This window comes from Zingiber officinale, chromosome 6A (genome assembly GCF_018446385.1).
Source record: "Zingiber officinale cultivar Zhangliang chromosome 6A, Zo_v1.1, whole genome shotgun sequence".
Taxonomy (NCBI): Eukaryota; Viridiplantae; Streptophyta; class Magnoliopsida; order Zingiberales; family Zingiberaceae; genus Zingiber; species Zingiber officinale.
The window spans coordinates 77,768,609-77,839,886 of record NC_055997.1 but is presented as its reverse complement, the minus strand read 5'-3'; the positions used below and the strand labels follow the sequence as shown (position 1 = coordinate 77,839,886).

The 71,278-nt window shown below is 42.2% G+C and overlaps 4 protein-coding genes and 1 long non-coding RNA gene across 5 annotated transcripts; 3 read left to right on the top strand and 2 right to left on the bottom strand.

Moving 5' to 3' along the window:
- Window positions 1–6,362: 6,362 nt before the first annotated feature.
- LOC121994095 lies at window positions 6,363–8,794 on the top strand. Its single transcript, XR_006115579.1, has 3 exons — window positions 6,363–7,026; window positions 7,098–7,196; window positions 8,623–8,794. It is a non-coding gene; the product is annotated as an uncharacterized LOC121994095 (long non-coding RNA).
- A 4,834-nt stretch (window positions 8,795–13,628) lies between these two features.
- Window positions 13,629–37,420, top strand: LOC121996654 (signal peptidase complex catalytic subunit SEC11A-like). The gene is made up of 8 exons (XM_042550689.1): window positions 13,629–13,840; window positions 14,026–14,138; window positions 25,993–26,064; window positions 26,361–26,396; window positions 36,067–36,112; window positions 36,404–36,491; window positions 36,591–36,648; window positions 37,197–37,420. Exons 1-8 carry the CDS (start codon window positions 13,762–13,764, stop codon window positions 37,245–37,247), a joined length of 543 nt encoding a protein of 180 aa, XP_042406623.1. The 5' UTR covers window positions 13,629–13,761; the 3' UTR covers window positions 37,248–37,420.
- Window positions 37,421–41,763: 4,343 nt separating this feature from the next.
- Window positions 41,764–43,962, bottom strand: LOC121996653 (dynein light chain 1, cytoplasmic-like). The gene is made up of 3 exons (XM_042550688.1): window positions 43,807–43,962; window positions 43,504–43,609; window positions 41,764–41,930 (listed from the first exon to the last, which is right to left on the bottom strand). Exons 1-3 carry the CDS (start codon window positions 43,930–43,932, stop codon window positions 41,848–41,850), a joined length of 315 nt encoding a protein of 104 aa, XP_042406622.1. The 5' UTR covers window positions 43,933–43,962; the 3' UTR covers window positions 41,764–41,847.
- A 17,693-nt stretch (window positions 43,963–61,655) lies between these two features.
- On the top strand, window positions 61,656–64,224 carry LOC121996652 (caffeoylshikimate esterase-like). Its single transcript, XM_042550687.1, has 8 exons — window positions 61,656–61,784; window positions 61,902–61,995; window positions 62,074–62,106; window positions 62,860–63,006; window positions 63,243–63,373; window positions 63,459–63,596; window positions 63,678–63,776; window positions 63,858–64,224. Exons 1-8 carry the CDS (start codon window positions 61,764–61,766, stop codon window positions 64,203–64,205), a joined length of 1,011 nt encoding a protein of 336 aa, XP_042406621.1. The 5' UTR covers window positions 61,656–61,763; the 3' UTR covers window positions 64,206–64,224.
- Window positions 64,215–66,710, bottom strand: LOC121996651 (UDP-glucuronic acid decarboxylase 2-like). Its single transcript, XM_042550686.1, has 6 exons — window positions 66,034–66,710; window positions 65,558–65,705; window positions 65,169–65,248; window positions 64,997–65,080; window positions 64,833–64,907; window positions 64,215–64,750 (listed from the first exon to the last, which is right to left on the bottom strand). The coding sequence occupies exons 1-6, from the start codon at window positions 66,616–66,618 to the stop codon at window positions 64,433–64,435; spliced, it is 1,290 nt and encodes a 429-aa protein (XP_042406620.1). The 5' UTR covers window positions 66,619–66,710; the 3' UTR covers window positions 64,215–64,432.
- Between the last annotated feature and the right edge of the window lie 4,568 nt (window positions 66,711–71,278).

The window sequence follows — 71,278 nt, the reverse complement described above, 5'->3', positions numbered from 1 at the left end:
TACTTGGGGAGTTAAAAATAGATTAGAAAATAAGTTAATCAACTTGAAGAGAATCTTTAAAGATATCTTGTAGAGTGATTTTTAAAAGTAAAAACTTTATGTTAGGATTTTCAAAAATAAGGTGATTTTGAAATTGTTTTCCAAATCTACAAAGTTTTCAAGATATAAGATTTCCAAAAGATACAAAAACTTGATAAAATTGATAATTCTAAGTTTTTATAAAAGATAACTTTAAAGATTAGAAAATTTGAAATGGTTTTCAAAATCTACTAATTTTTCATAAGGTTTTCAAAAGAAAAGTTTTTGCACGAATAACTTTAAGGTTAGAAAATTCAAAAATATTTTTCAAAATAAAAACACGAAATATTTTGAAAATAGCTAGGTTTTTAAAAACACTAAAGTGATAAAGTTGAAGCATTTACAAACTTTACAGTTTTGAAACTGCTAGTAATAAAAAAAATAAAGTAATTTTTAAAATAATTTTAAAGTTATTAATCCTCCCCCTGAACCTGACATTATTTCAAAATAGGCAACTAAAAATGTCCTTAACTATCTAACCATTAGTTACTTACTAACTATCAGAAGATAGCAGTTTTCACTTGGTTAATCAGGTTAAGTTAATTTATCCAGTTAGTGTTTGACTAAGCTAAAAAATTTAACCTGATTACTGTTAGTTTGGTATTTAATGCCCAGACTTGTATTGATGCACTGATATAAACATCTTAAGTCCAGGTAATCTGCCTATGCATCTCACCCCTTTCTAAGTTTAGCAATACACAAACAAGGTAGTTCTAGTGTGTTGGTGAGATGCTCAAGTCCAAGATTTATAGGAGCATGCTTCTAAGGATTTGATATAGACTAAGTCTAAAAGTAATTTTGAAAATTCTAAAAATAAGGGAAGTTTTGAGAAAAATAAAGAATTTTACCCTAGAATTAAAAAATAATAATTTTTGAAAGTAATTTTGAAATTAAGAGTGCTAGTCTATTAAGCACATTCCTAATTGTAACTGAGAAAAATTGACTATAAATAGTAAGTCAAAAATATACAATAATCAAGGCAAATACAAGTAGATAATAGTAACCTAATCTACTGTGATGATGGTGGTCTGGAACCCAGAGAGCGCAACATCTCTATCAGCTCAGTGTGACGAGTCCGGTCATCCTCGCGAGTGATGGACAGGTCCCGTCGAAGATCAGAGACATTCTACCGCATGTCCCGTCCAAGATCAAAAATCTCCTACCGCATATCCCGTTGAAGATCGATGACATCCTACCGAAGGCTAGTCGCAACTGACTTAAGGTCGGTAACTTGGTCAGCTAGAGTACGAGGGGCGGGACGTGCTGCAGGGGGATCGCCAAAAAGCGCAACCATGAACTCATCCACTCCTACCTCCTCCCACTCGGCATCTGGCTGTGGCTCGACGTCCGGGTCAGGCTGGTGCTGGACCCCCTCCACCAGGACAAGACACCCTTATCATCTATATGAATACCACCTAAAGAAAAGTTCCTAGATCCTACCATGTCAAACTTAGTCAGGGCTTTGACATTACCTCTGGTGACATCAATACCTAAAGAGGCAATGTATGCGGTTAAGATGTGGCAGTAGGGCATGTGAATCCGTCTGCTGGTGATGAATCCAACTGAGTAAATAATGATATGAAAAATATGTAAACTAATATCTATATCTAATTTATGACAAAAGGCATACAGTAAAAATGAGTGAAAGGGACGCATCATCACGACGTCACGAGTGATCAACGACAAAATGCAAGAGACTAAGACCCTATAAAGGGCATAGTCCTGGACTCTAAGGGAGACTGACCTGAATAGGATAACTGTGGGTACTTGCTCTCCCCCTAAAAAATATGAATAGATCATATCAAGTGTAATGTGTGAGTATGGATCACCAAATGATGGATCCCTAGGGGGATAGCATTGAAAAGTGCATGCAGATGGACGTAATCCTAAAAAGGTCCGTATAACAGTAGGGGATAGAGTGATATCAGTACCAACTACCCTAGCGGTGTATGTCAGGTCATCTATTCTAACTAGGTTGTTGTATAGTTCAACACATAAACCTATGTTACCTGAATTGGTACAATAAACCAGACACTGCAAACTGTAGTAGTCAATGACTTTTATAGCAGGAATACATGAACGCATAAAAAACTATCTATCTAGACATCTAGTCCATATAGGCATATAGATATAGCGGCGGCAAACCTAATCCTAAGTTCCTCAGTAGGAAACCTAGGGTTAGTACTAGCAGTAGAGGGTCCAACACCAAGTTTAGAACGTTTCCTAATTTATCAAGGAAAACTAAACTAAGCAAAAATACTAAAATAAAACAATTTAAAAAAATTTAGGAAAGGAAAGAAAATTTACCGAGGAATTGTTAAAAATACTAGAATTGACAATCTCGGTTGTTCCGCAACGGCGTAGTAAGCAAAGGAAGAGAAAAATATTTAAAATTTTATTCCTTTTGCGTTAAAGCTCGGTGAAGGCCTTTGCAAAAGAGAAAGCTAGAGGTGTTGGGAGTGCCCCTGTTGCCCTTTTTATAGAGCGGTCCGGGCGCCTAGAGCGAGGCGGTGGGGCAGGGTGCCTGGAGCATGTTCCGGGCACCCGGAGTCAAATACTAGGGGCACTCGCCCCTGTTTTTTTTTAAAAAAAATTAACTTTAAGTTAATTTCGGTTAAGTTTCAGTTAATTTTAAGTTAATTTCAATTAAGTTTAATTTAATTTTAAGTTTTATTTAATTTTTAATTTTAAGTTTAATTTAATTTTTAGGTTTAAGTTTAATTTAATTTTAGATTTTAAGTTTAATTTAATTTTTAAGTTTTAATTTAATTTCAAGTTTAATTTTAATTTAATTTTTAAAGTTAATTTTAAGTTTAATTTAATTTTTAGGTTTACATTTAATTTTTATGTTTAATTTTAATTTAATTTTTTAAGTTAATTTAAATTTAATTTTTAATTTTAAGTTTAATTTTTAATTTTAAGTTTAATTTAATTTTTTAATTTCAAGTTTAGTTTAATTTTTAAATTTTAAGTTTAATTTAATTTTAAGTTTTATTTAATTTTAAGTTCTTAGTTTAATTTCATTTTTAACTTTAACTTGAACTTTAATTTTAATTTTAAGTTTTTTTATTTTAATTTAATTTTTAATTTTAAATTTATTTAATTTTAAATTTATTTAATTTTAAGTTCTTAGTTTAATTTAATTTTTAACTTTAAGTTTAATTTAAATTTTAAGTTTAAGTTTAATTTAATTTTTAAGTTTAAGTTTAATTTTTAATTTTAAGTTTAATTTAAATTTTTTTAAGTTTAAGTTTAATTTAATTTTAAATTTTCAGTTTAATTTATTTTTTAAGTTTAATTTTAATTTAATTTTTTAAGTTAATTTTAAGTTTAATTTAATTTTTAAGTTTACATTTAATTTAATTTTTAAGTTTATGTTTAATTTAATTTTAAGTTTAATTTAATTTTAATTTCAAGTTTAATTTAATTTTTTAATTTTAAGTTTAATTTAGTTTTATGTTAAATTTAATTTTAAGTTCTTAGTTATAATTTCATTTTTAACTTTAAATTTAATTTAATTTTAAGTTTAATTTTAATTTTTAATTTTGAATTTAATTTTAATTTTAAGTTTAATTTAATTTAATTTTTAAGTTAATTTTAAGTTTAATTTAATTTTTAATTTCTTAGTCATCTCACCCGATCTATGTTTTCAATAAGGGGATCCTATAATTTTGTGAGATGAGTTAAGTTCAATTTCAAGGTTTGGTTTAACCTTATATTATATTCAGGTTTAACTTTGGGTTCAACAAGCAGACATTCTTTGGATAAACTTCTGAGCTATAGTGAGTCACCTTGACATCATTAGAGTAACCATGCCTTCGAGGTTTTTCAAATAGTCTCATCCACTGAACTTAGTAAAAAAATCTTGGTCTAACTAGTTAGGATTCGTAAGGGGTAGCTTCAGTTAGTTCCACTATGCCAAATGCACTAGGTCGAAGCCATATCTTCCTAGACATGCATAGACAAAGCTTTCCTAACCTATTATCATCCAAAACTTCACCAGTACCGTAGGTTAAGTTAAACTTTTGTCCCTTTTTTTACTCAAATCCTAATTACCCTGCCGGGTATGTTATTTTTAGAGGTGCCAACTAGTTTGGAGCCTCCCCCTGAATTATTGACTTGGATTTCTTAAGTTTTAGTTTTGGGTTTATGTCGGTTACTTTTGTAATTATAATAGACTTGATGATGGTTTGAGTTTGAGTTGGTTTTGTAGTTCTTTCTATGATTTGTCTTTGCTTTAGTTGATTTAGTTTTATGTTTTGGACTTTGATTTGGGTTATTTAATTTTACATAATATATTTTGTTTTTGGATATATAGTATTAGTTAATTACTACTTGCATGGTTAGGCACATTTTTGGAGCCCAAGCTTTAGTTTGTGGTTTATTTTGAGTTACGAGTGATATAAATGATTTATTTATTGAACTGGACTTGTATCCAAGCCCAGATTTGTTGTATACAGCCTTTTGATTTTTAAGGATTAGATCTAAATTTTTAGATCTAGTTGTAAAATTTTCTAACATCCATTTAAATTTGTTAATTTCAATTTTTAATGTCGAGTTTTCCTCTTCAAGTTTTACAACTTGATTTGGATTAGAATTTTCGATTTGTTCCTTGAGGTGTTGATTTTCCTCAAGGAGCATTTTATTTTAATTTTCATTTTCGGTTAATTTTTTATTTAAGCATGCAATGATTTTGAAATTTTTTTGCTTAAATTAAGGTATACCTCATTGAAACCTTCAGAAATGAGTACGGACTCATGGCTTGATCGGGTTCGAACCCGTCTTTTGATTCACCTTCTGATTCTGATTCGCAGGCCATCAACGCGAGGTAACTCCGATGCTTCTGTTCTTTGGCATTTGATTCATCTGAAGATGATTTGTCCTACGTCGCCTTGAGTGCTTTCTTCTTGGTTTGGTTGTTCTTCAACTTTGGGCACTCGTTCTTGTAGTGCCCCTTCTTATTGCATCCAAAGTATGTCACATTTTTATTGTTAGGATTAGTGGTGGACTTGATCTTCTGCAGGTCGTTTCTGTTGAAGTTCTTCTTTCTCCCGGTGAACATTTTTCTTACCAAGTTCACCAGGTATTCTTCATCTTCTGGGTCTTGGTCACACTCGCCTTCAGGTTCAGGTTTGGGTCTTGACTTATCTTTGGAGGAACCTGCAAAAAGGATAATTCCTTTCTCGACCTGTTTTGAGTTAGTCTGTTCATGAAGTTCAAGTTCACAAAATAATTCATCTAGCTTTAATTTGGAAAGATTCTTCGAAATCTTATAAGCATCCACGATGGATGCCCATAGTGCATTTCCAGAAAACGCGTTAAAGGCATACCTTATCAGGTCGCGGTTCTCCATCTGGTGGCCAATATTGTGAAGCCCGTTGAGGATGTCCTTTATCCTTGCGTGGCCAATATTGTAAGCATCCTCTTTTGAATACTGTAGGGGTGGGTAACTCTGGAGAAGGGATCGTCGGAATCCGAGAGCTCGACGCGCCCGCAGTACCATGAGGAGTCTGTCCCTGACCAACAGGCTTAGAGAGGATTGGAGCGAAAAGGGGTGAAGAGATTTAGTCTCTGAGGTAAATTAGCTGCACGATAGATTGAGTCTTTTCAGATCTTGGAGAGGATTGGAGTGGTAGCTTACTATCTGGCGTTACCACTTGCTCTGGCAGGAGTTCATGATGTATTTTATGCGTCCATGCTGAGGAGATATATGCCCAACCCCGCACACATTTTGTCAGATATATCAGTTCCCATTCAGCCTGACATTACCTACAAGGAGGTTCCGGTATGGATTCTGGGCCACAAAGAGCGTCAGTTGCAGAACAAGACTATCCAATTGGTTAAAGTCATATGACAGTATCATTCTGATGAGGAGGTTACTTGGGAGCTCGAGGATACGATCCGAGCTTGATACCCCCATCTTTTTACATGAGATATGTGGGTTAATTTCCGTTCAGCATTTATACTAGCTATCTATTGTTAGTACTTGCTGATGGTAAATAACGAAAATTTATGGACCAAATTTTTATTACTGGGGGAGAATGTAAAATACGACACTCAAATAATAATAAAATAATAAGATTATTTGAGGAATAACTTTAATGGAATTTTTAGAAATTTTTAAAAATTTTCTGGAATTTAATTGGAGCTCGTATGACGTATGTTAAGGGAATAAATTATTGGGCCAGGGGAAAATCTGTTTAAGCTACCCTATTTAAACGAGGAAATATTTAATTTATTTAAATATTTCTTTTCTTTTCTTTTTCTTCTCACACCGTGTGCTAGCCTTCATCGCTCGATTCCCCTTCCTCTTCCTTCTCCCTTCTCGCGTGATGTCGAGCCACAGCCGCCCCAACCCGACGTTGATGACCTCTTTATCTTCCCCAACCGGCGCTGCTTCGTTTCCTCTTCTCCCTCATGACACAACCTGTCGGCCAAGGGAGATCAGGCACTTTTGTTCCCTGTTCTCCCAATTTCCTTCTCTCCCGATTCCTCTCCATCTTCCTCGTGTCTTCCTCGCCACCGTCAGTCACAGGCCGAGCGAGAGTGCCCTAGGTGTCGCCCTCTCCCATTGCATCGCTTCGTCATCGCACGGAGCAGCGCTGACGCCCCTACAGCTGAGCGCCGATACCAATCCATCACCAACTGATTTCCTCTTCGCCGAGCCCTAGTTTTGATTCACCGATCCTCCCTTCCCTTCGTGCTACCACTGACCCCCATGGCCGACGCTTGATCGCCGCTGAGCACCATCTGAGGGACAACTCGTCGACACCTTTTTTTTATCCAGCTGACTGTTACTGATCTACCGACGCTAGCATTTTCAGGCACGAGCAAGGAGTACCTGTGCTCTGCCTAGTTTGGTGAGGAGGATCACTATCAGAGCAGTGTTTCCTTTATGGAATTAAAGAGGAGAACACAAGCTCCTCATAGCTACGGATTTGTTTTGGGGTAAGGCTGTGAACTGATCTTGTATTCCATTATAGGGTTAATTGATAGATTTTCTTTGATTGGGTGATTAGGTTAGTAGCTGATGGAGGTATGGGCAGCAGTAGGCACCATCAGTGATTGTCGGCTATGGGTTGCCCTCTGATCATAAGCTACTAGTGCATCTAGATTGGGTGAGTATTAAGGTTGATTTCAGTTCTACGATTTGATTAGTGTGATGAATACTAATCAATTGGATGAATTAAGTTTGTTCGATTTATGCTGAGTTGACTTAGTAAATGGATTGCTACATGATGAATTAAGGAGTTGATAATATTGGGCTAAATATAATTCAATCAAGGAATTGATATTAGTGAGAGTTAATCACTGATCGTATTTGGATTATGGCTTCCCTAAATAGGCTTAGAGATTTGATTTAGCTATTTAATTCATATATAATTAGCTAAATCTGTATATCATATGCCATAGGACCTTGATTTGAGACGAGCATCTCGATGTGGGATTTTCTGATACGATCTCCACTTTTGAGGCGGGTACCTTGATTTATCTCTTTTGATAATGTCATTTCGATATGTGTAATAGGTTATAGCCACTAGTAATAATTATGTTTATCTTTGTTTTGGTATATCACTACTTGATACCTATAGCATGTCTTTGTTTGTTATTATCTGTATGCATTTAGACTTATATTCTTTTGTTTTTATCATGTGTACTTATGAACATATAAGTAGTGACATACATTGCCTTACTGTGTACAGGACTAGCTACTAGACATATCTGACATGTGTACCTAGTTTCATGATACTTAGATTCTTATTGGATTTCTTTACCTTTTGGTATATATTATGGAGGTGTTAGGATTTACATGCTTAGTGATATGCATCATTTTGCATGATTGCATGCTGAGCGATTGTCAGCTCTATTATTGTTGAGCACATCGCTTTAGTTACATGGATCTACACACACAACTACTCATGGGTTAGTGGTATATCAGGTAGGGTGTGTTGCAGCAGGTTGCTCTGTCAAGGGCTCTGCTGGCCCGCTCATGGGTAGTGGTGATGCAGCATGGTAGCAGGATAGGGATCCCTTCTCTAGATTGTCTCAGGGAGATGAGAGCATTGAGCTCCTCCACTTATGATTTGGGGTAGGAGGATAGGTGTACTCCGACAGCATCCTGTCCACTCGGTCACTCAGGAGTAGTGATGACAGAGTGCACAGTTGTCATAGCCCTACTCACTCGGTCTCACGATCGCGTGTGAGATGGCTGACTGACGTTAGGGATGACCAGGACATTTTGCATTATATGCATGGATTGCATTTATTGCTTGTGATTGCTGCATATTGGATGCTGCATTTCTGTGGTTACATATGATTGACATGCATACAGGAGACATGATTAGTTGGATCTGACAACCTTTATGTCAGGATAGGAAGCCCAGGTGAATACAGTTTTCTCCTGTCTTTTCAGTTTTACTTTTCCAACTATTGTCCAGGAGACTGCACGACATAATTATTATTATTTGATATATTGTAATATGCATGTCAGCTTGTTACCCGCTGAGTGTTGGACTCACATTGTTGATATATTTTCTATTTCAGGTTGAAGCTGTCAAGAGGTTCCAGTCGCTAGTCCCCCACTAGGTGTCGAGATGACTTTCTGGTTTCAAACTTTCTTTGTTTCCTTGTTTTGTTATGTCTACATACTTATGATGTGTAGTTCTTGTACTTATGGATTTTTATATCGTACTTCGGGTATGATGCCCATGTTTTCCGTTGCGAAGGTTTCCCATTGTGTTGTGTTTTTCCTCGTTGTAGTGGAGTAGGTATTATTATAAACTACATGGTTGTGTAGTCAGTTGGAGGTTGATTTATTATTAACTGCGTGGATTGTTTTATTATTGTATGGTATATGTTCCAACCGTGTTGATTGATGATTGTGAGACTTGAGGACTTTATAGTTAGGTCCCAAATTGTCACCCGTATAGGGGAGATGCTACCAAAATTTTCTCTAGCAGGGACTCCCTCGGGGTGTGATAATAATAACGAAAACAACAGTAACACACCAAGTTTTACTTGATTCGGAGCCTTCGTAGACTCCTACTCTAAGGCTCGCACGTGAGAGTGCTTTCATTGGGCAATCCACTAATAGTTTGTAAGAAAGTTACACAATAAGTACAAGAACTATAAAATGAAGTTAAAGATAACAAGGAAATTAAAAATTGAGTCGCAGGTTGTCGGAGAAGCTTCACACCATCGCAGGAGCGTCATTAGAGCAGCGCGCAAGAAAGCAGTTGCAGAGAGAAATTGTTGTGTTGTGCTCCTGGTGGAAGGCTACTTATATAGGCAGTTTTGGGCACCTGGATCTCTTTCGGGTGCTTGGATCATGAAGTCAGCCATCCAATCAACGCGCTCCATGCTGGTGACAAGATTGATTTTGGGCATTCCGGGCGCCCGAACCACTCCGGCCACTCGGATCCCTTTCGAGCGCCCGGACAAACTTTTCCAATAGCCTTTATTTCCTACAAAATAAAGTTAGTCCGAGACAATAAAACTTATACTACCCTGCAAAACAAGTGTTAGTACAATTATAGTCAAGATTAGTAATTAGATTTTGTCTCCTCGACCAGAATCTAGTCAAGATCTGAACTTAGATTTTCCAAATGGATCTAAGTTGGATCGACACCTATTATTCCCTCAACTGGGAAATGCATTTTCACCAAGTCACTCTCCTCCAATGACTTATCTTAACTTACCACTTTGCTAGACATTCGGTCAGCCCGTCGACCTGTTTGGACTTCATGCCAAATATCCAGTCGGCCCATTGACCAAGCTGGATTTCGTGTCAAATGTTCGATCAACCCATCGACCTATATAGACTTCGTACCAGCTATCCGATCGGTCTGTCAACCTAACTGGATTTCTTACCAGATATTCGGTCAACCCATCGACCTATCTGGACTTCTCCTGCATACTTAGTTAAATTGTTAGATCACATTAAAACCTAATTTAACTTACTTTGTCATTCATCAAAACCTGAGTTAGACCGTTAGTGCAACCTGCACCAACAGTAGTGTCCCTTTTTGTTGCATCCAAAGCACGTGACATTTGCCTTGTTGTTGGGAGTGGACTTGATCTTCTGCAGATCCTTTTTGGTGAAGTCTTTTTTCCTTCTAGTGAACATTTTTCTTACCAGGTTTACTAGATGTTATTCATCGTCTGAGTCTGGGTCAGCCTCATCTTCTGATTCTGGTTTGGTTTTGGACTTTTCTTTAGACGATCTTGCAATGAGAGCAATACCCTTCTCGGCTGGTTTGGCGTTAGTCTATTTATGCAGTTCTAGTTCACATAAAAGTTAATCTAATTTTAACTTAGATGGATTCCTCAAAATTTTGTAGACATCCACAATGAATGCCCATAATGCATTTCGAGGAAATGCATTTAAAGCATATTTTATTAGATCTTGGTTCTCCATCTAGTGGTCGATTGTATGGAACTCATTGAGGATGTCCTTGATCCTTGCGTGCAACTGACTTGCAGTCTCTCCTTCATGCATTTTGATATTAAATAGCCTATTTAAAATAGGTCTCTTTTAATTACCTTTACGTCGTCGGTCCCTTCGTGTAGTTCTATGAGCTTGTCCCATAGCTCCTTTGCGTTCTTGTGTGGTCCGACATGGTTCAGCTCCTCCTTCGTTAGACCGCATTGAATTATGTTAAGGGCCTTGAAGTCAATCTAGACCTTCTTCTTCATCTACAGATTCTAATTTTCCAAATCAATTGATGTTCCAGTGTTGTGGTCGACTGGTGCCTTGTATCCTTTGGTGACACTGAACCACTAGTTGAAATTAGTCTTCAGGTATATTTTTATTCACCTCTTCTAGTACGGGAAGTCATCTCCTTTGAATAGTGAGGGACGAATGGTGTTAGATCCCTCGATTTAGACCATTAATTTTCTGAAATGAGAACTTAAGATAGATACCAAGACTTGGTCTTGGGGTAAATTGTATGGGAAAAAGATAGAGAATGTATAATTAAGCGTTAGAAACTGAAAAATCGAAAAAGCAATGATCCCCCTGCTCGATTGATGGTTACACCAATTCAGAGCTAACTTGGCTTTGATACCACTTGTTGGATCGTAAACACATGAGAGGGGGGAAGGGTGAATCACATGTCCTTCTTTTTTTTTTTGTTTTGAAAAGTGAGTGTGCAGTGGAATTAAAATATAGAAACAAAAAAGTCAAAACACAAGTACGCAAGCGGTTTATTTGGTTTGGAGCCTTCGACGACTCCTACTCTAAGACCCAGGTCCCATAGACTTATTGATGGGTAATTCACTAAAGACCTTTTCTGAAACCGTCGGAAGAGAGAATTGAGTACAAAAGAAACATGACAAGTGTAACACACTACACTTTCCTTTTCAGCAGAAATTAAGTACAAAATTTAAATTATCGTTGCCCAACACTTTTCGAGGATGATCGGCTTAGGCTCGGTATTGGATGGCTCCTTAGCAATAGCCAAACGCAGCAACATCGTAGTGGAGCAACAATGGGAAGCCGGAGCAGTCAGAACTTCAAACAGATGCGTAGAAGCTTGTAGAAGAGTTGATGATGAAGCCTTGGTCAAGCAGCTCCTTTATAGAGTGTGGAAAGCGCCTTCCATAGCGTTAAAGGAGCCTTCAATGCATAAAATCTGATCTCGAACAGTTAGCCCCTTATCGTCAACGAAGTTTGACTTTATTCGATGGAAGACGTCTTTCATGAACAGTACTCAAGGCGCCTTCAAAGCTCTTGAAGGCGTCTCAAGAATTGTTCACTCGAGGCATTTTGTGCTCCTTTTGTCTTGCAAAATATGTTAGTCCAATACTAAAATATCTAACTTGCAAAACAAAGTAACACAGTACTAATAAGCAGTAATAATTAGTTCACGTCCTTCCAAAATCAGGAATTAGTCAAGGTCTCAGTTTAAGGATCCAAAATGGACCTAAACTTGACTAGCACCTAAAGTCTAAACTTGGACTCGTCCTTACAGGAACTCTCTCCTTCAGTGACTTACCTTCACTTACCAACTCACAATCTATTGACTAGCCTCTTAACCCACCAGGTCTTCACGCCCATTGTCATGTATGTAGACTCAACTAGACTTCAACCAGCTATCAGCCCCCACAGACCCAACCGAACTTCCCGCCAGATATCAGGTCGACCCTTTGACCTATCTGAGCTTCGCACTAATTATCAGGTCCTCGGACCTAGTTGAATTTCATTATGATGTCAGGTCCCCTAGACTCGTCAATCCCTGCACGCTTGGTAAATGCATTAGATTACAAAAATATCTAACTTAACTTACTTATCATTCATCAAAACCTGAGTTAGACTATTTCTGCCACATAGGACTCTTGATCCATCTCATCAGCATGATTTGCCACCTCCCTAGGTTCTTTTTTTACCGGAAGAACCCTTCCCCTTCCTTTTCTTCTTTGCCATTTGAGAGAAAAACTAGCTGTACCTTGGGAAAGAAACTCACCGCCCAAGTTGTCCAATGAGAGAATCTTGCATTAGTTGTCTTGGACCAACTTGCTAGTGAGTGGGAAGCCTCCAAACCTCCCCCAACCACTTGGCAACACAGCCGTGGAAGGGAGGGGCAGCCCTTGACCGGAGGGGATGGCTAGCGCTGGTGAAGTTAATCGAAAATCATTGGAAAAGCAAAAAATAGTCAAAACTATAAATTGAAAGGAGATTGTATATGATTACTTACCTTAATGGTTAGGCCTCTAAACACCCTTAAGAAAGTCCCCTACAGCCCATGGAGGACACCCACAGCAGTACGAAAACCCCCTTCCTACCAATGAAGTAGAAGAAAATCACCTCCGACCATGATTGAGGGTTGCTCGCAAGCAAGAATCTCACCGGAGCACCAAGAAATATTAGAAAGAAGTTGGATCTTCTTTCACTAACCTCCCGACCCTCACTTGTTTAACTGAGATCTTTCTCTTTCATGCCACCTCTAATCATCACGTTTACCCATCGATAACTTTGTCGTCGGTACTTAAAATTTAGATCCAAGAGTAGATTTAGACACCTCTTCACAAGAGCTATCTAGTACCATCCATTTTGCACGATTTTCTTTCAATCTAGTTCAAACCTCTTGCTCTTTCAATTTTTTTTGTTTGTTATTTGTTTTAGGATTTAAAGTTTAGAATTTAGGGTTTATAAGTCAAGAACAGAAAAGAAAAAGTTCTAAGAAAAAAATATTAAATTAAAATAAAAAACAATATTTGAAGTTTGAACAATAAAATGTTTTCTCGTTAAAAATAATCTTAAATTAAAATAAATAAAAATAAACTTTGTTCCCTAAAATAATAAAAAGGAAAGAAAGAAATAATAATAGCTTTTATCTATTTCTTTAACAAATAAAAAAGAAATTATTTTATTTTTTTAATAATTATATTATTTAATCGCCACGTGTACATCTAACTACGTATACAAACATGATCTATCAAAATTTTACGAAAACTGTTTAAATTTAGGATACATCACCCCTGAAACGGTTCAGGGGTGATTTGATCCTGCTCTGGGCTGCACCATTCCGCAAACTTTACAGGAGTGTTAAAATATTGGAAGAGGCGAATTGGGTTGACGGTGTGTCGCCGCAAGGCCTCAAGGGGAGAGAGAGAGAGAGAGAGAGAGAGAGAGAGAGCACGAAGCAGCAGCGAGGAAGCGAGTGAGGGAGAGTGAGAGAGGAAATGGGTTGGGTTGCAGACGGCGTGGAATCCATCCGATCTTTGCAGATCAGGCAGGTCCTCAACCAGATCGTTAGCCTCGGTTCGTTCGCCCTCTCTTTTCTTAATTCTTTGTATTTTCCTCGAGATGATGCCGATCACTAGGGTTCGCTCTCTCTTCGAATTTTGACATTTGGAAGTTAAAGTGTGGTATTTTTTTTTTTTGTGTGGGATTGAAATTGGTTCGCCTCTCGATCCGATGCGTCGATTGGCGGTTGTTTCTTCCAGGTATGATTGTGACGTCGGCCCTCATCATATGGAAAGGCTTGATGTGTGTCACTGGAAGTGAGTCTCCCGTTGTGGTCGTTCTCTCAGGAAGCATGGAACCAGGATTCAAGAGGGTGAGTTCCTTTTAGTCACTGTGACTTTTTTGTTTAACCAAAAAAAATTTATTTCCATATTGAAATATTAATCTTTTGATGCAAGATGCTTAGTAGGGACTTTCTGATTAATCCGTTATATATTTAATTTGCAATTTTTACATGAGTACAACAATGCATACTGGTGACTGGTAATAGTATGCTTAAATTGTTGTTACATCTTCAAAATACACAAAAAAAAAAAGGCTTTGATATCATATTTGGTGTTGATTTTGATGGCGGAAAGTAGCAAACAGAAGGACCAAAGGCAATTCTGTTCTTATTTTGTCAAAGAGAGAACAAAAGCTATTGATACATTACTGATCCTGTCCGAATCGCCGAACCAAAGGACGCTGGGCACGTGGCGCGCTTCTAGTCGATGGCGTAGGCCTCTGTCGGGTCACGCGAAGCTCCGGCGAACCTGCACAGAAGTCGGGCCGGGAAAGGTTCCCGGCGGCGACCCTCCGACGCTCAAGTCAGGCAAGCAAACAGTGTAAAAGGGTGGCTCCAGAGATGTTTCTTGCGCGTACCTGCGGCGAAGTAAGAGGCTCTATTTATAGAGCGAGGAGAGAACTAATGCACGTTCACCGAGGTGTAGACGTGTCAGCAACCCATACTTCGGTATGCACTTGTCAGAGAGTTTACATGACACCATACTGCTACAGTCCGAGCATGTCTTCGATGGGACAACAGGACACCCCGTTACCAGACTAGGAGTATGACGTAGCCATGCGACTTGACGGCTGTCAGAGGGTGTTCCCTTCCTTTACCCACCGCTCGGCCGGGGCGTCCGTCCGGGCGAAGAACGGCGTCCGGACAGCCTTAATTCCCTGCGTCGGCCGGGCGGCACGTCCCTCCGCTCGGTCATTATGTACTGTTTCATTGAGCGTCGGAACCCTGGTCCCTACTAGGGTGCCTTTTACTACCATATGTCCCTTTCTTCCAAATCCGGTCGGCTCGTCCTTCTCCGGCGGGCGACTGGGCCCTTTGACCTCCCCGTGGCATTGACCCCTCGTTATGGGGTTCCGGATTCTTACCACCGGATCACTTGCCTCCCCCTCGAGTCTAGTCGAAGGAGGCGAAGTCCGACTGACTGGACTGCCGATCTGACTGAGCCATGACCCTTGCATTAGTCCGCTCAGCCGGGCATAAGGACGCTCATCCGTTCGGCAGTGTCTTGTCCGTGCCTTGTGCTTCTCTCGGAATCCATGTCCAATGCTCCCCCCCCACTATTTATCACGTGCACTGCGCACGATAAGGGGAGCTCATTAAATGCGGCCAATATCCCGTTGACACGTGGCGATCGTGTGCTTGTCAGCGTATGGCGGTGGCGTCACTTCCGATGGGACAGCCGCCGTTCGAAATGAACGGCTGGATGATGATCTGGGTATCCGTGACCTGGATCGGACGGTGGACAATAATGGCGGTCGTCCATATAAAGCTCCCGACCCATGTTCCTCGCCGCATTTCATCCTCCTCATTTCCAGACACCCTGTTGCTCCTTCTTTCGCCGGCAACCTTGTGCTCAGGCTTTCCGGCGACCATACGGCTTCCTCTGACCATCTCCCTCGCTTGTAAGACCTTTTTTCTTACTCTCGACGTTTTCTTCTTTCTGTTATTCGTCCCCTTCAGTTGGTTTCCCTCCATTCTCTGCTTGAACCCTCCTTTTTTATCCTGCATTCTTGTCTTTCGATCATGACTAGCACCTCGCAGTCGGCCGGCGGCGCTCCGGGTCTGTGGTATACGACCATGGAGAGCCGTTTTGATGAGGCGACCGACCATCAAATAGTGCTAGCCACGCCGGCCGATCGGCCTCATGAACCGCCGTCCGGCACTGTTCTTTTCTTCCGAGACCAATTCCTGGCCGGACTGCGTTTTCCACCCCCTAAGTTTTTCTTAGAAGTTTGCAACTATTTTCGCATTCCGCTCGGTCAAGTGGTTCCTAACTCTATTAGGCTGCTGAGCGGAGTGATAGTTTTGTTCAAACTGAACGGCATCCCCTTAACCCCAAAAATTTTCCACTACTTCTACTATCCCAAGCAAGCCGAGTGGGGTACCTTTGTTTTCCAGTCTAGGATAGGCTTCGTCCTTTTTGATCATATGCCGAGCTCTAACAAACATTGGAAGGAGCATTTTTTCTATATACGTTTTCCCGAGCGGCCAACTTTCCGCACCAAGTGGTAGACGGCTATGCCCGCGCAACCGGAGCTCGGCAAGTTTAGAGGCGACGCGGACTATCTCTATGCAGCCGAACGGCTAGTCGGTCAGCGCTATCATATTGACAAGATGCTCCTTCCGGGAGTAATGCATATATTCGGCTTGTCTTCTACCCCAGCCGATCTGCCCTGTAGCATGAGTAAGTTCCCTTATCTCCCCCTTTATTATGTTCTAACTGATTTATTTTCTGCTTCTGCAGCTGAAGTCATGTGGCGCGCCAAAGCTACCGAGAGGCTCAAATTGAAGGCCGCTCAGATTGAGGCGGTGACGAGCAAGGAGGCCGCCGAACGGGGCCTTGCTCCGGCTGACCCCGGCGAAGAAGGTGCGACACCGCGCTGCCTGCACACCTCGAACCCGCCCCGCTCCTCGATGAGGCCGAGGGCGCAGGAACCTCCTCACAAGCCGTGGTGGAGGACCGCTCGGCCGATGATGTGCCGCTACGCACTCGGAAACGTCGACGACCGGATTCCGCACTTGCCTCTACATTTGACGAGCCACAACCCGAGCGGGGCGCGGATGTACCGGTGCTGTCCGGTACGGTTTCCCTCGAGAGTACCCCGACCCCTCAGGGTTCTCCGAGGGCCAGCTCGGAGGTGCCGCCCTCCAGCCCTTCAAGAACTTTGCGCCGTATCAGGCGTTTGGGCGAGCTTCCTTCCTCGTCCACCGGCAAGGCCGGTGCTTCCCAGAGCGAGCCGAGCGGCTCGAATTTAATAAAGACCGTTCTGCGCCTCCCCTCAGAGGCGTACATGGCTCCTGCTGATCGGCCAGTGGTCCCCGAGCAGCAGATTACTCTGACGGGCCCTCTTGCACAAGCTTGGATAGATGCTCGGCGTCGAATAGCCAAGATGACTCCCGGGCAGCTCGGTGACAACAACCTACAACAGGCCACCGGGGTATGTTCTCCTTTTCTTGGTTGGCATATTCGAATTATGTTTTTAACCTGCGCACATTTGCTGGCAGAACTGGGTGGAGCAGATCGCTATTAGCGATCGATTGGCCGAACTGGAGGACGAGTTGAAAAAAGCTGCGGGGGGCAACGGGCAATCGACGACCGCTCTGGAGAAGGCCAAAAAACTACTGGACGCCGAACGGAAAAGGGCTAACGATTTGGCGAGCAAGGTCGTCCGGCTTGAAGCGATGATCAAGCAACGAGATAAAGATATCAAGACGGCGACCATCCGGAAGCTCCAGGCCATCGATGATATGGACCGGATGAAGGTGGAGATCAGGGGGCTGGAGCAACGCATCAAAGACTTGGACGCCTTGCTGACCACCGAGAAGGAGAGCCGCTCGGCGGATCTCCAAAGATTCGATGGAGACTTGAAAGAGCTCCAAGCCGCCAGTGACGCCGCTCACGCCACGCTCAAGGAATACAAAGAGGGGGAGTCGGCCCGCTCGGACGAAGTGAGGAAGGCGTTCCTCCGCTCGGAAGACTTCGGAGAGAAGTTCACCGACAAGATATCCCTCACGTTCGAGGAGGCGATCAAGGCGGCGGTGGGCTATCTGAAGACCAAAGGTCACCTGCCTGCCGAGCTGACCATCCCCCCGAGGATCTAGCGAGCGTGATGGACACCATCCCCGACGCTCTTTTTGATTTTGATGTGTGAAGAGCGTTTTTATAAACTTTTTTGTATTCCCGCCGTTCGGCCCGGCTTATCTCTGTAATGACTTTTTTGGCTTGCATAATAGATAATCTTCTGTTCCTTTCACTTTTTATTTTAGCAAGAAATTTTTCCCCCATCACGACTATGTGTTCTTTAAAACTCTTCCGCTCGGAACCTCGCTATGCCAGACATGAACTGTCTTTAATGTCTTTCATCATGCGACTGAGCAGCCGCTCAGCACGCAGACGTCGCTTGTTTGCCTTCTCCATTCCGATTAACCATCTTTTGCTTCGCGCCTCACCTCAAAGAGGTTTTCGCTGGATTTTCGCATGCGAGCCGCTCGGACGTTTATACACGCCGGCTCGTCTCTCGATATTTAACGTCGGAGCTCGACGGCGCGGATATTTATAGCCGGTCGACGCGGCTCTCGTCGGCCTTCCGCTCGGACGTTTATAGACGCCGGCTCGTCTCTTGATATTTAACGTCGGAGCTCGACGGCGCGGATATTTATAGCCGGTCGGAGCGGCTCTCGATCTTTAACGACGGGGCTCGTCGGCCTTCCGCTCGGACGTTTATAGACGCCGGCTCGTCTCTCGATATTTAACGTCGGAGCTCGACGGCGCGGATATTTATAGCCGGTCGGCGCGGCTCTCGATCTTTAACGACGGGGCTCGTCGGCCTTCCGCTCGGACGTTTATAGACGCCGGCTCGTCTCTCGATATTTAACGTCGGAGCTCGACGACGCGGATATTTATAGCCGGTCGGCGCGGCTCTCGATCTTTAACGACGGGGCTCGTCGGCCTTTCAAGGCTAACTCCTTACCAGGCTGAGCGACCTTGGCCTTCGTATCATATCCCGCGCTCGAACAATATTTATGCCCGGCCGAACAGCACGGGTCATTCGCTTACGAGTTTAAATATATAACCCTCCCGGCCGATCGGCTCGGGGGTCTTCGTTCTCGAGCTCCCAGCTCGGATATAAACCTCCCGGCCGATCGGCTCGGGGGCCTCGCTATTCGAGCGCTTGGCTCGGATAAGTTATATGCCCAGGCCGAACTGCAAGGGGTCTTCACGCAGTAAGCCGTTCGGCAGAGAATGCTCAATGTGTTTTCATCTTTTTGCTTCCTGTATTACAAGTACATAGGCGACTAGCATATACACCAGAATAAATTACAATCGTGCACCTTTCATCCAACTCGATAGGGCTGGAGATGATTTGCACTCCACGGTCGATCCAGCTGCCGCCCGTCCTCATCCTCCAAGTAGTAAGCGCCCGAGCGGAGTTTTTCAATAACCTTGAAGGGACCCGCCCAGGGAGCTTCAAGCTTGCCGACGTCGCCGACAGGCTTGACTTTCTTCCAGACGAGATCGCCGACCTGGAATGATCTGGGGATTACTCGGCGGTTGTAGTTCTGCTTCATCCGCTGCCGGTATGCCATCAGTCGCACGGACGCCTTAGCTCGCTCCTCTTCGACCAAATCCAGCTCCATGTTCCTCCGCTCGGCGTTCCCATCATCATAGCTCTGGATCCGGACGGACTCAACGCCGACTTCAACCGGAATGACTGCCTCGCCGCCATACACCAAATGGAACGGTGTGGTGCCCGTCCCTTCCTTCGGCGTCGTTCGGATGGCCCACAAGACGCCATACACTTCATCCGGCCAACTCCCTCCTAAATGGTCGAGCCGAGCGCGCAGAATACGAAGAATTTCCCGATTGGCTACTTCGGCTTGACCATTGCTCTGGGGATAGGCCACGGACGTGAAATGTTGCTCGATGCTGTAACTTTTGCACCAGTTCTCTAGCACCTTGCCTGTGAATTGCCGCCCATTGTCGGAAACCAATTGGCGAGGGATGCCGAACCGACAGATGATGTGTTGCCAGATGAATTTTTTGACCATCTACTCGGTGATCTTCGCCAGCGGTTCGGCTTCCACTCACTTGGAAAAATAGTCGACCGCCACTAGCAAAAATTTCCTCTGCCCGGTCACCATCGGAAATGGACCGACAATATCCATTCCCCATTGATCGAACGGGCATGAAACGGTGGATGCCTTCATTTCTTCGGCCGGTTGGTGGGAGAAGTTGTGATATTTCTGGCACGAAAGGCATGTAGATACTGTCCGAGCGGCGTCTGCTTGCAAAGTTGGCCAAAAATACCCGGCCAAGAGGATCTTCTTGGCTAACGAGCGTCCGCCCGGATGCCCCCCGCATGATCCTTGATGCACTTCCTAGAGGATGTAAGCCGAGTCCTCCGAGCTCACGCATTTCAACAACGGGCGCGAGAAAGCTTTCTTGTAAAGCTGATCGCCGATAAGTGTGAACCGACCGGCCCTCCTTCTTAGCAACCAGGCTTCATACGCATTGGATGGTGCGGCGCCCGAGCGGAGGAATTCTATGATGGGTGTCCGCCAATCGCTTGGAAATGTAAGGCCCTCCATTCGGTCGACGTGCGCCACCAACAGTACTTTTTCAATTGGCTGCTGAATGGTGACCGGCGTTATTGAGCTCGCGAGCTTGGCCAGTTCATCGGCTGCTTGATTTTCTGCTCTGGGTATCTTATGGACAACAACTTCTTTAAAATCAGTTTTAAGCTTCTCAAAGGCTTCAGCGTAGAGCTTAAGCCGAGCGCTATTGATTTCAAAGGTGCCAGAGAGCTGCTGAGCAGCCAATTGCGAATCCGAGTGGAGGATTATCCGACCGGCTCCCACATGCCGGGCAGCCTGCAAGCCAGCTATGAGGGCCTCATACTCTGCCTCATTGTTGGTAGCTTTGTAATCCAGCCGGACGGATAAGTGCATCTTTTCTTCTTGAGGAGAGAGCAGCAATATTCCGATCCCGCTTCCGAGTCGAGTGGATGATCCATCTACATATATTCTCCACATAGCTTCCGGCTCCGGTCTCTGCACCTCAGTCACAAAATCGGCCAAGGATTGAGCTTTGATAGCCGAGCGGGGCTGATATTGGATGTCAAATTCACTCAGCTCTGTCGTCCATTTGATGAGCCGTCCGGATGCCTCTGGATTTAGTAGCACATGTCCGAGCGGGCTATTGGTTTTGACAACGATTGTGTGCGCCAGGAAGTATGGGCGAAGGCGCCGAGCGGCGAGGACCAAAGCGAATGCTAACTTTTCGAGCCCAGTGTAGCGAGATTCAGCATCTTTTAAAATGTGACTAAGAAAATATACAGGCTCTTCTCCGCTCGACCTTACTAAAGCTGAGCCGATCGCATGCTCGGTTGAAGACAAATACATATAAAGTGGCTCACCCGCCGTCGGTTTGGCTAATACCGGGAGAGAGTTCAGATACATCTTCAAGTCTTCGAACGCCCGATCGCATTCTTCATCCCATTGAAACTTAGTGGCCTTGCGCAAAATTTTGAAGAAAGGGAGGCTCCGGTCGGCGGTTTTAGAGATGAATCTGGACAGAGCGGTTATCCGACCGGTCAAACGCTGCACTTCCCTTGTATTTCTTGGAGGTGGCATATCTTGTAGAGCTTTCACCTTGCTGGGATTGACTTCGATGCCCCGCTCGGTCACTATGTATCCCCAGAAACGTCCTCCTTTCGCTCCGAACAGGCACTTCTGAGGATTCAGCTTGACTCCATACCTGCGCAGCGTTCGGAAGGTTTCTTCCATGTCCTTGAAGAGCTCGGCCGCTCGGACGGACTTAATTAGAATGTCGTCCACATAAACTTCTAGGTTCCGCCCGATCTGCTCTCTGAATACCTTATTCATCAAGCGCTCCGGCATTTTCAATCGAGCGGCATCACATTATAGCAATAAGTGCCGTCACGAAGCTGACTTTTCTTGATCTTCACGGCGAGCGGCACTTGGTGATAGCCCTGATAGGCGGCGTAGGATTTGATTATCGTCTTCACATGGCTATTCCGGATAAAGGATAAAATCTTTGGAGTAAGCCTTCTTGAACTTGTGCTATTTTCTGCACTCTTTTCTTGAAAAAAAAAAAAAATCGTATTCTTTCATTCTATTGTTGAAATCTCTTTTCTTTGCTTCCATTATTCCTTGTAATGTCATATGCTATTCATAAATTTTGATATAACCATGTTACAAGGCATCAAAGTGCTAATTTCTTGCCAAATGATATGAGCATCTTTACGTTCCGGATCGGACGCAATAAAGGTTGTGGCCTCCGACCGGGTTGGATGAATCTGCACTTCCTCTTTTTCCTCATAAATTAAAGTGGGTGGCTTTTCGGTGATGGCGTTTACCTCGACCCGGGGCGTTTTCCGAGCAGAATTGGCCTCTGCTCGGACCATCTCGATGTAACATCGCCGAGCTGCTAGCTGGTCTCCTCGTACTTCTCCCACTTGGTCCTCCACGGGGAACTTGATCTTCTGATGAAAAGTTGAGACAACCGCCCGGAACTCGCTAAGCGCCGGTCGTCCCAAAATGACGTTGTAGGACGAGGGAGAGTCAACCACCACGAAGTTTATTGTTCTCGTCCTCCTGAGCGGCTCTTCTCCCAGCGAGGTAGCCAGCCGGATCTGGCCGACCGGCTGGACTTCGTTACCCGTGAACCCGTAGAGCGGAGTCATCATAGGTAGCAGCTCGGCTCGATCAATTTGCAGCTGATCGAACGCCCTCTTGAATATGATGTTGACTGAGCTCCCTGTGTCAACAAATACGCGGTGAATAGTGTAATTGGCTATTACCGCTTTGACGAGCAGAGCATCGTCGTGGGGTACTTCAACTCCTTCCAAGTCCCCGGGCCCGAAACTAATTTCGGGTCCTTCCGCTCGTTCTCGGCTACAGCCGACTGCATGAATCTGGAGCTGCCGGGCGCTTGCCTTTCTAGCTCAGTTGGAGTCTCCTCCGGTCGGCCCGCCAGCAATAACGTTGATCTCGCCTCGGGAAGTATTGCTTCTATTTTCTTCTTCCCGAACGGACGGTCGAGACCGTTCTTTGGACGCTCGGCGATTCTCTAGCCTTGGAGAACGATGCCGATCGGGATAATGTTGCCGTGGCCTGTCAGCTTGCGTCTGATCGGCTTCTTGAGTTCTCTGTCGCCTGTCGACTGAGGGAGATCGTCGTCCAGCATTCCGAGGTACAGGATGAGCCACGAAGGGAAGACTTCGACAATCCCTTGTGTTGTGCGTATCTGTGCGGTGGAAGGAGCAGAACATTGGGGTCCATCTCTTTTTTGGCTTGGGCCGAGCAGCGGCTACCTCTTGCACATGTGACCTGACGTGGGGGGATCGGATTGCTTCAGCCCTTGGCCCTCTGGGCAGCTGATGAGCGGTATGTTGTTTCCGTTCGGACTGAGGAGGCCGCTCGGCTGGAGTTTCTTTTTTCCTGGCCGCCTGTGCTTCTTCCACGTTGATGTACTCGTTAGCCCGATGTAGCATGTGATCATAATCCCGGGGCGGCTTTCGGATGAGCGATCGGAAGAAATCTCCATCCACTAGGCCTTGTGTGAAGGCGTTCATCATGGTTTCCGAGGTGGCCGTTGGAATGTCCATCGCTACTTGGTTGAATCGCTGGATGTAAGCTCGAAGCGATTCCCGGGCCTCTTGCTTGATGGCGAACAGGCTCACGCTCGTTTTTTGATAGGCTCGCGAAGTGGTGGAGGAAGGTCGTCCAGAAGTCCTGGTGATGGATCCGTCCGATAGTCTCCGAACCGCCGATCCCGAGAGAGTGGTGAGAAAAACTCGGCACTTTACTCCATCTGTGTATTGATGGAGGGTTGCCGTATTATCAAACTTACCCAGGTGATCATCCGGGTCGGTTGTCCCATTATACTCGCCGATCGTCGGAGGCATGTAGTGCTTGGGCAAAGGGTCTCGTAGAATAGCCTCTGAAAATTGGCGATTGAACCGCTCAGGCGAGGCGTCCGCTCGGGGGGCTTTCCCCTTCCTGTCATCTCGTCTAGGCATTTCATCCGAAGAAGACCCCCTATCTCTGTGAGTTGGTACGGCTTCAGGGGTGCGGAACAGGGCCCGATGAAATGCGACGGTGGCAGGTGGTGCTTCCGCTCGGCCACCAGATGTTGATGTTGCTTGCTGCTCCGGCCGCTCGGATGCGGCTTTCTGTTTTTGCTCTACGAGCTTGGCGGCCCTTGTCTCGATCAGAGCGTCGAGTTCCTCGTTTGAAAGCGTCACCATGTGTTGTCGTCCAGCCTCGTCCATTGTTTCCGATCGGATGCAGGAGCGTTCCCACAGACGGCGCCAAATTGATCCTGTCCGAATCGCCGAACCAAAGGACGCTGGGCACGTGGCGCGCTTCTAGTCGATGGCGTAGGCCTCCGTCGGGTCACGCGAAGCTCCGGCGAACCTGCACAGAAGTCGGGCCGGGAAAGGTTCCCGGCGGCGACCCTCCGACGCTCAAGTCAGGCAAGCAAACAGTGTAAAAGGGTGGCTCCAGAGATGTTTCTTGCGCGTACCTGCGGCGAAGTAAGAGGCTCTATTTATAGAGCGAGGAGAGAACTAATGCACGTTCACCGAGGTGTAGACGTGTCAGCAACCCATACTTCGGTATGCACTTGTCAGAGAGCTTACCTGACACCATACTGCTACAGTCCGAGCATGTCTTCGATGGGACAACAGGACACCCCGTTACCAGACTAGGAGTATGACGTAGCCATGCGACTTGACGGCTGTCAGAGGGTGTTCCCTTCCTTTACCCACCGCCCGGCCGGGACGTCCGTCCGGCCGACCGGGCGAAGAACGGCGTCCGGACGGCCTTAATTCCCTGCGTCGGCCGGGCGGCACGTCCCTCCGCTCGGTCATTATGTACTGTTTCATTGAGCGTCGGAACCCTGGTCCCTACCAGGGTGCCTTTTACTACCAGATGTCCCTTTCTTCCAAATCCGGTCGGCTCGTCCTTCTCCGGCGGGCCACTGGGCCCTTTGACCTCCCCGTGGCGTTGACCCCTCGTTATGGGGTTCCGGATTCTTACCACCAGATAGTAGGGACTTTCTGATTAATCCGTTATATATTTAATTTGCAATTTTTACATGAGTACAACAATGCATACTGGTGACTGGTAATAGTATGCTTAAATTGTTGTTACATCTTCAAAATACACAAAAAAAAAAGGCTTTGATATCATATTTGGTGTTGATTTTGATGGCGGAAAGTAGCAAACAGAAGGACCAAAGGCAATTCTGTTCTTATTTTGTCAAAGAGAGAACAAAAGCTATTGATACATTACCATGGATGGCTATAAAGTCAGACTATTGTACAAGTATCCAATGTGGATATAGATTTAGGGATTTGCCACCTTATTTCTCATTCATGTTCAACAGAGTGATATCAGTGTTGGATTTGAAATCTCAGACTTCAGTGTCCAAAAATAGGTAGGGAAGGGAGCGGTAGATGAGGAGCCAAGTTTTAGAGATAACTAGACTAGACCTATGGTTATGCAAGTCATATAATCTTGACAGTTGATCTTCTACACAACAATAAGTCATGCTAGACCCATCTATGTAGACTCAGCTACATGGATCTGAGTTCTCAACAAATTCTATGCACGATTATATGACATGTAATGTATACATCTTTTAAATTAATCTTAATTGCATTAAATGGATTTTTTTTTCTTTCTTTTGGATTCTATCTATCCTTGAATCTTGAACTCTAATCAAGCCTTTGATTTTAACTAGTTCCTTGCCATCCAATTTGTTAACCTCAAAGTCTATGTACCTGATTAGTATTCAAATGCTTTAAAGTGCTTAATCCAAATTGCTACCTACCAATCTATCTTGGTTAATGAATTTGTTAACCTCACAAGGTAGGCCTTTGACTACTATTTAAGGAAAAAGAGTTTAATGCCAAAATAAGCTGAGTAGAAGACTAAATAAATAAATTTTAAGTAAATAATATTAGCTTAGGAATCCTCAAGCGTGTTCAATTATTGTTCTTTAGCTTATAATGGAAACCAGCTCCAGTTAAAAATTCCTATCTATGGCAAATTTAATTTATTTCATTTGTTTGCTGACATAATTGTCTTCTTAAACGTTCATAGCTTGGTTATGTCATTTTGTTTATTGTGACAGGGTGACATTCTATTCCTCCACATGAGTAAGGATCCCATTAGAGCTGGGGAAATTGTTGTATTCAATGTTGATGTAAGTGCTTCAATCGTGAATGTGGGCATTACCATGGTCACTGTCATTCTGTATTCATTCATGCTAATTCTATAAAGATACATTGGCTGCATGATCTGCACATTCTGCAGATATCTATAACATTTTTCTAACTAAATGGGTTTCAGAAGATTGTTTCTGCTTTATTTTCTTTGTTCTTTAAGCATGTTCTAAATTTGGGTTGGCTTAATCTATTTTTGGTTATAGAGTACCTCTATGTTTGTTAATTTTGCTTAAAAGTGATTCAGTAGTATATCTAAGTTACATATACTTCTCAGGGACGGGAAATTCCAATTGTTCATCGTGTAATTAAGGTTAGTTTTCTTTCTCTGTTTATCATCTTTTGTTGGATATCAAGCTTTGAGAAATGCATTTGATTTCTCAATTTGGTCAAGGACAGTGCATAGTTTACTTGTCTTATCCACTATGTGAATATGTGACACTATCTACATAAATGTATCCCTTAATTGTTGGATTTTTCATGTATCATTACCTTTCAATATGAAACTTCTCTCCTATTATTATTATTATCATTTTTAATATTGATCCCATCCGGAAACTGAGTAGATGGACTGTTGGTGTTGTGGTTGGAATGTGGACCAAATCACCATGACCTGGAGGGGGAGGAGGGTGATGAGGTGTCTTCTAGGTTGGCTAAATCGCTAGACCCTAAAAAAAATCATGAAGAGGAGATCGAAGTGCCAGAAGGTCTCCTGTTAACAATGGTGCTTGCAAGGCTACCAAAAGATAGGAAATTGTAGATGGAGCGTTAGACGGAGATCAGGCTGCCCTAACCTTTCACTCTGACGCTCAAGTTAGTATCCGGCGAAATATATGAAACAGATAAAAATTACTATAATAAAAAGACTGAATGTAAAAGCATACCAAGCCCGCAAGAGAGGGCCAAAGGCGTTGACACGGAGTCGGAGGACAGCGCGAAGCCGGAGGACAGCGCAGAGTCGGAGGACGGCACGGAACCGGAGGACCAGAGAGGCCCGAAGGCCGAAACATAATAACAGCGTGAAGGCCGGAAATAGCGACACGCAGACCAGAACATGACAACGACATGAAGGCCAGAATATAGCAGCGACACACAGGCCGAAACACGATAACGGTGCGAAGGTCGGAAACAACAGTGGCTCGCAGTCCGGAATACAACGACACGTAGGCCAAAACACGACAGAGGCGCACAGGCCGGAAAGGCAGCGACACACAGGTCGGAGAGTCAACGATAGCCGCCGGATTGGTGCTGGGTACAATTGTAACGATTGTGAAGGCAAGGAGAGGCGCGGGGGACGAATGGAGAAACGGAGGCGTCTGACTGTGGCAGAAATGTGGCGGGCGGTGGCCGACTATCATGCGAAGGCAGCAGTCGGCTATGGCGCGAAGGCAGCGGTCGGCTATGGCGCGAAGGCGGTGACTAGTTGTGACCCGAAGGCGATGGCCACGGAGTGCGATAGTGACACCCTCAGCGCTCAAGCGGGTCGAGGGTAGCTGCTGGTGGTCGTTGAAGGGTGGTTGTCGAAGTGCCCGGGAACTCAAAGGGAGAGGGAGGTGGCGCGTGTGCTGTCGGCGTGCTTGTGAGGAGGCGGCAGCGGTGCTGGGGGCCATGCGAAGGTTGCAATTGGGCGTCCTTGCAGGTGCTGTGGTTGGTAGAGGCTATGAGGTGGGGAGGAGATCCCAAGGGATTGACTCATGGGCGGCGTGATCACAAGAGGAGATCTGGCAGAGCCAACTTCACCGAACCTACATGGTCGTTGGCAGAAGGGCATTTGAGAGGAGAGAGGAGGCGACATCAGTGTCGGGTCGGTGTGCGTGAGGGCCTCACTAAGGCATCGCTAAGAAGTGAAAAGCCCAAAATGCCCTCCTCTCCACGTGGCTTCATCCACTGACTGCATCACAAGCCTACTCTTTAAGTCTAGTCGAAGAAGGCGCAAGCCGACTGACTAGACAGTCTATCGTAAAGGCTGAATCACTCTTGGCTATAGAGTCAAATCGTTGGGCCCGCCGTATAATGTCGAGCAAGTACCCGTGGGAATGCTAAGCGAGCGACGAAAACAATGTCGATCGAGCAGCAATGGTCGTGCCGAGCGAGCGGTGAAAGACAATGCTCGGAGAGCGGCGACAAAATGCGAGTGCCGAGCGGGTGGCGATATGTGATGAGTATCGAGCGAGCCACGATATGCAAGTGCTGAGCAAGTGGTGATATGATGAGTGTTGAGCGAGCGGAGATATATAATGAGTGCCGAGCGCGTGTGTGAGTGACGAGCGAGGCGAATGCCGACCGAGTGGCGAGCGTCGTGGAGTGGCGAGTGAGGCAGGTGTCGACCAAGCGACAAGCAAGGCAGGTGCCGACAGAGCGGCGAGCCAGGTAGGTGCTGTGGAAGTTTGGCAGAGCCGAGAAGTGGGCCCGTCCGATTGGCGGTAGCCAACCAAGAAGAAGTGGGGCGCGGAGCACGTGAGCCGAGCGAGAGTGGAGCCCATGTGTTGAATGCTAGTGGAGCCCGTGAGCTAAATGAGCGCGAAGCCCATGAGATCGAAGGGAGCAAAGCTTGTGAGATTGAAGGGCACAGAACTTGTGAGTCGAGTGGGCGCGGAGCCGGTGAACCAAACGCGAACGAGAGCGAGGCCCGTGAGTTGAGTAGACACGAAGCCTTTGAGTCAAATGCAAACGGGAGTGGAGCCCGTGAGTTGAGTGGACGCGGAGCTTGTAAGTCGAACTTGAACAGGAGTGGAGCCCATGAGTCGAACGCTAACGGGAGCAGAGCCCATGAGTCGAACGTGAATGTGAGAGGAGCCCGTGAGCCGAGCGGGCGTCGAGCCTGTGAGCCGAACATGGACAAGAGCGGAGCCCGTGAGCTGTGTTGGCGCGGAGCTCATGAGCTTAGCGGGTGCGAAGCCTGTGAGCTAAGTGGGCGCGGAGCCCGTGAGATTGAAGGGAGCAGAGCCCATGAGTCGAACGCAAACTAGAGCGGGGCTCGTGAGATGAGTGGGCACAAAGCTCGTGAGTTGAACGAGAGCATAGCCCGTGAGCAGAGCAGGTGCAGAGCTCGTGAGTCGAACGCAAACGAGAGCGAAGCCCATGAGTCGAACGCGAACAGGAACGAAACTCGAGCCTGTGAGCTAAGCAGGTGCGGAGCCCGAGTCAAACATGAATAGGAGCGAAGCCTATGAGTCGAACATGAACAGGAGCGAAACCTGAGCCCGTGAGCTGAGCGGCGGAGCCCGTGAGTTGAACGCGGACGAGAGCGGAGCCCATGAATTGAATGCAAACCGGAGCGGAGCCTGTGAGCCTGTGAGCCGAGCGGGCATGGAGCCTGTGAGACACTCTGGTCCGAGACCAGTGACGATACTCCGGTCCGAAACCAGTGACAATAGTTTGGTCCGAGATCGGTGGCCGTAGCTCATCTCCGAACAGGGGAGAGAAAGCTCTATCTCTCGACTCCCGAATGACCACGAAGTTGGGGAGAGAACATAATAGAAAAAATAAGATACTGATTGGCTAAAGATCTGACTCGATCCCTAGACTCCAGAATGCCATAGAGTCAGAGATAGTGTCAATCCTTTGACTTCCAAATGCCCGCGAAGTCGGGGAGAGATAGTGTCGATCCCTCGACTCCCAAGTGCCCATGGAGTCGAAGAGAATAGTATGAGCCCTAGATGTCAAAGGGAGTGGAGGCCGTAGCAAAATAAGGGAGCAGAGCCTATAGCAGTAAGAGGGTGTAGAGCCTGTAGCTGTAAGAAGATGCAGAGCCCCATGGATGAAGGGTGCAGAGCCTATAGCATATCTGATTTGGGGAGTTGGGCCCCTAGTCCCTGATTGAAGAGTGAAGCTAGTCCCTGATCGGGGAGTTAGGTCCCTAGATCCTGATCGGAGAGTTGTACCGCTAGTCTCATATCGGGGAGTTGTGCCCCTAGTGTCGCATCGGAGAGCTGTGCTTCTAGTGTCGCATCGGTGTGTTGTGCTCCTAATCTCGCATCGAGGATCTAGGGTCCTAGTCTCTAATCATGGAGCTAGGCCTTTACTCTATGATTGGGAAGTTGTAGCAGATCCTGTGGTCGTACGGGGGAATATAATAGATCGGCTAAGGATCTGACCTGAAGATGAATTGCTAGTCAAAAGAATATCATCACTAGCCAAGCTCCCTGAAAGACAAACATCAGGAGCAGCAGGGTATGATATTTCTATTACACATGCACAAGATATACCTGCTGGAGGACGGTCTTTACTGACAACAGGTATTTGCATACAAATTCCTCAAAATACTTATGCCAGAATAGCCCCTAGATCAAGTGCTGCATTACAAGGCATAATTATCATGGGAGGAGTCATTGATTCTGACTACAGAGGCGAGGTAAAAATTATGGCTTTTAATACAACAAATGATGACATATTTTTGCGAAAGCAGGAGTGTATAGCTCAACTTATACTGGAACGAATATCTACACCAAGTGTACGAGAGGTTGAAGTTTTGGGTTCAACTTCAAGAGGAATGTTGGGATTTGGCTCTACAACAAAACAGGTTTGCACTAGCAATAAAGCCAATCCTAGGTGTGATGGTTGTCATTATTATTGCAGTGATGAAGACTACGCAGCAGAGTATCATGAATATGTAGTTGCTTGTCCTCAACCTAATGAAGGCAACCAATAGTTAAAGCAGAAAGAGGTTATCTCACCTTTAGCCATTACACCTTTTCCTGAAGAACAATTATTAGCTATGCAGAAGAAAGCCAGAGAATATGCAGTGGAACAACATAAATTTTATGAAGAAGAGGCTTATCTTAATCTATTAGATGGACCTCCATCAATGGAACGAAGTTTTGCTATGACCACTAGGCTACTAAGAAGTTCACGAGAATATAGACGACAGTTACAAGCTGAGCTTGATTCTATGCCTCTAATACAAGAATCCTCACAAGATTCTTCATCTACACAGTTTCTGTGTATGCTTACAAAAGATGATAATGATGAAGATGACTATCTTACTTATTTACAGTATCTAGCTTTACAGGATGTCACTGAATATCCCATTTCTAATGACGAATTTGTTAATCCGTTCACGGAAGATGGTGGGAGTAAAGAAGAGCAAATATTTGCAGCAGCAACTTCTTCTGGTACCACCTCCAGGGTTTCTTCTGAAATTATGAAAGAATGGGTAACAGATTACCCACGATTACAACAGTTACAGGAACAAATTTATTCTCAAGAAGCATCTTCTTACAGGCCACCTGCTGATGTTACAATGAATCCTGTAGGATACCCTCCCAACAGACCCTTAAAGGAGGAACCTGTGAGTATGGCTACCCCCTCAGTTAAAAATAAATTTAAAAGAAAGGAAGATTCTGAATGGTGGAATTTGCCATCTGCTCAACAACCAACTGGGGCAATTCTTACACTTCCTACTCAATTACACCGGGTAGAAGATGTGTTTTTAAGATGGGAAGCAATAACTAAGAATGTGGTAGCTCTGCAAAATTTTACAGACCCCCTAGACAAGGCTGAATATATTGAGAACTTACTAGGCGAAACAGAGCGATTAACTTGGATTCAATGGCGAATGGCTTATCCTAATGAATACCAAGAGTTGGTCAATGCACGTGATGGTCGGAATGGAACTCAAAATATCATTTCTCAAATACGAAGAGTATTTTTATTAGAAGATCCATTCCAAGGATCCACAGATATGCAAGATAAAGCTTATAGAAATTTGGAAAGGCTGACTTGTCCTCAGGTAAAAGATTTAATTCCTTTCCTAATAGATTATATGAATCTTGCTGCAAGACAGGAAGACTTTTTACTGGACCAGAATTATCGGAGAAATTTTGGCTGAAGCTTTCTGGAGAATTGGGTAGAAGAATAAAGGTAGCATTCGAGGAAAAATATCAGGGAAATACCACAGGAATACATCCTAGGGTAATTTTCACTTATAAATAAATACCTTGAGGAAGAATGCAAGAAAGCTGCCTTCAGTAGATCTCTGAAGGATTTATCATTCTGTAATCAAATGCCTATCCCTGGATACTACCAAGACCCAAAGAAGAAATATGGGCTGAGAAGATCCGCAACATATAAAGGCAAGCCCCACCAAACTCATGCGAGAGTGGAGAAGAAGAAACATTTACTTCGCAACAAGAAATGCAAGTGTTTTATGTGTGGAGAGGAAGGGCACTTCGCAAGAGATTGCCCTAAAGAATACAAGAATACAAAAAGGGTAGCCCTGTTTGAAGGATTGGAGATACCCGACGATTACGAGATATTATCTGTACAAGAAGGCGATGAACCATCAGATGCTATCTTTAGCATATCAGAAGTAGAAGATCATCAGGTGAACACCATCCTTAATCAAGAATTTTTATTTGTTTTTATCGAACAAACAAATTCCTATATGATAGGAAAGACAGAAGGATGGCAGCCTATGGTAAAGGTCTCAAAGCTACAGCATGATTGCAGCCATGTGTGGGAAATAAATGAGGAAATAACATCTCTTTATCTCAAATGTACATGTTGCAAAAGGGAAACTATGCAAAGACACCGAATGCACTGCAATATTTGCAAAATAACATCATGCGGTATGTGCACTCGGAACTATTTTGATATGAGCATTCCTGTAGAAAGGTCAGTCCCTGTTCCATTTTCTCCTACTACATTGATTCAAGAACAACAGAATTATATTACATGGGCAGCGGCAGAAATGGATAGGTTAAAGCAAGAGGTTACAAGTGCTAAAGCATTAGCAGAACTTCAAATAGAATCTCTGAAGAAAGAATTTTCTCTGAAACAAGAAGAAATGATCCGAGCTCATCAGGCTGACAAACTAGAGGTTGATACAGAAAATGAAGAGCTCCAACTCAAAATTGACTTCTTGGAATTAGAAAATGAAGATCTTAAGAGAAGATTGGGAAATCCAGAAAAAGAACCTATTCCTCCAGAAGATGAAGAATTCTGTGAAGAAGATTTGCATGTTTTAATTGATACTGGCAAGGAAAAGGTGTTTTCTATGGAGGAGGCAAGGCAACCTAAACTTAAAACCAATGGCCTTTTCAACTTGGTGGTAGAATTATCCATCCCAGGGATAGATAGTTTCAAAGTAAATGCAATTCTTGATACGGGAGCCACCACCTGCTGTATAGACCAGGTATCAATACCTCCCCTTGCAATTGAAGATAACACTTTTGTTGTCAATTTCAGTGGTATTAATTCAAAGACAATAGCCAATAAGAAACTGAAATATGGTAATATGAAGATCGGAGATCATCAATTCAGAATACCATATACTTACGCATTCCCCCTTACACTGGGAAGCAATATTAACATGATTCTTGGTTGCAATTTTATACGTGCTATGCATGGAGGAGTACGAATAGAAGGCAACGAGGTAACATTTTATAAAAATGTCACCACTATTCATACTCAACAAATAATACCTGCAGCTCACACCCTTGAAGAACTGGAGCTTGATGAAGAAGAATACAATCAAATTCAAGAGCAAGTGTGTATATGGCAACCAGGTCAGTATTTGCAAGATTTGATTTCTGACCTAACCAATACTAGTTATATTGGGGACAACCCAATGAAAGCTGAGTAATTTTGATCCCGTGCGGAAGCTGAGTAGATGGACTGTCGATGATGTGGCCAGAATGTGGACCAAGTCACCACAACCCTTGGGGGGGGGGAGCTTCTAGGAAAGATCAAAAAGAGGAGACTAAGTGCCAGAAAGTCTCCCGTCAACAATGGTGCTTGCAAGGCCACTAGAAGAAAGGAAATTGTAGATGGAGCGTTAGGCGGAGACCGAGCTGCCTCGGCCTTCCACTTTGACGCACAAGTCAGTATCCGACGAAGTATATGAAACAGATAAATAGTATTGTAATGAAAGACTGAATGTAAAAGCATGCTAGGCCCGCAAGAGCCGGAGACGGTGCGAAGCCGTAGGACCGGAGAGATCTAGCGATCGAGACATAACCGTGGCTCGCAAGCCGAAATATAATAGCGGTGCGAAGGCTGAAAACGACGACACATAGGCCGAAACATGACAGTGGCGTGAAGGTCGGAATATAGCAGTGACACACAAGCCGAAACACAACAATGATGCAAAGTCCAGAAACAATAGTGGCTCGCAGGCTGGAACAAGTAGCACGTAGGCCGAAACACGATAGAGGCACACAGGCCGGAAAGGCAGCGACACAAGATGGAAAGTCAATGACAGCTGTTGAATTGGTGCGGGGAACCGTTATAACGATTGTGAGGGCAAGAAGAGGTGCGGGGGCCATAGTGGCCATCGACGAACAAAGAAACGGAGGCAGCGCCCGGTTGAGGTGGCAGTGTGGCGGCTGGCTATGGCGCGAAGGCGGCGACTGACCGACTATGGTGCGCCGTGGAGTGCGATGGTGACGCCCTCGGCGCTGGAGCAGGTCAAGGGTAGCCAGCGGCGGTCGCTGAAGGGCGACTATTGGAGTGCCGACGAACTCAGAGGGAGAGGGAGGCGGCGCATGTGCTGTCAGCGTGCGTTTTAGGATGCAGCAGCCCTGTTGGGGGGCACCCGAAGGTTGCGATGGGGCGTCCTTGTGGTGTTGTGGTCGGCACAAGCTGCGAACTAGGGAATAGGAGATCCAATGGGATCGACTCATGGGCAGCGTGATCACGAGAGGGATTTGACAGAGCTAGCTTCGTTGGAATTGTGTGGTCGCTAGCGGAAGAGCATCTGAGAGGAGAGAGGAGAAGAGGCAATGTCAGTGTTAGCATCACCCACCACCGAGCCCCTAAGACCAAGCCCTCCAAAACCCTCAAAAGGGAAAAGAAGTGAAAAGTCAAAATGCCCTCTACTCCACGTCACTTCATCCACTCACCATATAAAAAATAATAAAAAAAAGACCAGCCTGGTGCACGAAGCTCCTGTCATGCGGAGTCTCGGGGAAGGATTCATTGTACACAGCCTTATCCTGCTTTTTGCAAGAGGGATTCGAACCCGTGACTTTTTTGTCACATGGCAAGAATTTTACTGTTGTGTCATGACTCCCCTTCTCACCGCATAAAAAAATAAAATCAAAATGCCCTCCTCTCCACGTGGTTTCATCCACTCACCGCAGAAGATATATATATATATATATACTTGTAAGTTACTTTTAAATCTCTTTCTGTTGTCAAGTGAATGGCATACCCTCAAGCAATAACTCTAGGTCATACGCCATGCCATCACACTTTATATCCTCCCTCTGCCATCCTTTTGTTGTTTTTTATTTAAATCATCATGATATTGCATACGATTTTGATGTAAATTGTATTAATTGCGGAACTAGTGCTTTGTCACATCCACTGAAATTGTTAGGAATTCAAATAAGTATATATTTGCTATTAGATGTCGGTAGTTCTGTTAAGCTTTTGAAAGTATAATCTTTTTAGCAAATAATCCTTACCTAACATACACTAAATAAAGTGGGGTTTTCACATGTTAGTCTATAGGGAGGTCTATTAATAATAAAAATTATGTACATCAAACCTTTTCATAATAGCCTAAGCTTTTAGCATAAATGCTCACCAAACTTGATCAATTCGGGTGGATACTGGGAAGAAAAAAAGAGAAGAATTGATGAAAAGATACCAGCCATCAACTAAGATTTACGATTTTAATCCATTTAAGTGCTAGTTATCATGGAAAATCTGCTCTAATTGTGGAAAATCCAGTTAGCCAAAATGATTCAGAATCACCGAAAGTCAACTGGCAAAACTAAACCACTAAGTCGCGAGTAAACTAGAACTTGTTACCTGAATGATATGTATTCATCTGCACTTGCTATGACATTAATTTAACAGAACAATATCAAGAAATTTGTTACCTGTCGTTATAGTTGTATGACAATCTTTCTGGTGAAATATTTAATATCATCCTGGAGTTTTCACGTGCCTAAGCCTTTATCATTACTTTATTCAATAGTAGTATGGATTTAATTACTGAATGTTGTTGTGATCTTTTGTTTGCCCATACTCAGGTCCACGAGAGAGAGGACAGTGGAGAAATTGATATTCTGACTAAAGGTATTGATTTTTCAAACTCGAGTACCCAATAATTTACATCTGCAAGTTGACAGTACGTTCTTCACTTTCTCTTAATTTAGTTCTTCATTTGTAGGAAGTGAGTTTAGTCAACCAGTTTCAGTTTCCTGTGACATAAGCTAAACATGCTTTTTTTCTATTCTCAACATATATATTTTTATTATTTTTTAAAAGGCCATTTGACCTCAGAGGCAACATTTATAGATACATCCATATATTTGCATCGGACCATTCAGGAGTGTAAAATTAAATAAATTTCGGTGTAACTTTCAGGGGATAATAACTTTGGTGATGATAGACTTCTCTATGCTCATGGACAGCTTTGGCTCCAGCAACATCACATTATGGGTCGAGCTGTAGGGTGAGACTCATTTTGCTATGGTTTTTGTTATACTCTTGGACTTTGTACTCTTGAACTTTGTTTAATTGCTATGTTCATTGATATTTTCATTCTCAACAGGTTTTTACCCTACGTTGGTTGGGTGACAATCATCATGACTGAAAAGCCAATAATTAAGGTACGACTTTTAGTGGACATCTGTATTTTGTATTTCAATGTTTTGAAACTCCTGCCTGCACTCATGGATGATATGAACATAGCAAATGTTAACATAGTGGCTGCCCTGGACCTTCATGATACATTTTGCATTTCCAATTAATCACCATCAAATCATGTTCGTGGATCCTACCCCTTTGTTGGCTAAAAATATTCACAGTTATATCACTGATAATAATAGATTAATTTAATCACTTTTTATTGGATTGGCCATTAATCCAACTCTTAACTCTCTGGGAAGAAACTTGGGTGAAGGATGTCTTATATCATGACACTTGTTCATTAGTTTTTTTAAACCAGTTTTGTAGACTTGTACACACTGTCCGAACATAAAAAAAAACATACAAGTTGGATTGATCTTTAGGTGCAACAGTTTAGTAGATGCTAGTATCCTAATTTGATCGTTAAAATAATATTGCACATTAAAATTGATGCATGAGAAGTGTGAAGAAAATTAAACTATGTGTTCACGGTCCTTGAATTGTGACTTCTTCCTATGGATTCTTGCAGTACTTGCTGATTGGCGCACTGGGATTGCTCGTCATAACCTCCAAGGAGTAGAGTAGGGTAGCCAATCTCTTTAAAATATTTCACTTGAGATTTGTCCAAGGCAGGTTCATGTGTCGAGAAAATGTTAGCAATTAGCCTTTTGTTGTTACCCTAATGGAATGTGCTGAATTTTAATCTTCATCAGTCATTTTGAAATGCTAATTCACAATCTAATGTTTGCAATTTGTTTGATTTTGGATTAGTAATCATGATTGAGCAAATAAAGTGGTGAATTCAAACGAATTAGACAACCCTGGGAGATGAAACCATATTTTTTATAAAGAGGTGGAATGAAACTTTTGATAAATTTTAAAGTAGATATTTTGTTTCTGTTACCAGCTAATATTTAAAAATTCATTTTATTGATCATTGGAAGAACATAGATGGAGGAGGTGAAATGAAAGATTTGGAAACTGTGATTAGAAGAATTTTACGTGATTATTTTTTGATAAACTACAGGGAAAACGTAAAGCAATTGCAATTGCAATTGCGTGAAACGTGCAAACATTGCAGTTGTTTAATCAAATCAAAAGGCACAGCTTAGTTGTTATTAATTGAGAGGGCACTTCAAAAACTTTTTCTAAAAGGTTAATTATACTCGTATATATTTAAGTGCGAAGACAAATTTTAAATCTAAAACCATCTGGTCTAATTGGAGTAGTTGGCACACTCACTTTTTAAGCATTTAATTGCATTAATATTTAATATCGTCGATTGATAATTAGTTTATAGAAAACAATTAACTAACCAAAGAAGATCATTATAAATCACGGAGGATACATTTTCATATAATATAATAAAAATAAAATTAAAGAGATCATTAAAATATTAAATATTATTGAATAAATATTACATATTACAATTATTTAAAACTATATAATTACAATTTAACGGCTGAAGATAAATTTGAACAGGATAAAAAAAGGACACGAATGGATCTCATGCTACCGGTAGGAGATCTACATCCAGATTTTCACGAACACAATTTATTCCATCACTCATGAATACCGCAATCATCATTAACCTAATGGTACTGTAATCATTAGAGGATTCAGTTCCAAATCCAATAACTCTAGCAATCAAAAAAGTTGATTATTGTTTAATCAAATATTCTTTAGGAGCCATTTTGGACCAGTTTGGATCGGAATTGAAAGGATTAACCTAATAATAAGCGAATAGTTGACTGCCCCCACTCTTGATCATTTACAGTTTAATGATTCCTCCAAAATAGTTAGGCAGGGCAGGGGTTGCGATTAGTAGATGCTAGGGAAGTGTCAGATGATAGGTGCTCGGCTAGAGCGGGCCAACTAGTGCTTGGTTCTGGCATCGTGTTAGCCCAGCACATGTGCGCGTAACAAAGATCATCCTCGGTCAACTACTGGGGCAAGCTAGGTGAGCTTCTACCTCAGACACATTGGTTTGATCAGTCCTAGCCAGTTATCCCAATGGCAAGGGTAGGAACTTTCTTCTTGAACCCAACCGCTTGAGCCCAACACCAACATCTTGCTCAGACATACTCAGCTGGCACAAACTCAACTTTCAACAAATCACTGAAGCAGTCCGGTCCAGACCGCGCCACAAGATAATCAACAGTCAAGAGCTTCTGCAAATCAATCACCGAGAGAATCCTTCAGTGATTGAAATCTAAAGTAACATACATATTCTTGTTCCAGTTAAACTACTCAATCATATAGACCATGCAGGGCTCCCTTTTGTCCACAATATCTCACCATATCTTGCTAATTATTCCTTCTTAACCAGGAAGGCAACCTAACATAAGCAAAAGAGCATTAGATGCCAATGTGAATGAATGCACTAATAGCCCTCTCTCTGTCAATGGTGTGTCCTCCTCACTAGTGATGAAAAAGATCTCATAATTGAACTGGATTCCTTCACCATGACTTGGGTCAACTAAGTCATTGGTGTCCCTCACTATAAATGTAGGCAAAAATAGCCAACTAGTAACCAGCAAAACCTAAACTGATTAGTAACTTCTCCCCACATTCTGGTATTAAGGTCATATTCCAGATGGCACCTCAGAGTGATCTTTGTAAAGTGGGAAAGGAGGGGTTTGATATGATAGACGAGTACCTTAGCAGGAAGAGAAGGCAAGGAAGATTTAATGAGAAGAAGCACAACACGCCCGCAAAGAAAGAGCCAATGCTGGACAGCATCCAAGCTGCGAAGCAGTTCAATGGGGTCTTGTTTATGAGGTATTATCCTGCAGCCAACATGTATCGTAGGTTCAATTGAAGAGAAATGTAGAACTTGTCCTACAGTTAAGCACTATACATTAATATATATATAGTGTATGTGTCAGGGTAAAGAGAGAGAGAGAGCTTATTAAGAAAGCTGAAAGTATGTAAAATAGTAGTGTGGAACATGCAGAATTAAGCAGCAGTTGTGATCTTGATGCTATCAGAATGTATATATGAAGGTCATCTCCTTGTAATCGATGGCTTAGAGAATTATTATGATGCAGTGTTGCTATACTCTTTCTTAGTAACTACAATAAGCATTTTGGCTATGTTACTTGAACTTGGATTCTGAGTATCTTACATCAATATGGATCCAAGTGGTTGTTCATTATTGATCGACTATGTAACTTGCACTGCTGAATTTGTTGGCCTTGATTTATAGGAAGCTAGACTGGAGACATCATCCTTCGTTCCCCTTTTCTGTGCATACTAATCCATAAGCTACTACCTGCCAGTTTCTGAGTCACTCAATCCAGATGACTCAGTCAACCCGTCTGGCAGACTTTGTCATCCATCTCGCTTGACTTGTTTGCCCCCTGGATGGCCCAGTTTTACTAGCCTAACAAACTCCCTCAATTTGTCCAATACAATCAATTTGACTGTCTCGCTTAATTTGATTGAGCTGATTGACCCTATCACCTTGCTAATTCCATTCAATAAATCAAGCACAATCAGTCAAGGCAATCTGCATATGCTTGATCAACTCATGGCACACTTGATCTGCAAAGCACTGTCAGCCTGACTCCACCACACACAGTCAGACATGCCTTATTGACCTAACCTGACTGACCCAATCCATCTATTCTGATTCTTGGTTGAAATGATCCATTATACTCGTTTGTCCCATTTAATCTACTTGACTGATTTGACCCACCAAATTCATGGTTTGTTCGACTTGTCCAACTCACATATCATAGTCAACACTTTTGGTCTTGCATAATTATTCGGCCTTTATACCCCTCCAACCAGTCTGATTTATCGACATATTATTTGATTGGCTTGCTCAACCAGATAAACTTACTTGATTAGTGCAACTTGATCAGCTTGTCCATCCTAACTAATTCAGTCGTTTAAATGAAGATATTTTAGTTTGTACAGATGGAAAGCTGCCTCATTCCAGCTTAAGCTATGGAAGCATTTATTCCACCATAATAACCATCCAACTTAAATTGGTCCATTCTAACCAATCAACTGTGTACAATAGGAATTCTCATATCCGCTAAGGGAACATAAAAAATAGACTTGGGCACGAAAGTTTCATCAGCTCCAGCAGTGGATTCCTTAATGATGGAGCCAATACTCGAAAAATGATTAATTCTATTCCATCCTAACAAACATAGCCATAGCACGTGATCACTGAATGTAGCAATTTACAAGCATGGACATAGTTTTGATTCTGTTGTTTATCATACTAACTAGCAGATATCCAACAACAATCAAGCCTTTACCCCACTAAATGGGGTCCTACTAACTAGCAGATATCTATAATATATTTTTTTATATAGAGAGACATTATCAGAGTGCAACTTTTTATCATTCCCTAATAACGCAACATAACATAACATAACATAATCATTTCTTATCAAACCGGCATGCCTTATTGTTAAAACACCAGGAGCAAACACATTATTTTCCAAATTCAATTATCTCCTGTGAAAAATCATTAAACAAGAAATGATTGCCAAGCTATTAATGATAATTGTTTGGGTCAAATATAATATAGGAGCTCCAAGAAAAGATCCACGTTTGTAAGAATATTCTGAAGGTAGTCTAAAGGACTTCTGAAGTGTAAAATTGAGAGTCCCAACATAACCCAATAGTTAGATGGGGAAAAAAAAAGGGTACCATTGGGTTATTTTCTTAAACAATAAATTGTCGTTTATGTGAGGTCAGATTTGGACCAAACCCCAACACTCCCCTAGTTTGTATTATTATAAGTTTTAACAGGACACAATATATAGAGACCTCATGCTCAAGCATGCAACGTTAGCATTACGCTACTCAGCTTCGGGTGTGAATATTCAACATGGGTGGATCCAAATATCTAACATCATTATTTTTATAATCATAAAAGAAGTGCATGACAATCTAATAGAATAATCATAAATCTACTAGTGATATCTGTACTGCTTATAATTTAACAGTTTGACAACTATAGGTTCTATTATGTATAAACATGAATCGAACATGAGTTACTTCTTGTATGGAATTGTGAGCAACAAATAGGTTCTAAATCCAGCTCAACTAAAATTTTAGATGGTCGATTCACATCAGTGCAGCAACTCCGCAAAACAAATAGACAATATAAAGATTCAACATGAAATACAAGTATCAAATTACAGGAAGGCACACTCTCATCCAGATTTGAATAACAAGACAGCTATCTTATCCACATAAAAATAAATGAAGTGGTTGGTCTCATGTGTAACATAGGATCCTGCATACCCACAAGTGCAATTAATATGACATGTAACCTTCTTGGAAAGAAAAGGTTATTAAATTTGATGTCTAAAATACATGTATAACTGAGTATAAGATAAGGCAAGAGAGAGCAAAATTGATTAAATAAAATACATGTATAGCTGAGGATAAGATACATGTATAATCAAAGAGAGCACTAGTTGCTTGTTTACTTGAATGAATAAATATAGGAGAAGAGTGGAGGGTGGAAAAGGATTTTTTTAAAAAAAGTGTAAATTGATCTTAGTTTTTATGTGCTTTTCTTAAACTTGTATAAAGGTAGATGTGCAAGGCTATTCTAGTGATATACAACAACAACCAAACCTTATCCCACTAGGTAGGGTAGGCGCTATTCTAGTGATATCAGAATCCTAAATTCTCACATTAATTTTTGTGAAAATCAGTTATCAAGAAAGTCAAGCAATAAAACCCAAGAAAAGGTTTTTGATGCTTACTACAAATATCATGCAAGAGTCAAGAGATTTTTCTTGTATTTAGAAGCCCAGTTTGTAGGCACCTTATATAGAATATAAGGAATTATATCATAAATAGTTAATCAATCAACAAGGTACACTAAACTTAACAACGATATAAACATGTAATGGAAGGACCAAATTGAAACATGAAAAAAAAATGGTAAAGCTTTGTTCTATTCAGATTCAAAAATGAATGTTGGGTGAGTATTATTTTGGTGCAAGCTAATAATTAAGAAAATGTCCCATGTTCACAGAAGTTACTGTGATATAAAGCAATAGAGCAGTAAGTCCTATGACAAGAAACAAAAATGAGAAGTCCAATGATTCACAATCACTAGAGATGGAAGAGATTATTCTGTAGATCCTCTTATAGCCTGTTTTGAACCACATATATAAATTTCTACCAATCTGTTTATTGTGCTTCTTTATCTGGAAGATCATGGATATGCCATCAAACAACCAAAATGTTTTGACAACACTTGGACATAACATCAATAAGATGTTTATATTGATATTAACAGTTGAAAAAAAGCACACGTGTCGAACAAATACACTCAATGCATGATTCAGTATTCACAGCAGACGCTCGAGTAAATTAGGAACAAGATATGTTTTGGAATAATTTACATGCAAACTAGCACCAGTACTCCATCCCATGTATGAACAATTCCACAGTTCAATTTGGTACCAATCTTAAAAGGTAATATTAAGAAGCATTATCTTTCTTGTTCAGAAGCTTATTCAAGTCTACAGGTGCACAATATCCATAAATAACAAAGGAAATCATACTGCTAAAGTAACACGACTAGAATGCATTGACATAAACTTAACCAGCACTCCTGATTCCTAAATCCTGAAATATCTACAACCCAATCTCTAAATCACTTCTTAGCACGATATCCAGTAAACATCTGCCACTAGGATTTTTTCCCCCCGTTTGGTTAACCAATCAATTAGCTTTGAATACGAATTTCTATGAAATCAACTCTATGCAAAAGACGAACAGCCACAAAAAAAGTACTCAAAGAGTATAAAAGCTTAATAAATTGAGAGAGAGAGAGAGATAATGGGTACCGAAGTCGCGACCAACAATGCAATGCCAAGTTTGCCCGTAATTCTTATCAAATTCCTTCTTGATGTACTCGGCAACTTCCTTAGCTACTGTGTGCTTCTCAAATCCCTATTTCCACAAAAGAGAAGAAGCCAAAATCAGGGAAGAGAATGCAGGGGAAAAAAACAGCGTTTTTCTCGAACACCTATTCCCACCAACCGAGTTTAAGGGACAAAATGCCAAGAAAAAGGGAAAATTTCGAGCAAAAATGTCGCCGACTAGAGAACAAAGAAAGAGAATGCATTAGATCAGACGAGAAAGCTTACAGCCCGGGCGCAATCGATAGCGTCGACACGCATCTTCTCGCCCATGTCGATGCTCTTGACGACGATTTTGGGCGACGGCGTCGCGTGAGCCGCCCCAGCGACGCTGCCCTTGCTCTGGTCTGCCATTTGCGCTGACCCTCCTCCGCGTCTGCTTCCTTGATCGACGGCTCGATGTCGGTGTATAATTTAACTGTAGAAAAAATTATAATTAAATAATTAGTAATCTTGTTTTATCACTCTCGATTAAAAAATTACCATTCGTAATCTAAATATAATTATAAATTATATCTAGATTTTAATTATAAATTAATTTTAAATTCTAAAAAAGAATAAATGTTAATTTCTTTTTATGATGAAAAATTCAATCCATAAATAATCTATATAACTTTTTCGATTTGGAATTAGGATATCTCCAACCATCTTAAAGAGCTCCTATAATTTCAATTTTTGAGTAAAGTCCCTCGGGGGCGGTGCGATGATTGAAATATAGAATATTATCATATGAAATTTTAAGATTGAAATTTGATATGTTCGAATATGTCTTTTCATGTCTTAACCATTTGTACTAATGACTAGTAGTCATTTATGATTTACTTTATCTGTATTGATCTAGGGATGTGATGACGAAAATACCTGGACATTTTTTTTTACCACATATCTATATCATCTCAAAATTAAAAAATCTTATTCATCTTTCCACTATAAAAAAAATAATCTTAATTAATTTTTTTTTGAAAAAATAAGGAAGGCTGCCTAAACAAGGAGCCGTTCCATGTGAAAAAATAAGGAGCTCCCTCATCATTACACATTATTACTAATGAGAGCTTCCATTGTAGTATGCAGGTGTCGTTATAGCTTCCTACATACTTCCTAGATCGATTGAGAGAGTATGGATAGACAGTTTCGGAACTTAAAGAGGTCCTTCAGTTACTATGAGTTATTATGGGGACCGATGGTGAAAAATATTTGAAGGGAACGAGTCCTTTTTAATTAAATGGAAGCTCAAAGAGTGCATTAAATATGAATAGGGTACGTAACGAAATTTAATGAAAATACACATAAAATACCTTTATAAAGTATTGGATAAAATTTTAAACACTCTTTCAATTTTCAATTTTTTTGGAAAGATATTATTTTATTTAACTAATTTAATTCATTAAAATATTTTTTTATATGTAAATATTTAATGATATTTTCTGCTCCATAGCATGAAAAAAGAAAACTTTTAAATAATATTTTGAGTGCTTGAATTCAACCATAATATTTTAAGTAGTAACTCTTAAATCCCAGACCAATTTTTCCATCATTCTCACGACTATAATGCAGTAGAAAGACATCAAATTATAATTCAGATATTCACGATTCCATATCCAAATACAATATATTTATAAAAAAATTTTCTTTAAATGAAGTATGTAATTATGAAATGCTGAACTTATAAAATAATCATTGATTCTGTTCGAGCACTGAGTCGATGGACACTGGGGATGTGGCACTCTCCGCTGTCTTCGACTGGCGATGTGAATCTCTGGTGAACCTGCAAAGAAGTCGAGTCGGGAGGGATTTCCCTCCGACGACCCTCCGACGCTCAAGTCAGACAGTGAAGAAGAAGAAGAGCAAGACAACGCTACTGTGGCTACAGTGATGAGAATCGCATACCTCCGTCGAAGTCTGAGGGTCTTTATATAGGACCCCGGGGAGGCGGAGACACGCTTCTCGATGCGTGCACGCTTCCCCAAACATACCTCAGTAGGTCGTGTCAGAAAAGCATGTCTGACGCCATTCCGCAATTGTCCGAGCATATCCCGGATGTGACGGTGGAAGCTTCCACCGTACAATACTCTGTCAGCTCCGGCCGCCGACCATGCTGTTTGTCGGCGGCAGGTGTCTTAAGGATGAAGTTACCAGATGTCCTTTTTGTCTCCTATCGCTCTTACCTGTTCCCGGGCCGAGCGGACCAGCCGCTCGGCGCTCATGGCCTCCGGGAAGCCCTGATGATGTGCTCGGATGGAATTGCGCCTTTTTGTCTTGCGGCTCGGCCGAGCGGCCTATCCGCCCGGCCCATAGACCCTTTTACCTTGAGCATCGAAAACCCGACCCTTGGTCGGGCTATCTTTCGTCCGGTCCGGGAGACCCCTGGCCGGATGTCCGGCCGACCGGATGCTCGGTCGGCCCGGTACTCCGCTCAGCACGACCTCTGTCGGCTCGGCACGACCTTGGGGTTGACCTTCTTGACAATTGACCTCCATGTGTCGTTGACCTCCCGCTAACGAGGGTCCCCCGTCCTTACCACCGGATCAACACAAAACATAGGAGTCCATACCTTCCCCCTAGGCTTAGGCCGATCGACCGCTACTTGTTGAACTACGTGCGGCCTTGCTTGCTGATGAGGCCGGGCGGCTTCTGCGCGGAGTCCCCTCGGTGGTTGATAATTGGATGACGACTTCCGCTCGGCATGAGCTGGTGGCTCGGGTGGTGCTTTCCTTTTCCTAGCTATCTGAGCTTCCTCCACGTTGATGTACTCGTTGGTCTTGTTCAACATGTGGTTGTAGCTGCGGGGCGGCTTTCTGACGAGCGAACGGAAGAAATCACTGCCCATCAGCCCCTGTGTGAATGCGTTCTTCATAGTTTCTGAAGTGATCGTCGGGATATCCATGGCTACCTGGTTGAAACGTTGGATGTAGGCTCGGAGCGACTCGTTCGAGCCTTGTTTGATGGCGAATAGACTAACGCTGGTCTTCTGGTAGTGCCTGTTGCTCGCTAAGTGATGGAGGAAGGCCGTGCGGAACTCTTTGAAGCTCGTGATGGATCCGTCCGGTAACCTCCGGAACCATCGTTGTGCCGATCCAGACAGGATGGTGAGGAACACCTGGCACTTCACACCATCTGTATATTGATGCAAAGTGGCTGTGTTGTCGAACTTACCCAGATGGTTGTCCGGGTCGGTGGTCCCGTCGTATTCCCCGATCGTTGGGGGCACATAATGCCTTGGTAGTGGGTCACGCAGGATGGCCTCGGAGAATTGTCTATTGACCCGCTCGGGGGACGCGTCTGTCCGTGGCGCCTTGCCCTTCCTTGCATCGCGGAGGGGCGCCTCATCGGACGAAGAGCCTCGGTCGAGGTTGGCTTGCGCGACTTCCTAGGACGTTTGGAATAAAGCCCAATGGAACGGTATCGGGGCGGGCGGGGCTTCCACCTGAGTGTCGGTCGGCCCTTTGTTCCGGCCCCATATTGAGAGCTGCTCCGGTCGGTCGTCTGGTGCCGCCCGACCGCCTGATGCCGACGTTGCCTGTTGCGCTATCCGATCGGCTTGAGCCTTTTGCTGTTGCTCAACTAGAGTGTCACCATGAGTTGGCGTCCAGCTTCTTCCATCGTCTCTGCTCGGATTCAGGAGTGTTCCCACAGACAGCGCCAATTTGATCATGTCCGAGCGCTGAGTCGATGGACACTGGGGGCGTGACACTCTCCGCTGTTTTCGACTGGCGATGTGGATCTCCGGCGAACCTGCAGAGAAGCCGATCCGGGAGGGGTTTCCCGACGACGACTCTCCAACGCTCAAGTCAGATAGTGAAGAAGAAGAAGAGCAAGGCAACGCTACTGTGGCTACAGTGATGAGAATCGCATACCTCCGTCAAAGTCTGGGGGTCCTTATATAGGACCCCGGGGAGGCGCAGGCACTCTTCTCGATGCGTGCACGCTTCCCCAAACATACCTCAGTAGGTCGTGTCAGAAAAGCGTGCCTGACGCCATTCCGCAATCGTCCGAGCATATCCCGGATGTGACGGTGGAAGCTTCCACCGTACGATACTCTGTCCGCTCCGACCGCCGACCAAGCTGTTTGTCGGCGGTAGGTGTCTCGAGGATGAAGTTACCAGCTGTCCTTTTTGTCTCCTAGCGCTCTTACCTGTTCTCGGGCCGAGCGGACCAGCCGCTCGACGCTCATGGCCTCCGGGAAGCCCTGCTGATGTGCTTGGATGGAATTGCGCCTTATTATCCTGCGGCTCGGCTGAGCGGCCTGTCCGCCCGGCCCATAGATCCTTTTACCTTGAGCATCGGAAACCCGACCCTTGGTCGGGCTGCCTTTCGTCCGGTCCGGGAGACCCCTGGTCAGATGTCCGGTCGGTCGGATACTCGGTCGACCCGGTACTCCGCTCGGCACGACCTCTGTCCGCTCGGCACGACCTTGGGGTTGACCTTCTTGACAATTGACCTCCACGTATCGTTGACCTCCCGCCAACGAGGGTTCCCCGTCCTTACCACCGGATCAATTTTTTCCTCATTCTCACGACTATAATGTAGTAGAAAGACATCAAATTATAATTCAGATATTCATGATTCCATCTCCAGATACAATATATTTATAAGGATTTTTTCTTTAAATGAAGCATGTAATTATGGAATGCTGAACTTATAAAATAATCGTCATGAACACTTCCTGATTTACATTGATGACCAATAAAAAATTTTCATTGGACTGAATTGATTACTCCATAATGAATATTACCTCTTGCATTATTTTTTTCCCAACCATTCTTTCCCTTTTTTTTATTTAATGGAACATATATTTCTTGTTTTTACCACACATAATTATTACCCCTTATTTCAATAGAAAATCCCTACATATTAAATATAACATATTTTTTTTTTAGAAAGGAAAAAAAAAATACAAAGGCCTTAGGAAGATAGCATGATAATTATTTTAATTGGTCTAATTTTATTGTACAAAATTATTTTACATTATGATAATTTTAATTCAAACTATTTCAATATAGAATTATAGTAGTTTTGGTCATTAAGTCGAATTAATTTTAACTAAGTTAAAATATTTTTATTTAATAGTTTAAACAGTTTTAGCTGATATTAAAATAGTTTGGTTAAAAATTAAAATGCACCCTAAATTAACGGAAACATCATATCTCCTTTTTAAAAAATAAAAAAAATATTAAATGAGCATCCAATCATAATTTTAATCCAAAAAATACCTCAATTCTAACACTACTTTAATATCTATAGCTTTTATGATGGATAGAAACTAAATACTATATGTTGTAGAAGTTATATACTTTTCTACATGTTCAGTCATTATTAAATTATATTACCTTCATGAGCTAGCGCAGTTGAGTTATACAAGAATATTGCTGTTAATAAGATTGAGGTTAATTCTCAACGGATGCGTAATGTCTCATTGGTTGCATGTCTTGTTATTACTAGGAGAAATTTACTCATGATTTACCTCCCTTTAAATAGTGAGGATTACTTTGAAAGAGCCATTGGGATAACGATTTTACCTTTTTACTCTCCATGATTAGATTATATTTATTTGAAATATAATAAATATCGTGAAAATCTCATCATTTTATTTGCTCGTTGAAATATTTTAATTAAGTTATCATTCAAAACAGTAAAATTAAAATGATATATAGCCAGAGAAGCTAGTAACTAACATCTACATTTACTAGAAGCTAGCAATTAACTTCTATATGCTGCTATAGAAGGTAATTACTGTTGATACAGTCTGACCTGGCTGTTGTTTTGATGTTGACACTGATTTAAGTTTGTATCAGATATTAACTAAACTCAGACTGATTAATGATCAAGGTTGATCATGTGGAGAGGAAAAGTCCAAGTACGGATACTTGGCACGCAAGTCGGAGAGGGCTCGGTAGCTCGTTCTCTGGACTAGGTCAGAGAGGGCTCGGTAGCTCGTTCTCTGGACCGGACGAAGTCGTAGAGGGCTCGGTAGCTCGTTCTCCGGACTAGGTCAGAGAGGGCTCGGTAGCTCGTTCTCTGGACCGGACGAAGTCGGAGAGGGCTCTTTGGACTAGGTCAGAGAGGGCTCGGTAGCTCGTTCTCTGGACCGGACGAAGTCGGAGAGGGCTCGGTAGCTCGTTCTCCGGACTAGGTCAGAGAGGGCTCGGTAGCTCGTTCTCCGTACTAGGTCAGAGAGGGCTCGGTAGCTCGTTCTCTATACCGAACGAAGTCGGAGAGAGCTCGGTAGCTCGTTCTCCGGACTAGGTCAGAGAGGGCTCGGTAGCTCGTTCTCTGGACCAGACGAAGTCGGAGAGGGCTCGGCAGCTCGTTCTCCAGACTAGGTCAGAGAGGGCTTGGTAGCTCGTTCTCTAGACCAGGAAGACGTTAGGGTTTAGAGCTGGGAGGCTCTAAAACTAACACAGGGTCATTGGATCGGTCTGTTGACCGATCCAGTGATACTCTGGTTGTCTGGATCGGTCGACAGACCGATCCAGTGATACCATAGGTATCTGATCGGTCGGTGGACCGATCAGTAACCACACAGAAACTTTCTGTGGGTTATCTGATCGGTCTGTGGATCGATCAGTAACCACACAGAATATTTCTGTGGGTTATCTGATCGGTCTGGTGACTGATCAGTAACAAGCGATGAAGACTCAGAATAATAGGGGGATCGGTTTGTGGACTGATCCACCCATAGGCTGATCGGTCCACAGACCGATCAGAGTCTTCCCAGACCGATCAGGATGAGTCCTGATCGGTCCAGAGAGCTATGGATCGGTCTATTGACCGATCCACAACATGTCGTTTGTTTCTGTTATTTCTCTGCGATTTCTGATTCACCTGATAAAATCATCTGCTGTGAGATTTTTGAGTTACAGGTTGCAGGTGACGTGCCAATGTTTAATTTCAAATTAAGCTACACCAGAAGAATAAGAACAAGTGACCTTTCTGCTGTGTTTCACTGCGAGTGGTGCAATTCGAGTATCAACGTTCACTGACTGCGATCAGTTGGCAGCAGCTTGACTCTTGTTCATTGGTTCGAACTCAGAGACACCAGTGAAGACCATGGAAGGTATTGGTGTGAGTTCAGAGAACCAGATGAGAAGGAAGAGTGATTGGCGACGCCTGAGTTGGTTGCAGCGATTCGACACAGGTGACAGTGATTCGGGACAGTGAGAAAGCAGAATAAGAAGAAGGAAAAAGACAGGTTTGCTAAGGTTCTGAAAAAACTCTCTGTCGATCAAGCAAGAGGCAGTGTTGAGCTCTTGGCTGAAGCTTCCTTCTGTCTTTGCATTTTTCACTTCGTGGTTGTAAGTTCATTTGCTCAATTCTTTAGCTACTGAACTCTGTAAGTCATTGTGCTTTATTTTCAAATCTATTCTGTGACTTTTGTGGAGAGGTTACTCCACCGAGAAGGAGAAATACTTAGCCGGAATTTGTCCGGGGTGTGATCTACCGAAAGATCAAGGGATCGTCCACCTTACGGACACGCCGAGGAGTAGGGGCAAGTTATCCCCGAACCTCGTATATACTTGTGTAAGCTGTGGGTTGGTTTTCTTTCCTTGCATCAGTTTTTGTTTTGTTTATTTCCGCTGTGCTAACAAAGTTTTGTGAGGAAATTGATTGAGTTTTTAGTGGAGGCTATTCACACCCCCCTTCTCTAGCCATCCGAAGGTCCTAACAAGTGGTATCAGAGCTAGGCGCTCTTCATTCGGATTAACACCCTAAAGAGCAAGAAGATGACTATGAAAGAAGGTTTTAGTACCAATCACCAACCCTATTTCGATGGAGCGGACTTCCAATATTGGAAGAGTCGTATGGAGTATTATCTCAAGACCGACATCTCCATGTGGTTCTCGGTCAAGGAAGGTTTCACACCACCGAAGGATGAAGAAGGTAAGGAACTAGAGTCGTCAAGGTGGTCCGCCGAGCAAACTCGCAAAGGACAAGCCGATGCCAAGGCGGTGGTCACACTATAATGTGGAATAGCCAAAGATCAACTTGTCAAGGTAGGTCCATTTGTGAGTGCAAAGGATTTGTGGAACAAACTCATTGAGCTCCAATAAGGAACTCGAGACTCTCGGATCGCCAAGAGAACTTGTTCCTAAACCAACTACAAAATCTCACCATGAAGGAGAACGAAACGGTAAGTAAACTACACGGAAGGTTCAAAGAGATCATCAATGGTCTTCATTCCGTAGATGAACACGTAGAGAATCGCGATCTTGTAAGGTACGCTCTCAAAGCTTTTCCGAGGAATACCTTGTGGTCATCTATGGTAGATGCCTACAAGGTCTCCAAGGATCTTTCAATTGTTAAGTTAGATGAATTTTTTTGTGAAATGGAACTTCATGAACTTGCTAACAAGGGTCAAAAGGAGAAAGGTATTGCTTTAGTTGCAGGAGAAAAGAGCAAGGATGGAAGAAGGAAGAAAGAAAAGAAGAAGGAGAAAGAAATTCCTACATCCTCATCCTCCTCCGAGTCCGATGATGAAGGTGGATCATCATCAAGCGAGATGGCCAACTTCGTGAGAAGAATCATGAGAAGGAGCCGGAGATATAAAGGGAAAGGTAAGTCTATTGATCAAAATATTGATAAGACTAACGTTACGTGTTATGAGTGTAGCAAGAAAGGACACTATCGGAGCGAGTGTCCAAAACTCAAGAAGAAGGAAGAAAGGGTCAAGAAGAAGAAAGCTCTCAAAGCTTCTTGGGATGAATCCTCCTCAAGCTTATCGGAGGAAGAGAAGGAGAAAAACACTCGTCAATTAGCGCTCATGGCAAGGGAGGAATCGGACTCCGGAAGTGATACATCAACCACGGCTTCATCATCTTCGGATGATGAAGAGGTAACTTCTCCACATTTAGAAAAATGCTATAAAACTATTGCACATTTATCAACTTTGCTTAAGAAATCAAAAACTGAAATCAAATTATTAAAAGAAGAAGTAGAACACTTGAAGACTCTTAGGGAAGATGAGGTTGATGACCTTCATCAAGAGCTTCTTGAGGATGAAAACAAAGCCTTAAAGAGTGAAGTTGAGAAACTCAAGAAAATGCTTGAGAAATTCTCAACTAGCTCTAAGACCTTAGATATGATTCTAAATGCCCAAAGGGCGGTCTACAACAAGGCTGGATTAGGATATCAACCTAAGGAGTCTAGTTTCATTTCCTTAGTGTCTAGAACCCAATTTCATAGATCACATGCTTCTAGGGTTCATGGGACTAGGAAGGGTGTGACCAAGGCATGGGTTCCTAGGTCTTTCATTGTAGATGCATTAGGTCCTAAGATTTGGGTACCTAAAACATCTATCTTTCGTGTCTTGTAGACATTTGTCAAGGGGGAGCATCTATCAACTTGGTTTGTTGATAGTGGATGCTCCAAGCACATGACCGGGGACAAGTCACTCTTTACTACCCTTCAAAACAAAAATAGAGGTAATGTGTCCTTTGGTAATAATGGTAGTCTTAAGGTTATAGGAGTTGGAGATATTCAAATATCCGAATGTCTCCAAATCAAAAATGTCCTTCTAGTCAAGGGGATGACCTTTAATCTCCTAAGTGTCAGCCAATTGTGTGATACGGGTTACACAATTGAGTTTCATTCAAGTCAATATCTGGTCAAACACATTGACACATTTGACACGGTACTAGTAGGCACAAGGGTAGATAACATTTACCAAGTATCTTTTAAAAGTGTTACTAATGCCTCTGCTAAGTGTTTCATGTCAAAAGAAGAAGAATCATGACTATGGTATAGAAGGTTGGCCCACGTAAACATGAAGAATATTCGAAAGCTGGCCAACAAAGGATTAGTGCGAGACTTACCAAACATCAAGTATCAAAAGACAAAACTATGTGATGCATGTCAGAAGGGTAAGCAAACAAAAGCGGCTCATAAAGGTAAAAGCGCTGTAAGTACATCTACTGCTTTAGATTTATTGCATATGGATTTGTTTGATTGCAGTAATGTTATTTCATTGAATGGGAGTAGATATTGTTTAGTGATCATTGATGATTTTACTAGATATACATGGACCTTCTTTTTGAAAAATAAGGATCAAAGCATAGATGTTTTTGTTTTCTTTTTGTAGAAGAACTGAAAATGAAAAATCAACAACAATTAAAACAATTAGAAGTGATCATGGTGGAGAATTTCAAAACCATAGATTTTTAGAATTTTGTCAAGAAAAAGGATATAGGAATGAGTTCTCTACTCCAAGGACCCCACAACAAAATGGGGTTGTGGAGAGAAAGAACCGAGTCTTGCAAGAGGCTGCACGAAGTATGCTCAATGAGTACTCATTACCGAGCTGAAGCGGTAAATACCGCTTGCTATGTGCAAAATCGAGTCTTGATACATAGGTTTTTAGGAAAGACTCCCCATGAACTTTGGTTTGGGAAACCCCCTACAATTAAATATCTTAGGGTGTTTGGTTGTAAGGTGTTTATCTTGAACACCAAGGATCATCTTGGAAAGTTCACGGCTAAGGCTGACGAAGGGATACTAGTCGGGTACTCTCTCACCAGCAAAGCCTATCGAGTCTACAACAGTAGGACTAAATTGATTGAAGAGTCCTAGGATGTAGCATTTGAAGAAATCCCTAAATCGAATGATCAATCAAAGGATGTAGGAGAAATTCAATTTGAACTTAGAAATCTAAGTTTAAATGATCAAAACATAGAAAGAGTCGAGGCTGACTCCGATGACGATGAGCAAAGGCAAGAGAGGGCTCAGTCTGATCCTTTACCTGATACTGAGCCCTTGCCTGTGTCTAGTGAGATCACTCATGAGGCACCGTCAACACCAAGGCAATCTAGGATAGCCTCTAGTCATCCCCAAGACCAGATTGTGGGAGACATTCAACAAGGGGTTAGGACTAGATCATTCTTCAGAAATGAGTCTAATGAGGTCGTTTTGATCTTAGAAATTGAACCAAAATTAGTTGATGAGGCATTGCACGATCCTGATTGGATCATAGCTATGCAAGATGAGTTAGGTCAATTTGAAAGGAGCCAAGTGTGGGATTTAGTTCCTAGACCTAAGAAGACCACCATTATTGGAACCAAATGGGTCTTCAAAAATAAGTTAAACCAAAAGGGAGAAGTAGTAAGAAACAAGGCAAGACTTGTAGCCAAGGGCTATAGTCAAGTCGAAGGCCTCGATTATGATGAGACTTATGCTCCTGTGGCTCGATTAGAGTCCATTCGTTTAATGCTAGCCTTTGCTGCACATAGAGGCTTCAAGCTCTATCAAATGGACGTTAAATCAGTCTTCTTAAATGGTTTCATTAAAGAAGAGGTCTATGTTGAACAACCACCGGGGTTTGTGAATACCGAAGCTCCAAACCACGTGTACAAGCTCAAGAAAGCTCTTTATGGGCTTAAACAAGTACCTCGAGCATGGTACGAAAGGTTGTCAACTTACTTATTAGAAAAGGGTTTTGTAAGAGGTCAAATAGACCCAACACTATTTCTGCGTAGAGATGGTGAAAACATATTTGTAGCCCAGGTGTATGTCGATGACATAATTTGTGGCTCAAACAACAAGGGCTATTTGAATGAATTTATCACTCACATGGAAAGTGAGTTTGAGATGAGTCTGGTGGAAGAATTGACATTCTTCCTTGGACTTGAAATCAAACAAACTCGAGATGACATTTATGTCCATCAAACAAAATACACTCAAGAGATGCTCAAGAAATTCAAAATGAGTTACTCTAAGGAAGTATCCACTCCAATGGCGACAAACACTCGCCTTGACAATGATGAGAATGAAAAACCAGTTGATCTAACGCAATATAGAAGCATGATAGGTAGTCTTCTATATCTTACAGCTAGTCGACCAGACATACTTTTTGCTGTGGGCATGTGCGCTAGATATCAAGTCTGTGCCAAGGAATCTCATTTAATTGCAGTCAAGAGAATTCTGAGATATCTTAAGGGCACGATTCGAGTAGGTCTATGGTACCCTCGTACGGAGTCTTTTGACTTGATAGACTATACCGACTCCGATTATGCTGGGTGCAAATTGGATCGGAAAAGCACTAGTGGGGGTTGCCAATTTTTAGGTTCATCATTGGTTAGTTGGTCAAGTCGGAAGCAATATTGCGTTGCTCTCTCCACAACCGAGGCTGAATACATTGCCATGGGAGAGAGTGTATCACAATTGTTGTGGATGATCCACACTCTAGAAGATTACAGACTTTCGTATAAGGGAGTGCAAGTATTGTGTGACAACATCAGCACCATAAACCTAACAAAAAATCCAGTCTATCATTCAAGGACCAAACATATTGAAGTGCGTCATCACTTCATTAGAGATCACGTAGCTAGGGGAGACATTGCACTCACATATGTTGAGTCAAAGTCAAACCTAGCCGATATTTTCACCAAACCTCTTTCGGAAAATGAATTTAGTCATTTGAGAAGAGAATTGGGAATGTGTTTAGCTCAATAAGCCATTAGGACCCCATCATGATCAATAAGGACAATTAAAACAACAAGAGAAATTGGGAAAGTAATTTGGGCAACTTGGGAACATCTCACACAAACTATAAGGTTTAACAAATTATTTTGTTTGCTAGAAATGGGGTGAGATGCTAGGATCAGCCGAATTATTCAAAATGTATCATGCATCTCTTGAATAATTAGGTTGAAGAGACATAAATTGAGTATGGGGAAGACCATTACATAATTCATGTGTATTTGGTTCCTAGATCTTACTCATATTCCAACTAAGGAAACTTGGTTGGACCTTAACCTAGAAATTATGTAACTTTGGTTGATGGACTGTTTGATACATTTGAACGATACTTTTCATGATTTTGATTGAAACTAGGACAAGTCCTTGAAAGAATGATAGCAAGTTGGTTATATTTTGACAAACTTGAAACTGAACATAACTAGTCGAAAATTTCAGTTTTCAGGCCTTAAGTTGCCTGTTTTCTGAATGTCTGAAATTTTCGAGCTATAAACAATTTCAGACTATAATTTTTAGGAAATAGTTATGCTTGTAGATTCTCCAGGTTCTAGATACTGAACTTGGAAGTTTTCCTGGAAACACTTCTACGAATTATCGTACATCTCTACGAGTTTCAGTTACTGAAATTACTGAAAAATTTAAGTATCAGACACTGATCGGTCTACGGGCCGATCTCTCCACCCTTTTGTGTGTAATCTGATCGGTCCGGGGACCGATCAGGTCAGCCTGGCATGGAGAGTCTGCTACTGATCAGTTTCTGATCGGTCTACAGACCGATCAGGTAGTTCCCTGATCGGTCCGGGGACCGATCAGGTCAATTTGGTACGCTACTGAGTGCCTTCTGATCGGTCCGGGGACCGATCAGCGACTGCTGATCGTCTCCTGATCGGTCTATAGACCGATCAGGGTGTCTCTGGATCGGTCCAGGGACCGATCAGGAGATTCTTGATACCTCCTGATCGGACAGCCGTCCGATCATTTCATCACTTGTACACCCATCTCCTTTAAATCTTCCCGATCCTTTCTTTTCCCCTTTCACGCGAAGGCCCTAGCCGACTCTTCCCTACACTTCACCTCTTCTCTCTGCACGACGGAACCCTACCCGAAGCCCTAGCCAAAGCTCGATGGCACCAAGGTAACTCCTCACTTCTCTAGAACTTGGCATTTCGATTTCATTTCTCACCATATTTGTGCTTTCTGTTTTGGGTGTTGGTGGCTCCGGTGCTCACTTATTTCCCCTATTGGATCCCATTGTAACACCTTAGGAAGAAACAAGTAGGTGAGGGGACCTCTAAGTCACCTGAAAACTCTAAGTCTAAGGCTCCCTCTCGACCTCAACCATCAGTCTCCAGGAGATTCCCAAACCACCATTTTGAACAAGCTTTTAAACAAAGAACCTTTAAATTACTCCCTTGTAGGTCTGTGGATCGAAAATTCATGGACGAATTTTGTCCAACCGTGTCAAAAATCATCGCCTACTACAAACTTGATTCACTTGTCTACCTAGAACGAGATATCAACTATGACTTAGTATCTGAGTTTTATAACAATCTTCATCAAACTAGTGATGTAAGTTATAAAACAAAAGTTGCTAAGCAGACTCTTGATTTCAGTTTTTCAGCTTTCTTTGACTATCTAGGTTGCCGGAGGTGTTCCGAAAATGTCTTTTCGATATATCCTGACCTACCAGACCCCTTACCTCCACCCTTTGATGTCTCATCTGACGATATTTATGAGTACTTCTTCAGACATCCTAGACCGGGTGGCCTTGATGAGTTAGACGTTGATTTCCCTACTTTTGTAGCCTTGAGATTGTCTGCTCAAGATTACATTCTTTTTAAAATTGTCACGAACTGCCTTCTGCCTATCACATCTAAACCATTGTCTGAGATCCAACCGTATCATTGTCTGATGCTTTATGGATTGCGTCGGCGTCTCGACTTTGACATTATGTCTAGCATCTACTCTTCGATCATCTTCTATAGCGAGCCAAACAACTTCACTGTTTATATGCCTTATGGGCATATAATTACAGATTGGCTCGAGACCCTTCAGATTGATGTCTCCAAGGGTAGAATAGTCAAGATGGTCAGGCAAGATTGCAGACTTGGACTTGGGAAATGGGCATTTTCTAAGTCTGGCATCATAGGACAAAATGGGGATGTTCGGTGGAAGGATGGGAGAGCTCTAGGTGAGTTACCACGGGGACCTCCACGACAGGTTGTAGCTGCTCCTGTTGCTGCTCCTCCTGCTGCTGACGATGGAGAGGCCGATCCTGATCTGCGCTGGCAGATCGCCGAGCTGGAGAGTCGCTTTGATCGACACGATGAGCTGCTGGTTGCTGAGCTTCATGGGCTGCGCGTCCGGATTGACCAGCGCTACGATGATTTACGCAGTCAGCAGCTGGCGACACATCAGGCGATTATGGATTGGATGGCCAGATACCCACCTCCGCAGGATTTCCCGGGTTATCCATCCTTGAGCAGCGGCATGCCACCTCAGGGACCCTTTCCTCCCATTGATGATGTTGATGCTCCTCATGATGAGGAGGCTGATTGATACACATTGTTCTTTGATGTCATTTTGACTGTCTATGTTTTTGATGTTGTTTGTTGGATATTTATGTCTGACCTGGATATTTGCCGACTTCATATATTTATGCTGCTCATTTTCTTATTTTTCTCTATGTTTCACTTCTTATTTGTTATTAACATGTTGTTCATATGCCATGTCCTGTATGTCTCTTATTTCTTTATTACTGTCTTATAATACACTTAGAAGGCATTCTAGGTGGATTAAGAAAAAGACAGTATGGGTTAAGGGGGAGTCCTTTAACGTTTTCTTACCTAATTCGCACCTTTTCGGTGTTTGACAAAGGGGGAGAGAATAACTAAGTTTAGAGATAAATGAAAGTTTGGCTTTAGGGGGAGGATCTTGATTCCCCTAAAATTGATAAATGAAAGTTTGGCTTTGGGGGAGGATCTTGTTTCCTCTAAAGTTAGGGAAATAAGAACATTTCTGATCTAAACTTAAATCGTGTTGTCAAACAACAAAAAGGGGGAGATTGTTGATACAGTCTGACCTGGCTGTTGTTTTGATGTTGACACTGATTTAAGTTTGTATCAGATATTAACTAAACTCAGACTGATTAATGATCAAGGTTGATCATGTGGAGAGGAAAGGTCCAAGTACGGATACTTGACACGCAAGTCGGAGAGGGCTCGGTAGCTCGTTCTCCGGACTAGGTCAGAGAGGGCTCGGTAGCTCGTTCTCTGGACCGGACGAAGTCGGAGAGGGCTCGGTAGCTCATTCTCCGGACTAGGTCAGAGAGGGCTTGGTAGCTCGTTCTCTGGACCGGACGAAGTCGGAGAGGGCTCGGTAGCTCGTTCTCCGGACTAGGTCAGAGAGGGCTCGGTAGCTCATTCTCCGGACTAGGTCAGAGAGGGCTTGGTAGCTCGTTCTCTGGACCGGACGAAGTCGGAGAGGGCTCGGTAGCTCGTTCTCCGGACTAGGTCAGAGAGGGCTCGGTAGCTCGTTCTCTGGACCAAACGAAGTCGGAGAGGGCTCGGCAGTTCGTTCTCCAGACTAGGTCAGAGAGGGCTTGGTAGCTCGTTCTCTAGACCAGGAAGACGTTAGGGTTTAGAGCTGGGAGGCTCTAAAACTAACACAGGGTTATTGGATCGGTCTGTTGACCGATCCAGTGATACCTTAGGTATCTGATCGGTCGGTGGACCGATCAGTAACCACACAGAAACTTTCTGTGGGTTATCTGATCGGTCTGTGGACCGATCAGTAACCACACAGAATATTTCTGTGGGTTATCTGATCGGTCTGGTGACCGATCAGTAACAAGGGACGAAGACTTAGAATCATAGGGGGATCGGTCTGTGGACCGATCCACCCATAGGCTGATCGGTCCACAGACCGATCAGAGTCTTCCCAGACCGATCAGGATGAGTCCTGATCGGTCCAGAGAGCTATGGATCGGTCTGTTGACCGATCCACAACATGTCGTTTGTTTCTGCGATTTCTGATTGCGATTTCTGATTCACCTGATCAAATCATCTGCTGTGAGATTTTTGAGTTACAGGTTGCAGGTGACGTGCCAATGTTTAATTTCAAATTAAGCTACACCAGAAGAATAAGAACAAGTGACCTTTCTGCTGTGTTTCACTGCGAGTGGTGCAATTCGAGTATCAACGTTCACTGACTGCGATCAGTTGGCAACAGCTTGACTCTTGTTCATTGGTTCGAGCTCAGAGACACCAGTGAAGACCATGGAAGGTATTGGTGTGAGTTCAGAGAACCAGATGAGAAGGAAGAGTGATTGGCGACGCCTGAGTTGGTTGCAGCGATTCGACACAGGTGACAGTGTTTCGGGACAGTGAGAAAGCAGAATAAGAAGAAGGAAGAAGACAGGTTTGCTAAGGTTCTGAAAAAACTCTCTGTCGATCAAGCAAGAGACGGTGTTGAGCTCTTGGCTGAAGCTTCCTTCTGTCTTTGCATTTTTCACTTCGTGGCTGTAAGTTCATTTGCTCAATTCTTTAGCCACTGAACTCTGTAAGTCATTGTGCTTTATTTTCAAATCTATTCTGTGACTTTTGTGGAGAGGTTACTCCACCGAGAAGGAGAAATACTTAGCCGGAATTTGTCCGGGGTGTGATCTACCGAAAGATCAAGGGATCGTCCACCTTACGGACACGACGAGGAGTAGGGGCAAGTTATCCCCGAACCTCGTATATACTTGTGTAAGCTGTGGATTGGTTTTCTTTCCTTGCATCAGTTTTTGTTTTGTTTATTTCCGCTGTGCTAACAAAGTTTTGTGAGGAAATTGATTGAGTTTTTAGTGGAGGCTATTCACACCCCCCTCTCTAGCCATCCGAAGGTCCTAACAATTACTAACTTTAGTATTATAAAATTTCAATTATTTATTTCACTTGTTAAAATATTCTTTTAATCATATTATTACTCAAATATGTAAATTAAAATAATATAAAGTCATTATGTAAAAGTTAGCAACTAATTTTTATAACGTGTAAAAATTAACATCTAATTTCTATATGATGTAAAAATTAATTGCTAATCTCTACATATTCTTATGATCAAATAATATATTATAAAATTAATTATTAATTTATACATGACTAAATGACTAAATGATCAGATAATAAAATATTTTAGTTATTTTAAAGTGTACTTATTTGATTTTAATGAAATAGGAAATGATGAACCCCCATTTAATAATATATTTTAAAGTTAATTGTTAGTTTATATATGACTGGATGATCAGATAATAGGATATTTTAGTTATTTTAAAGTGTACTTATTTGATTTTAACGAAATAGGATTTGATGAACCCCATTTAATGTGTTCAAATTATTTCTAGTAATTTTGGTTAAAGAATGCTATATTGAAAAATAAAATGTGTTTTTAAAATAATTATGTTAATATAATTCAATGCAAATGCAACAAAAAACAGTAGTCAAATCAAATCATCTTGCAGAACGAAAGCAAGGACGTGGCGCCCTCAACACTCGCCACGTGTGTTCCAATTCTGTAATGCAACCCACATTATTATTTATTTCCACCTCCATTTCTATCTCCCTCTGCTACATCCATTCCGCTCCCATTTCCTCATCTCGTTCGGTCCCCTTCCTCCGGTTTCAGATCTTTTCCGATCTGCATGCTTACGATCTGAGACCTTAGCTCGAGTAGTCGGCATGGAGGTGGATTACCAAGAGGTGATCGATCGATCGATCGATATGGTTACTGCATTTGTGATCTTTGCTAATCTATAGGATCTTGTTCCATTAAGCCCCGCTTCACCGATTTCACTCGTGCCGATCGATGGTTGACAGGAATACATCAAGAACTCGAGAGGTTTGCAGCTCTTCACATGCAGATGGCTTCCCCTCTCTTCCTCGCCAAAAGCCCTCGTCTTCCTCTGTCACGGTTCTCGTCTCAGTAATCTTCGTTCTCATCTCGATTTATGTGTTTTCTCCTCATTCTTCGATTTTTTTTTTTTTGCAGGATATGGTGTGGAATGCAGTGGGTTCATGAAAGGTATGCTCAAGTCCCTTTAATTTGAGAAAAGCTTCTTGTTTATTGAATGCTTGCCCTTCCGCGGCGCCTCATTTACTGCAACAGTAGCCTTTTTACAGAAGGCTGTTAATGGCTGTGGCATCCATGGAAGGTGGACATTAATTACATGGTCTGCCTTGTAAAAGCATATCACCCTTTTTTATTATTATTATTATTATTATTACCTTTAGTCCGTGATCATCTTGATCTAGAAAACTCATTTAAGAATCAGATGCGCTTCCAAATTTGTCTTCTTTCAGATTTGACTTGGTGGGTTAGGTGAGCTAATTAGGACCGTCCTGATCCTATTGGCCATGGCCAATTCTGTCTCTGTCTTTGAACTGTTTTTAGGTATTTTGTGGTGAGAAAGGAACCAAACACCTCTCAGCATCTCCCAATTCACGCAAAGTACACACGCAATAAGATAGCAGAGATTAAAGTTTAGCATGTGGTCTGTGATCTGTTTGTGGTATTGTCCCATTTACTTGCAACCGTATCCACAATTATCGTTTGATTGCTTTGAATAGTTTGGTTGCTTGTGGCCATGAAGTAATGGTGCTCATGGATCTTGCTTGGACTTTGAATCTGTTTCATACACCCTATTCACCTCTACTTTCAATGAAATATAAATTCTATACTCTTCCACTCCTTAAGAAGGGTCTAAATTTGGATGTTTGGGTGTTCAGTTATGGATATTAACTTGTCTCTAATGGCAATGATGGTTTGATGGCTTAGGGTGCGGGATCAGGCTCGCGACTGCCGGATTCGGCGTGTTTGGCATTGACTATGTGGGACATGGGAAGTCTATGGGCTCCCGAGCCTACATCAAAAAGTTTGAACACATTGTCACAGATTGCTATCAGTTTTTCAAATCCATCACAGGTACAATCGAATTTCCTTTTCCTTTACGATGTATTATATCATGCATATAAAGAAAATCCTATGCAGGGGAAGTTATAAGATTGAGTCTCTTTGTAATATTCTTATTTCAGCAATTACGAAAGCTAGGTGCTAGAAATGTGGGTAGTACTGAAACTTGCTTATGCGGGTTATTTATTTATTTATTATTTTTTTATTTTAGTCTATCGGCTTTTACTGAAGCAATTGAATCCTTACAGAAGTAGAAGAGTATCGATATAAGGGTCGATTTTTGTATGGAGAGTCTATGGGCGGAGCAGTGGCACTTCTACTTCACCGGAGGAATCCAACATTTTGGGACGGGGCTGTCCTTGTAGCACCCATGTGTAAAGTAGTCGATCGATTTGAACGATGTCGTATATTCTCAATATGCACAAAATATTTGATTTTCCTTCATTTTTTTTTTGATGAAGTAGATATCTGAGAAGGTGAAGCCACATCCATTGGTGGTGAATCTCTTGACTCGCGTGGAGGAGATCATTCCCAAATGGAAAATTGTTCCGGCAAAAGATGTCATCGATTCTGCCTTCAAAGATCCAATCAAGCGTGAACAGGTTAGAAGAGATCGATCTAAAAACAAAAGTCAATTTTAAACTTGAATGATAATCTCTCTTGATTTGTGGAAATGTGGTCAGATCAGGAGCAACAGATTGATTTACCAGGACAAGCCTCGCTTGAAGACGGCGTTGGAACTTCTTAGGACTAGCATGGAACTCGAGAGCAATTTGTCCACGGTAGTCGATTTTAATCTTGCGCATCGAAATTATTTTCAAACACTTTTTTTTTTTTTTTTTATAAAAATGAGGAAATGGCAGGTGAAGCTGCCGTTCTTCGTGCTCCACGGTGAGGCCGACACGGTGACAGACCCGGAGGTGAGCCAGGCGCTGTACGAGTGCGCCGGAAGCGCCGACAAGACCATCAAGCTCTACCAGGGGATGTGGCACGGGCTCACCTCTGGCGAGCCTGACGACAACGTGGAGGCCGTCTTCGTTGACATCGTCGGGTGGCTTGACCAGCGGAGCTTCTCCCGGGCTCGCGAGTGGGCGGAGAACGCAAAAGAAGTGGGGTCGGACGGCAGCAGCTCAGTTTCGCTGGCAGCAGCAGGGCCACGGAGGTTCCTGTGCGGGTGGAAGGGGCGGACGCAGCACCACTCGGCGATGTGAGGTCGGCCAGGTACTAATCAATTAGAATAGCGCTGTAGTTAAATAGCAAAGCGACAATAATTTACACCAGTACATTGTTATCGTATGATCCATTTGGAAAGGTGTACTACGAATTTTCTTCACTTCGTCGGAACTCCAAATTGTCTCATTTCTCTTCTTGCAGCCAAACGGAATTCAATTCGGTGTGTAAAAAAAATCTAAATCCAGCAGCATAAGCAATGCATCTCTTAGGCAGTAGTGGTGGCCATGGAATCGAACTCAGTGTGATCGCCAAATATTCGCTTGCGGAAGTCTGAGACCATAAGCGGAAGGCCTTCCTGGAGTGAGACCTTTGGTTCCCAGCTGAGAAGCTCTTTGGCCCTTGTGATATCGGGTTTGCGCTTGTGGGGATCATCTTCTGTGTTCGGTCGGAACTCTATCTTTGCATCGGGGTCTATCGAATCCTGCACGACCTTGGCGAGCTCCAACATGGTGAATTCTCCAGGGTTTCCTAAGTTGAACGGACCAATATGCTCACTATCCATCAGCCTACTGAGGCCTTCCACCTGATTTGCAAGAGAATGTCATCTTTTCTAGCTACCGAAAGCTGAAAACTTAACGAACTGACAAATCACAATCGGGCCCTACCAAATCAGAGACATACTGAAAGCTCCTGGTTTGTTTTCCATCGCCATAGACAGTCAGAGGCTCCTTCCTCAAGGCCTAAAACATCACAAAGTTTCAGATCATGTACTACAATGACATAGTCGATATGTAGTTTCAGTAAAAATAATAAGCTTGTTGTGCCGCACCTGAGCAACAAAATTGCTCACGACCCGTCCGTCATCTATGCACATCCGAGGCCCGTATGTGTTGAAAATCCGAGCAATTCTCACCTGCAACCACACTACTCCATCAACAATGCATAAAAAACAAACAAACAAACAAAAAAAATAAAACAACTAATCCGACGCAGTTACCGACCTCGACTTGAGCCCCGCGATAGTAATCCATGGTTAGAGTCTCCGCCGTGCGCTTGCCCTCATCATAGCAACTTCTTACGCCTGCGGTTGAATATAATCAGCAGAGAAAATTCTCAATTCTTTTATCATACGAGTGATTGTGAAATCACATCATTGAACTGGTCCTGCAGGGTCCCTACTTACAAAATGAAATTCTAAATATGAAGTTGCCTACTTGAGAAGGTATTGTTCCTAGTGGAAGGCATGATGAAACATGAAAGAGATGGTTGGAACGAGCCATGCCAATGAAATTTAACATTTCAACAAGAAATCTAACGATGCAGCTGCCAATTTGGGATGCATTATTTCAACATGAAAGAGATGGCTGGAATTGGGAAGGAGTCAAGGTACCAATGGGATTAACATTTCCCCAGTAGGTCTCGACTAGTGGATGCTGCAAGGGATCACCGTAAACCTCGCTGGTGCTGGTGAGGAGGAATCTGGCTCCGACTCTCTTGGCAAGGCCCAGCATGTTCAGAGTCCCCACCACGTTGGTCTTGTGCAACGCCAGCAGAACCAGAACTGAATGAATTAAGGCAGCCAACAAGCTTTATTTATTGCTTACTTTCCCTTTAACTGCTGGCTTTATTGAGAAACCATGAATAGAGGCAGATGATCGAACACCTACCATGGAGTTGAACCGGAAAGAACCAAGATTTTGCAAAGACAATAAACAAGATGATCGGGGAAAGCTCACGAAATTGAGAACGTTTAATCTCTGATAGGTTTTTGCAAAAGGGGGGAAATAGTAAGTTTGTGAAATCCGTGAAAGAAAACTAGCAGCGGAATTAGTTGGAATTGAATCGGAGGAGTGAAGAAAAGGATATGATCGTCTTCACAGGGTTGAACTTGTAGTGGACGGGAGAGGCCGGGCAGGCGAGGTGGTAGATCTGGTCGACTTCCAGGAGGAGCGGCTCCACGACATCGTGGCGGATGAGCTCGAAGCTGGGATTCCCAAAGTGGCGAACCACGTTCTCCTTCCGCCCGGTGAAGAAATTGTCCACTACGATGACGCTGTCCCCTCGATCAATCAAGCGGTCCACCAGATGGCTCCCGACGAATCCAGCGCCGCCGGTGACCATGATCCGGAGCCCCTTCCGCTTCAGCCCCGGCGGAACCTCACCGACGGAGGACCCTCTCTCGATCGCCGTCCGCTGCACCGAAGGCAGCCGCGTGGGGTCCTCCCTGAGGTAGGATCTGCTGGAGGAGGGCAAATCGGAGTGGGGGGCGAGCACGAAGAAGGCGGTAGCTAGGGCCATGCCTACGAACACAAAGAGTAGGCGCTGCTCGCGGAGGAGGTAGCGGAAAGGGCGGGAGAACCAAAGGAGCCTCTTTTCCGGCTTGGGCGAGTACGCACCGGCTTCCGCCGCCGCCGAGGTGTCGTGGCCGCGGTATATGAGCTCAGAGCCCATGGCTGTCCGGGACGACTTGGGCGAAGCTACTTGCTCGGTCTCGAGGTTGGAAGAACAAAGGGATATTATCTAAAGGCGTTGGCATCCGAGAGAGTCCAACTCGGGTTTGAATTATCAAAAAGATCAAATAATTTTTTTTAAAAAAATTATTTATTATGAATAATATATTTTAATGAATGTCCTTATTATTCACATGTTAATATTGAGATGTAACCTTTAGAAAGCTTTGTAACCTACAATGTGGAAGATAAAAATGTATGGCCGTATGGCCTATGTGAAAGAACTAATAGATGATAAAAGAAAAGGAGTGAACTCTTGCTCTCTAAATTACTCTATATTTTATCCTTATTTATAGTATGTTATGTGGTATTTTACAACACATTATTAGCACTAGTCTTTAGTCTACTCTCGACACCCCTTATGGGGTAGCGTTGTAAGTTTATTTTGCTTCTTGTTTTTGATTTCTTTTATCATGACTAATCTCGTAAAATTTAAGTTTGTGGCTCTTGATATCCTAGAAAGAACTACTTATCATGGGTACTAGATGACGAAATTCATCTAGATGCAAATGGTCTTGGAGAAACTAGCAAAGAAGGAAATAAAGCCACCCGTCAAGAAAATGCCAAAGTTATAATTTTTATCTGTCATTAGGTCTAAAAGCTAAGTACTTGATAGAGAAGGACTCATTTGTCTTGTGGACAAATTTGAATGAGATGTATGATCACCAAAAGATTGTTGTTCTTCTAAAAGCTCGTTACGATTGGATGCACTTAAGTTTGCAATATTTTAAAAATGTAAGCAAGTATAATTCATCAATAATCTTCTAGATCAAATCATAATTAAAATTATGTAGAGAAAAAGTAACTAATGAAGATTTATTAGAGAAAACATTATATTTTGAATTAATTTCTTGTCTTTTGGTTACTGAATAAAATAATAAGATTTTACTGAAAAATCATGAGGCTCATCCAACTGATGTTGCTCCATTTCCTGCAGCAAATGTGATAGTCATGCAGTTCAATAATGCACATAGAGGCCGAGGTCGAGGTCATGGTCATGGATGTGGCTAGTATAGTTATTATACAAATTATTGTAGTCACATGAAAGATAACTCATCCCCAGAAGTGGAATAAATGCTATCGTTGTAGTATGAAAGACCATTGATCACGTACCTATTATACTCCAAAATATCTTTCTGATCTCTATCAAGAATTGATGAAAAATTAAGATAAAAATATTGAGGCAAATTTTATCTGTAATGATGTAGACTATGGTCTTACTAATAATGACTTTTTCGATTTTACTTCTTTAGAAGTTGCTTATTTCTTTGCCAATCATCACGAAGATGAGACCAGTAATTTTATTAGTGACAAAAATGTCTATGGAGAAATATTTTATGCTTAATTTTGATATAACAAATTTTCCCCATTAGACTAAAGTAATGAATTTTTATTTTAAATGTCTAGAATAAAAATCTTCATTGCTAATTTATTCCATCATATCTTGTATTTTATAAATATTGTTCTTAAATAAATAAAATACATCTTATTTGGAATTTTTATTTTGTGAAGAAAATAGACTTTTCGGACAGAAAAGCTTCTTACAGTAGTTGAAGCACTAAATTACAAAGCTAAATAGGAAAAGAATTGATTACAAGTGTTATTTTTAGCTTCTGGGATCATGACTATATTTATATCCTTGATCGGGGCATCTGGAAGGGTTCCATGTGCTTGGACGTGGATAGAATTTTATCTGTGGTGCATCAGATCGTGACAACGTGCGTTTTGATAAGTTTTCTGGTCCGAGTGCCCGGATCGGGATGAGCCGACCCATGACCATAGGCTCACACCCGGGGCACCTTGGTTGCCTAGGGTGATCTGGGCGTCCAGAATAGCTCCGAGTGCTTGGACCAGGGTCAACTCGAAGTCGACTTTTTGTCTGGGTCTTTCGTTCCAGCTTTGTTCCGGATGATTTCGGCCATTTGGAATAGGGCTCACTCGAATCCATTTTCTGACCTTCTCGAGCAACCTTCCGCTCCGGCTTCTCGTCCCTCAAAACCACTGCATGCTTCCTTCTCGTCCGCTAGCGTACTCTTCCGTAGTGCCTCGTCCTTCGGACACATCGAGCTCATCGATTCTCTCCCCTACCGTCTTTCTAGCTAGCTACCTTTTGCTCGACTTCTTATGCTCCTAAGCTCCTGCACACTTAGACATAAGGATCAAACCACAACAGGACCTAACTTGACTTAGTTGATCACATCAAAACTACCATGAGGTACTTACAATTTTCCCCTTCTTGATGTGAGCAACTCAAGTTAAGTTAAGGTTAACCAAAAATAAATAATAGAAAACAAGCAAGTACATATTTTGCATTTAAGAAAAATATGTAAAGGTTAAAAATGTACCTTCCCCCTAGAATTAACCTCTAGTTCTCCCCATTTGATCACATTAAAAATGGGGTATTCCATGAAAATAACTTTAAAAAAGTGTAAAAAAAAGTCTAAGGGATAAAAATAAGGTGACTAACATCCAAAAAAGAATAAACCACTTTTTTAAAAAAAAATTTGAAAAATATTTTTAATTTGAAAATTTTTATAGCGGTAAAGCAGACATAACCAAGCTAAGGCTGTAATAAAATCTTCATGAAATTATGAATTTGATTTATAAATATTCTTCTATACAAGTTGAATTTTCAAAAGAAATTATTAAAAATAGTTTTTAGGTTTGATAAAATTTAAAAAATTTTCTTAGTATGTATTATAGCAAGTAACTTAGCAAAGAAAATAATTTTTTAAAAAATATTTTTTTGAGAATTTTTAATATTAAAAATTTATATTTGGATAAATAATTCATAGAAAATTCACTAATGGTTAAAAAATTTTAGAAAAAATTTTCATAGATAGAGAAAATGATAATGTTTCACAAAAAGATAAATTTTACAAAAATTAACCTAGCAAAATAATTTTAAATTAAAAAATAGGAATTTTGTTAAAAAATTCATAGAAAAATAATACAACGGTAAAAAAAATGTAATTTTTTTTTTATATAGATGAGTAATGAAATCTTTATTCTTAGAAAAATTTGAATCAAATTAAATTTTAACAAAAATTATACAAAAAATTATTTAGTCAATTCTAAGCATGAAAAAAATATTCAATCAATTCAAATATAAGACATGCATAAAAAATTTAATCCAAACATGATTTTAGAATACAAAATAGGTTCCTTCCTACTAGATTAATTAAAAATTTTTTAGGGATATATTTTACTGATAACTTTCTAACTTGATCCTTATGATATCTAAAATACTAATTTAGTCCTGAATTATTTCTAAAATTTGAAGGAATAAAAGTTCAACATGCAGAATTTTTCAAATTTTGTATTTGTTCTTTTAAATTTTTATTTTCTATTTTATTTTGTCAAAATCCTCCAATTGACAAGATGTTTCTAAGATTCCTTTTAAGTCATCATTTTCTTTTAATAATTTTTTATTCTCTATTTCTAATTTGCAAGAACTTTTTGATAATATTTTTATAAATTTAAATAATTTATCAGGAGATAGAAATCGTACCTGACTTACCTTGTCGATCTCAGACACTCCTCCTGAAGAGCTGCTTTCCTCTGACGTTGCTCCTGTTAGAATGTATACTAAAAACCTAGCTTTTTGTATAAATATTTGCTTAGAAATAAGAATCATATTGGTCAAATATCTACATTTATAAGCTAAGTGTAGTTGTTCAATTAATTTATATTGTAGATAACATGGTGTGTGGTGTCACACACAGAAGATCATGTTCTCAGTTCTTTATAAATTATAAACAGTTGCTCACGACTAAGATGGATAGGAGCAAACCATTGGAATAGTCATAGTGTAATTTGATATTAATTTATCTTGACTATAAAATTACACTAGTACACTCAAAGTGTATTGAGCTAGACCATTTAAGATAAGTTATTTTTATACTGACTGAATAAAAGAACAAGACCTTTGTTATTTGGAAGTGTGTGCTCTTAATCATGATATAATAACAAGCACATATACTTAATATTCATTTCTTTGATTTATCAAAGGGTGCGATTTAGTTTGATAAATCAAAAGACCCGATAAGTTGGGAAATGATATTATTTATATGGTGTGTTGTTGATTATAGAATGAAACTGTGTCCTAGTAATCTAGGTTGATAATGTCCCCAAGGGGAGCTCATAAGGATTGTCATGTTAAACCCTGCAGGTGGACTTAGTCCGACATGACAATAAGGTTGAGCGGTACTACTCTTGGAATTAGATATTAATTAAATGAGTTGTCAGTAACTCATTTAATTAGTGGACATTCGATATCTTAAACACAGGGAGACTTACACACTCATGATAAGAATGAGCCCATATAGTAATATGGGATTAGTGCGGTAGTTCAATAATAACTCTTTAGTGGAATGAGTTATTATTGATGAACTTGAGTTGGGTGTTCGGGGCGAATACGGGAAGCTCAAGTTCATCGCGAGACCAAAACCAATTCCTCCTCTCGGTTCCTGTCGTAGCCTCTTATTTATAAAGTATTATACCCACCTATACCCACCTTCTTACCCACCTTGCGGTGAATAGTATAGTTAGCTATTACCGCTTTGATGAGGAGAGCGTCGTCATGTGGCACTTCGACTCCC

Coding starts and splice junctions, on each gene's coding strand:
- LOC121996651 (XM_042550686.1), bottom strand. CDS start 66,618: ATGGGCTCTGAGCTCATATACCGCGGCCACGACACCTCGGCGGCGGCG. Junction 65,249..65,557: donor GGGAAATGTTAATCCCATTG/GTACCTTGACTC, acceptor ATTCAACCGCAG/GCGTAAGAAGTTGCTATGAT. Junction 65,081..65,168: donor ATCGCGGGGCTCAAGTCGAG/GTCGGTAACTGC, acceptor GTGTGGTTGCAG/GTGAGAATTGCTCGGATTTT.
- LOC121996653 (XM_042550688.1), bottom strand. CDS start 43,932: ATGGCAGACCAGAGCAAGGGCAGCGTCGCTGGGGCGGCTCACGCGACG. Junction 43,610..43,806: donor CTATCGATTGCGCCCGGGCT/GTAAGCTTTCTC, acceptor TTGTGGAAATAG/GGATTTGAGAAGCACACAGT. Junction 41,931..43,503: donor CATTGTTGGTCGCGACTTCG/GTACCCATTATC, acceptor GTGGGTATGCAG/GATCCTATGTTACACATGAG.
- LOC121996652 (XM_042550687.1), top strand. CDS start 61,764: ATGGAGGTGGATTACCAAGAG. Junction 61,785..61,901: donor TGGAGGTGGATTACCAAGAG/GTGATCGATCGA, acceptor GATGGTTGACAG/GAATACATCAAGAACTCGAG. Junction 63,007..63,242: donor GTTTTTCAAATCCATCACAG/GTACAATCGAAT, acceptor GAATCCTTACAG/AAGTAGAAGAGTATCGATAT.
- LOC121996654 (XM_042550689.1), top strand. CDS start 13,762: ATGGGTTGGGTTGCAGACGGCGTGGAATCCATCCGATCTTTGCAGATC. Junction 13,841..14,025: donor CAACCAGATCGTTAGCCTCG/GTTCGTTCGCCC, acceptor TGTTTCTTCCAG/GTATGATTGTGACGTCGGCC. Junction 36,649..37,196: donor CTGAAAAGCCAATAATTAAG/GTACGACTTTTA, acceptor GGATTCTTGCAG/TACTTGCTGATTGGCGCACT.